This window comes from Triticum aestivum, chromosome 3A (assembly GCF_018294505.1).
Source record: "Triticum aestivum cultivar Chinese Spring chromosome 3A, IWGSC CS RefSeq v2.1, whole genome shotgun sequence".
Lineage (NCBI taxonomy): Eukaryota > Viridiplantae > Streptophyta > Magnoliopsida > Poales > Poaceae > Triticum > Triticum aestivum.
The window spans coordinates 600,692,318-600,761,151 of record NC_057800.1 but is presented as its reverse complement, the minus strand read 5'-3'; the positions used below and the strand labels follow the sequence as shown (position 1 = coordinate 600,761,151).

The window sequence follows — 68,834 nt, the reverse complement described above, 5'->3', positions numbered from 1 at the left end:
CTAAAAATTGTGTTTAGGGCAGATCAGTACCAAACCTTATAATATGCATATGGGGTTTTACCGGAATTGTTGTTTGTTATTTCCGGCCTCATTTAAACATGCCTAAATGTTTAGTTTACTTTTGCTTCACCCTCTTGCCATGTTAACCAACATTTAATGTTGTTGAGTACCTAACCGAGAGATAACTAAATAATTGATGTGGTGTTCCGTCAATATGCAACTCGTTGCATATTGAGCTCCACTTAACTTGTAGTTTTGTTTGTGCCCTTTGCCATGCCATGCATATTTAAACCGGACATGCATCATACTTGTTTGCGCATCATGCCATGTTATGTGATGGTTGTTTACTATGGTGTTTGCTTATTTCCGGGTTTGCTTCTCGCGTTAGCTTCGGTTTCATTCCGGAGTTGTGAGGATCCGTTCAACTACGTCAGTTTGTCTTCTTCTTGGACTCGTTCTTCTTCCTTGCGGGATTTCAGGCAAAATGACCATACCCTCGAAATCACTTCTATCTTTGCTTACTTAGTTGCTCGCTCTTTTGCTAAGCCTATGCTGCGATACCTACCACTTGCTTATCATGCCTCCCATATTGTTGAACCAAGCCTCTAACCCACCTTGTCCTAGCAAACCGTTGTTTGGCTATGTTACCGCTTTGCTCAGCCCCTCTTATAGCGTTGTTAGTTGCAGGTGAAGATTGAAGTTTGTTCCTTGTTGGAACATGGAGATGTTGTTCCTTGTTGGAACATGTTTACTTGTTGGGATATCACAATATATCTTACTTAAGTAATGCATCTATATACTTGGTAAAGGGTGGAAGGCTCAGCCTTATGCCTGGTGTTTTGTTCCACTCTTGCCGCCCTAGTTTCTGTCATATCGGTGTTATGTTCCCAGATTTTGCGTTCCTTACGCGGTTGAGTTATAATGGGAACCCCTTGACAATTCGCCTTGAATAAAACTCCTCCAGCAATGCCCAACCTTGGTTTTACCATTTGCCTCACCACCACCTACTTTTCCCTTGGGAGTCGCTCTCTCGAGGGTCATTTTTATTTTAACCCCTCCCGGGCCAGTGCTTCTCTAAGTGTTGGTCCGAACCGGGCAGCCTGCGGGGCCACCTCGGGGAAACTCGAGGGCTGGTTTTACTCGTAGCTTGACCTATCTGAGTGTGCCCTGAGAATGAGATATGTGCAGCTCCTATCGGGATTTGTCGGCACATTTGGGCGGTGTTGCTGGACTTGTTTTACCATTGTCGAGGATGTCTTGTAACCGGGATTCCGAGCCTGATCAGGTCTTCCCGCTAGAAGGAATATCCTTCGTTGACCGTGAGAGCTTGTGATGAGCTAAGTTGGGACACCCCTGCAGGGATTGAACTTTCAAAAGCCGTGCCCGCGGTTATGGGCAGATGGGAATTTGTTAATGTCCAGTTGTAGAAAACCTGAAGTTGATCTTAATTAAATACATCAACCGCGTGTGTAACCGTGATGGTCTCTTCTCGGCGGAGTCCGGGAAGTGAACACGGTGTTGGAGTTATGTTTGACGTAGGTTGTTCTAGGATCACTTCTTGATCATAGTTATATCGACCGTGCCTTGCCTTCTCTTCCTGCTCTCATTTGCGTATGTTTAGCCATCAAATATGCTAGTCGCTTGCTGCAGCTCCACCTCATACCTTTTACCTTGCCTATAAGCTTAAATAGTCTTGATCGCGAGGGTGTGAGATTGCTGAGTCCCCGTGACTCACAGATACTTCCAAAACCAGTTTGCAGGTGCCGATAAAACCGTGCAGTTGACGCAACCAAGCTCAAGGAGGAGCTCGATGAAGATCTTGTCCTTTGTGTTGTTTCGTTCTAGTTGATCAGTAGTGGAGCCCAGTCGGGACGATCGGGGATGTGTGTAGCATTTGGAGTAGTCTTCTTTTATTTTGGTTCCGTAGCCAGATCTTGTTTGTATCTGGATGATGTAATGTTTTATTCATGTATTGTGTGAAGTGGCGATTGTAAGCCAACTATGTATCTTTGTCCCTTATGTATTACATGGGTTGTGTGAAGATTACCTCACTTGCGACATTGCTTTCAATGCGGTTATGCCTCTAAGTCGTGCTTCGACACGTGGGAGATATAGCCGCATCGAGGGCGTTACAGTGGTCAATGTGGTCAACGACCGAATTCCATCGGAAGAATACTGTACGTGGAGAGGATGACAGCTGGGTCCACGGCAGCCGCAAGGACGTGCGTCCTTATTACACGGAAAATAATTATTCCTCCACCTGACAGCAGGGACCCATCGTACGCCCACCAGTATTTCACGAAAAAAAACATTTGCCCTTGATTGCTGGGACCCACCCGATGGGCCACCATATTTCGTGAAAAAAACATTCCCCCTGCTGTCAGCTCGGACCCACCGAAAGTGCCTCCTTATTACGCACAAAAAAATGAATACCCCCTGCTAGCTGGGACCCACCTTGGTGGGAGGCTGACTTGTGGGCCTACTAAGTAGGCGGGGACGGAGGGCTTTGTCAACTTAGTCAATATAAACGATTCTAGCTCCAGTGACCGTACGATGTCCATCCAACGGCCGTAGTGCTTCTTCAACCTCTGGTGTTCTTGCTCCAGCCGCCCAAAGCAGCGCCGGTTGTGCCGCATGCTCCTGCCTCCCGTGGCCGGATGTGCTGCCGCGGAGGCCTCACCGCCCCCTACTATTCCCACTGCTGGCCAGGCCCTGCGGCGACGACAGCCTCACACCGTAGTCGAACCAGTGAACCCTCGTACTCCTCTTCGTGCGGGCTTCCACTGTCGCGTCTTCCCCGGCTCCGCGTCGTCCCCTTCCTAGGCCTCGCCGTCGTCCACCGCCCTGGTGCTCTCGGCGCGACGTGCTCAACGTGGTCAAGGAACGACTTCCATCGGATGTGGATTGTACGTGGAGAGGTTGACAGCTGGGTCCACGGCCGCAGCAAGGAAGTGCCTCCTTATTATGCGGAAAATAATGATTCCTCCACCTGACAGCTGGGACCCACCGGACGAGCCACTGTATCTTGCGAAAAAAACGTTTCCCCCTGACTGTTGGGACCCATCAGCTACATCTTCGCATGCAAGGAAGTGCGTCCAGGCAAAAAAAATGATTCGCCCCCCTGACTGCTGGGACCCACCAACTACATCTTCGCACGCAGGGAAGTGCGTTCGGGCAAAAAAAACGATTCGCCCCCCTGACTGCTGGGACCCATCAGCTACATCTTCGCATGCAAGAAAGTGCCTCATAGTCGGGACCCACCTGGTCGAAGCATACGTAGCGTTGTTATTCTGGTCGCGAACGTGTACGTACATATATACTGGTGGATGTAGAGGCACGCACGTGTCGTAGTAGAGGCGCGCACGTAGCATGTACACGTACGTACAACGGCCAGGGTGCAAGAAAGAAAATATGGCCACGTATGTGTACATACGGGCGGGGTCTCGAACGCCTACTCACGCATACGTACGGCGAGGGCTCGTGTACATGGCTGGGTCGGAACGGAGAAACAACATCGTCGTCGTGTTCATGGGGAGGGCTTGGATGGAACAGGCGATGGAAACAAGGTCTGGCGTACCGCAGAACGGAGGAAACGGACCTCCTACGGTTGAAATGGGGATCCTGTTGATCGGGAGGGGTGTGGCGTACCGCAAAACGGAGGAAACGGACCTCCTACGGTCGAAACGGGGGTCCTGTTGATCGGGAGGGGTGTGGCGTACCGCAAAACGGACGAAACGGACCTCCTACGGTCGAAACGGGGGTCCTATTCATCGGGAGGGGTGTGGCATACTGCAAAACGGGACTCCGCGTGATACTGTTCATCTCCACCGTCGACCTCCTCCAGCCTCCACGGGTTGCCGTCGACCTCCTCCAGCCTCCATGGGCTCCTGTTCATCCAGCCTCCACCGCGCGCTGCTACGTCTCGAGCTAGCGTTGGTTTTCCCCGAAGAGGAGGGGGTGATGCAGCACAGTAGCATAAGTATTTCCCTCACGTGCAAGGTATCAATCCAGTAGGAGGTCACGTGCAAGTCCCTCGTACCTGCACAAAACGGTAGCAACTCGCAACCAATGCTTAGGGGTTGTCAATCCCTTCATGGTCACTTACGAGAGTGAGATCTGATAGAGATAATATTTTTGGTATTTTTGGTATAAAGATGCAAAGTGAAAAGTAAAAGCAAAACAAGTAAAATAAAGTAATGGAGATTGATATGATGAGAATAGACCGGGGGCCATAGGTTTCACTAGTGGCTTCTCTCAAGAGCATAGATATTCTACGGTGGGTGAACAAATTACTGTGGAGCAATTGATAGAATTGAGCACAGTTATGAGGTTATCTAGGTATGATCATGTATATAGGCATCACGTCCGTGACAAGTAGACCGACTCCTGCCTGCATCTACTACTATTACTCCATTCATTGACCGCTATCCAGCATGCATCTAGAGTATTAAGTTAAAAACAGAACGCCTTAAGCAAGATGACATGATGTAGAGGAATAAATTCATGCAATATGATAAATACCCCATCTTGTTATCCTCGATGGCAACAATACAATATGTGCCTTGCAACTCTTTCTATCACTGAGTAAGGACACCGCAAGATTGAACCCAAAGCTAAGCACTTCTCCCATTGCAAGAACTACCAATCTAGTTGGCCAAACCAAACGGATAATTTGAAGAGACTTGCAAAGATAACTCAATCATACATAAAAGAATTCAGAGAAGATTCAAATATTATTCATAGATAAGTTAGATCATAAACCCACAATTCATCGGTCTCAACAAACACACCGCAAAAAGAAGATTACGTTGAATAGATCTCCACGAGAGAGGGGGAGAACATTGTATTGAGATCCAAAAAGAGAGAAGAAGCCATCTAGCTACTAGCTATGGACCCGAAGGTCTGAAGTAAACTACTCACACTTCATCGGAAGGGCTGTGGTGTTGATGTAGAAGCCCTCCATGATGGATGACCTCTCCGGCGGAGCTCCGGAACAGGCCCCAAGATGGGATCTCATGGATACAGGAAGTTGCGGCGGTGGAATTAGGTTTTTGGCTCCGTCTTTGGTCTAATGGGGGTGCATACGTATATATAGGAGGAAGGAGCACGTCGGTGGAGTTCCGAGGGGCCCACGAGGCAGGGGGCGCGCCCAGGGGGGCGCGCCCTCCACCCTCGTGACCTCCCCAGAAACTTCTTGGAGTAGGGTCCAAGTCTCCTGGATCACGTTCGGTGAGAAGATCACGTTCCCGAAGGTTTCATTCCGTTTGGACTCCGTTTGATATTCTGTTTCCTCAAAATACTAAAATAGGCAAAAAAAACAATTCTGGGCTGGGCCTCCGGTTAATAGGTTAGTCCCAAAAATAATATAAAAGTGGAAAATAAAGCCCAATATAGTCCAAAACAGTAGATAAAGTAGCATGGAGCAATCAAAAATTATAGATACGTTGGAGACGTATCACGCGCTACTCCACCGGCTACTGTTCAATCACCCCTCCACCGTCTATTGTTCATCCAGCCCTCCACACCACGGGGTCCTGTTCAACCACCCCTCCACGGGCACCCCTCCATCGTCTACTGTTCATCCAGCCCTCCACCACACCACGGGGTCCTGTTCATCCAGAGGCAACGCCACCGCTCACTGTTCATCCAACCTTCCCTCGCAATGCTCACTGTTCATCCAATCGATCGGCTTCAGATAGCAGCAGTAGCGAAGGAATCGCTCGATCGGGTTTAGTTAACAGCCATCGATCGATCGCTCGGATTCAGTAACGCGTAGCCTGCAGTGCAATCGCTCGGGTTCAGTTAGAACCCAACGCCTCGCTCGGGTTCAGTTAGAGCCAACGCCTCGCACACATGCGCGTACGTGTACGAGAGAAACGCGCATCGCTCGGCCCCCGACCTCCCACCGTAACCGGGAACTTCCCGAAATTTTCCTCCCCCTCGCTTCTACCACAGTTTTTTCCGTCATGAACGGCCCAAAGAATGTCATGCAGCTGCGTCTCCGGCCCGCCCAGGACGAAAAGTCCATTTTCTGTCATGATTTTTTGTCATAGAAGTAGGAGCCCATCACATCTATGATGATATCGGGTTTTGTCACAATTATTGTCATATAAGTGTCATATGTATGACAGAAAAAAAATTCATTCGGCCCAAAATGTCACAGATGTGTCTTTTTTTTGTAGTGTTACTAGCACAAGATGGAGATGCAGGTGAATTAGGTTTGGCCGGCCGTTGCTGTCTAATAATACTAAACGCACGGGCATTTTACAGGGGCTTTATGGAATCTTCTTCTGACCAATCTCTGCGCCCCCTTCCCCCCGAATTTCAGTCGGGGTGGGCCCCTCCACTTGATTTGATCCAATCAAAAGATCCCCAAGTAGGCCTCTCGTTGATCCCCGTACTATCCCTACACGTATATGTAGCATTGTTGGCTGTTGTCTGCCTCTTGGCCGCAGCGCTGGCATACCTTGTCTCTTCCGGTATTACTTATACGTCATGAGGGCTTCTCTGGTTGCTTTACTGCCTACGGTTACCTTGGTGCTGGTGCAACTCGAATTTGGCTACTAACCGGAGGATCTGGTGATGATCTTGAGCATATTCAAGTTTTTTTGTCCCTACGCTGACTTCGACGGCGATCATCTTTCTGTCCAGGAGCTGGCTTCGGCAGCGATCCATTTTCTGTCCTGCAGTGATGGCCGATTCTCTTTGAGGTTCGTGCAGCCCTGCTCTCTGTCTACTCTGCTCCATGCGAGTTAGGGTTTGAATGTACGATTGTTTGGCTCATTTTGCTGCTCTGGACCGGGGGCTGATCGGGAATCATGGAACTCATAAGTTGGAATTGTCGTGGCGTGCTCAAGCTCTTGGAGCTCCAAGGGCACGTGGGAGCAAGTGTGATCTTCCTGTCTGAGTCACACTTGAAAAAAAAGGAAAGACAAACGATCTTTGTCACAAGTGTGTTGGGTCATCGGGTGTGGGTCCCTGCACGGTTGAGTGTGTGGGCTCCCTACGCGTCCGAGCTCTAGCGTGGCGGCGGCTGCTCGGCTAAAACAACTCTATGCTGATGCCTGGCGCATTCGTTGCGGGTGAGTGCCATGGCATCACTCTCATCATCCGATGCCCAGTGCCCACCGAGTCTCGAGCAATGTGGCAGCGGCAATCCAATCGATGTACTCACAAAACGATATGTAGGCGTGACTTGTGAAGGCATGGTGGCCTCCACGGCAACTTCCCGGGCCTCAATCTCCACCATCTTGGCGTTCTCATGAGCCCGCGGCCAGCAAACCAAAGCATAGACCCGCGTGGCAGCCTCTCTTCACGCGTGCTCCTCGTCCTCTGCCTTGATGTCCGCCTCTCTCTCGGCGACGTTGTTGCTGCGGGTGGGGAGGCGTGGACTTCGGTGCTGGCCCCGCACTCACATGGGCATATAATGAAATATTTAAATTTGAACGGCAGAATTCGAATATGCAATTTCGGTAGTGGCAGACCGACTATTCCCTATATGATTCCTTGGTTCCCCGCACAAATGAACTTTGTTATCCTTGTGAAATGGTTTCGGTGCTGATGGCTGCGTGATAGTCCTGCACTATATCCCCCCTCGTGAGGTCTATCTCCTCTCTAGTACTACTCATAGCTTAATGAAGCTCACATTACGATGATCCAACCCCCACCGTGGGAATAATCAATGTTAGTCCATGTTACTCCAAGGCTAGCTTTACCCCCACTCCATTCTGATTTTTTTATTTACTTACGATTCAAGGACGCCGTAGCGGCTCCGAGATCTGACCAATCAATCATCAGCGCGGAGGAACCATCATCGCACAAGTGATTAGCAGCAGCAGGCACTATCCGTAGCTCCCCCGAGAATGGAATGGATGAGTCACAGGCTCACGTGTACTAGGCATCAATACGACTCCACCATCCCTAGTAGTAGTTCACTACGGCACCAGCACTCCAGATAATACGCTTGCCGTGGTACAGGGTCGCCATTATACCGCCAAGATTCTACGCCAACGGCTCCCGATCGACGACCGGCCACTTGCGTTGCGAGTTGCGACGGTACAGCATCGTATCTCGAAGTATTCAAGACGACGGATACATGTGTGGCTACTGAATACCGCAAGTACTCTTGTAGCTATTCAAGACGACCCGTGGGTACATGGATACACAGCAGTAGTAGTGGTGAGTAGCCACTGGCGGTAAAGTTTATGTAGGTCACGAGCACGCGCCGACGGAAACGCATGTTTCACCTCGGATGCGGGGCAAATTTCCGTGTTTTGACCCCTTAGTTTGAAATTTTTTCGAGATCGGACTCTTTTGCTACCGCCAGAGTACATGGCGATGGGGTCTAACAGCTTACCATCAGGAACTTTAACGGTAGAAAACATCGCTACCGTCAACCAGGGTGACGGTAGCCTGCACAACCCTACCGCCAAGGTGCCTGGCGGTAGGCATAAGCACACACTGTGTTCAATACTTAGGAGGTTTTTGACGGTAGGGCATGCAACCCTACCGTCAAGGACCTTGGCGGTAGGATGTTATATCCTACCGCCATGGTCTCTGACGGTAGCAAAAGGGTCAGATCTTGAAATTTTTTCAAATTAAAATCAAATCTTGAATAGGTTTCAGAAAAGGGTCAAAACACGAAATTTAGCCTCGGCGTGGCGACGAGGATCGAAAACCGAATATACAGTGCTGGAGTACTACTGTGCTAGGTTATCAGTAGCAGGCTGGTAGAGTAGCACTGTGGCTCTGTCATTCGAGAGCTTTTCTTTCCGAAAGGTGCAATCGGGGCAGGCAGCGCCGTTGGTGGTAGGTGCGGCGTGCAGGTACGGCCCGCGAGAAGGGAAGGAAGAAAAAAAAAAGGGGGGGGGGGGGGGGGTTCCGGGGCCGTGGGGTAAAGCCGGTCGCGCGCCTGCCCGATCCGCTGGCGTGCTGCATGTGCTGGAGGCAGCGTCAACCGAGGCGAAAAAAGGCCATGCCCGCTGGCCGCTCCTCTCCACTCTCCGGCGCGGCGCAGTGCAGTGCAGTGCAGTGCGGCCCCCGCCAAGATCCAGGACACCGCACGAAAGGCTGGCGCACAGCACAGGGATAAACAAACAAGGAGCAAACAATTGTAGCAGGTGGCGGACGGATCTCATCTCATCTCATCGCCTCATCATCCCGCTGACACCAACGCTTTTATAACCGTCCCGATCCGCTTGCTCTTTATGGAGCATCATATTGCGCCATCGCGGCAACGCCACGCCTCCGATCCGCCCCGCGGAGCAAGACGGCGAAAAGAAGAGCCAAAGACGGAGCGAAACGGCCGCGGAAAGAGCAGCGCTTTACAGTCTGCACACGAGTTACTATTACGTACTCATCAAAAGCTGGTGAGGAAACAGCCGGGCATAGAAGGCCTTTGCTGGAGGGGGCGTTTGCGTGACCAGGTGTAATAAACACCCCATTAACACGCGGGGTTAAAACCGAACGAAACGGAGGCGATGGATCCACCTCGAGAAAAGTGACCGTTTGCGTGGGTCGAGCTATCTATTACAGGCGGGCCACGCCTGATACAGGTGTCACGGGGCTTCCCTGACGCGCGGGCCCTGGCGGAGGAAAACGTCGTACGCGCGACGGTTTCTTGTATCGGCTCTGGGTTGGGGTTGTTTGGCCACTGGCGCATGGCACGCGCGGGGGAGCACGTCTGCGGCTGGGGGCTGGGCCCACCCGTCACGCGCCGCCTCCTCTCAGTCCTCCACCATAAGAGGCGACAGACAGACACTGGGGGCGCGCGACGCCACGCCGTGACCGTGACCGCGACGGCGACCCGCCAGAGGAGGCAGAAGAGATCAGGACGAGGAGGAGGGGAAGCGAAACGGCTCGCCGCCGTACGCTCCGCCACCAACGGCCTGCTCGCCCGCGCGCCGTGGTCCCGCGGCTGTGTGCGTAGGCCCCGCCGGCGGGAATCAATTCTCGGCGGAACGGTGAGCCGCGATAAAAGCGGCGGCGCCTTTCCTTTCCCTCCGAAAGACGGGTGAGGTGAGGTGAGGTGAGCATAGTAAAAGAGGAATAGTATAGCTCGGGGAGGTGGGCTACTTCACCACCCCTTCCTCCCCCTTCCCCCCCTCCCCTTTCCATTTCTTCCACTCCTTTCCGACCGCCCGCCCGCCCGCAATGCCTCCCCCGGTCTCCGGTTGATCTGACCCGTCGCGCCACCACCCACGACGGGTGGCTTCAGAGGGAGAGGTGGGCAGCCAGGGCGGGGCTTTCGGCGGTTGCTTGCCTTTGAGGTGAAAGCTCGCGCGCCTCTTTCTCTCCCTCGCCCGATGTGAAAGTCGGATCTCTTGCTTTCTTTTCGGGCGCCGCGCTGCTTGATTGCTTCTTCTTCCTTGTCGCGCTCTTCTGCTCTGGTTAAGTTTGAGGTGCGGCAGAGTAGATTTTTCCGGAGGAGTTGGGCGAGGGTTTATGTGGGGGATTAAATTCAGTCTGTTTCGGTTGGTGTCTGATTCTTGCTGCTATTATTTTCGCTGACCGATTGATGGGGTGTTGAAGGGTAACGCGCGGAAGTAAGTAGGGTATCTCTGCGTCCAAGAGATGCCTTTCTTGCCATATTTTCTACTTTATGACGCACGATTATGTCCTCGCTAGCTAATCGTATCAAATCTCTGCCTGCTATCTGGAGTAGTTCTATGTTTTTCCTAATTGATTCGGTTAAAATAGAATTGTAGGTCCGCTTACATGCCTCGTAGCTCCGCTGTTCGTAGCTGATTTCGTTGCCGATTTTCTGTCAGTAAGCTTTCTTTTCGGTGTCAGAACCTGCTTCCTTTCTTTCAGATTTTTACACAGCCTGCTTCATTAGAGAACGACAGTATCATAACCTTTTGATCTCTGAATATTTTGGTGGAACAACTGTTCTTGTGCCCGATCCACATATGCTATGATTTATAGACTGTATAAACCTTGGATTTTTCTGGCCTTTTTTCCTTCTATCATTTTTAGATGATTTTTTTCCCTTCTAGCACTAGTGTTCTGAAACTTTTGATCTTTAGGTGAAGAAGGTGCAGAAAGGGGACACCAAATATGGCAAAGAAAGGGAAGTGGTTCAGTGCTGTCAGGAGAGTGTTCAGCTCCTCTGATCCGGAGGGGAAAGAAGCTAAGGTATAAAAAATACTGTACTTTACATGTACAATTGACTTCAATTTTGCATCTGCCCTCATCTTCAGTAGCTTGTCATTTCAACCATTTTGACATTTGGCACCTGTAGACTGAGAAGGCAGACAAGCCTAAATCCCGGAGGAAATGGCCATTTGGCAAGTCAAAGCGCTTTGATCCACCCACCTCGACAGTGTCAGACATCACTCCGGTAGCTCCATCGCCGCTGCCGCTGCCTCTTCCTCCTACCCAGCCTCCTCAGCCACAGCCCGAGGAGATAAAAGATGTCAAGCCAGTCGAAACGGAGAGTGAACAAAACAAGCATGCCTACTCTGTTGCGCTTGCCTCTGCTGTCGCTGCGGAAGCCGCTGCCGTCGCTGCCCAGGCCGCTGCTGAGGTTGTCCGCCTCACAGCAGTCCCCGCGGGCACATCAAGGACACCTGTTTGCTCACAGGAAGAACTCGCCGCTGTCAAGATTCAGACCGCCTTCAGGGGTTACTTGGTAATGAATCTACACTTGCGCGATGTTTATTGCTTGCTGTTGTTATCTATCTATATTAATGTCTGTCCTTGGTAGCAATACAATAGCAACCATATGCTGCGATTGGTTTTGGGTCACTGTCTTCAGTTTTTACTGGCATGCGTAAGATGTCAGCCTGGTATGAATTAATACCCTTTTTAAGATACCTGATTTGGTTGGTAGAGAGAGTTGTTGTCTAATCCATCATTATCATGTCGTTGGTCCAATTTGGAATACAGCCAAGATTGTGCTTTGCTGGTCATTTTCAATCATACTTCTATTTGATGATTTTGATGTTCTTACACATAAAATGTGAATGATGATATGACAGCTGAATAAAAAATAATTCAGAATAGCGCGAACCATTATTAGGGTAGAACTCTTAAACTGTACTTCTTGGGATGAAGAGTCATATATATGTTCTGTTTTTGTGTTGCATCGAGTGCTAACTCTTCTTTTTTGCATAGTATAAATTGATTAGGTACTCAATTTGGAAAATATTTGTGTAGGCAAGGAGAGCACTGCGTGCACTCAGAGGACTTGTTAGGCTGAAGTCGCTAGTTGACGGAAATGCCGTCAAACGCCAAACTGCCCACACCTTGCATTGCACACAAACAATGGCAAGAGTTCAAACCCAAATCTACTCTAGAAGGGTGAAGATGGAGGAGGAAAAACAGGCTCTTCAAAGGCAGCTCCAGTTGAAGCACCAAAGGGAACTTGAGAAAATGAAGGTGAGCACCCTTTTTGAAATAGTCCTTGCAAAGCTCTTCATCTTTTCTTTTCCCAAACATATGGTTTTAAAAATAAAGAGACACAACCATGAGACACCCCCTGCAGAGCACAGCACTCGAACGTGGGTGGCGGGATAGGCGCACACCCACATGCGCACCTCTAGCCAACTGGTTGACGGACAGTTCTCCGCTCTATTTACATAAAAAGAAGTTATTAATGATACAGTAAAAACATACCACTCACATTGAAGAAAGAGTAAAAAAACATACATGTTCTCAACTAATACCACTAAACTTTTGTTATATGTATTGAGTTATAGTTCTGATGTTACAATCCAACTTTCTTGGCAGATTGATGAAGACTGGGATCATAGCCATCAATCCAAAGAACAGATCGAGGCCAGCTTAATGATGAAACAGGAAGCTGCACTAAGACGAGAAAGAGCACTTGCATATGCATTTTCTCATCAGGCAAGCTGACTTCTTTGGTTTCCCCTGTGTCTTCTACTTCTGTTGTGTGCTCCTTGCTTTTACCTACTGTAATTGTATTGTTCCGCTCAGCATATGTAGTAGTATTTCTCATTATATTGCCAATTCCATGTTTTTTATCTCATGCAGTGGAAGAATTCTGGTCGAACTGTAACACCAACATTCACAGACCAAGGGAATCCTAATTGGGGCTGGAGCTGGATGGAACGCTGGATGTCAGCAAGGCCTTGGGAGAACCGAGTGGTGTCAAACAAGGATAAAGACGGTGCTCTGACAAAGAATCCCAGCACTAACGCTGCTCGAACTTTTGTGCCCCGTGCTCTCTCAATCCAGAGGCCTGCAACACCAAGCAAGTCGAGCCGTCCACCAAGCCGGCAATCACCATCAACCCCGCCATCAAAGAACCCCTCTGTTGCAGGAAAATTCAGACCTTCAAGCCCAAGAGATAGCTGGCTATACAGGGAGGATGACTTGAGGAGCATCACAAGCATACGCTCTGAGCGCCCAAGGAGGCTGAGCACAGGTGGAGGCTCGATCCAGGACGATTCGAGCCTAACAAGCACCCCAGCTCTCCCCAGCTACATGCAGTCCACAAAGTCTGCAAGAGCGAAATCTCGGTACCACATGGTATTCGCCGACAAGTTTGAGGTCCCTGATAGAGCATCTCTGGTCCACTCATCGATAAAGAAGCGCCTATCCTTCCCAGCTGCAGAGAAACCAAATGTCACACCCGCAGATAAGCTGAAGGAAAGAGCGAGGCGCCATTCGGATCCTCCAAAGGTGGATCCTGCCTCCCTGAAGGATGTCAATGTTGCCTGATATGACCCGATGAACGTCAGGCGCTGTCACCCATGATTGCTAGATCGCCATCTTTTCCGTTTTTGTATTCTCTAGTTTAGATTGCTTTCTCTCAAGGTTGAACCCTCCGTGAAACTGTATGATCTGTCCGGGTTGATTTGAGACAATTCTAACTGTTTGCAGACAGAGGTTTTTCTCTGTGGATTGTGGTGTGTGGTGCTGCAGAGAAGGAAATGTGAAGCGGTAAAAAAAAGTGAGAGATGATTGGTGTGCGCGTGGCATTCAGTGTACATTATGAGTTTTCTTCGAGAGTATATGTACATTATTGGTTTGGATTCTACTATTATTAGTCACCATGCTTGAAATGTAAGACGTGAAAAATTCCTGACTATTGAGATATGCACGTGTTTTTGATGTACTATATGTTATGCCAACTGAATCACTGTTTCAGGATGATCCTGAGTTGGTGTACTTGGTACATAGAGCAGTTTCAGTTTTTCCCAGTTGGCTTGCACTTGTTATAAAACCTGTATTTTTCTTCTATCAAAGGCTACCACGATTGGCATTCAGGCTGCTGATTCTTTTAACAACATTGTGGTTGGCAGAACAGAAGGGACCTGGGTTCAGTTACCAATCAGGTTGCAACAGGATTATGAAGCGTGATTGCTAACCATATACTGGCTGTAGCTTGTGGTGGGCTGAAAAGGAACGTTTATCTTCTTTCTATCACCAAATTCGCTTTGCATTTGCCTCTGCAACCACTGCTTCTAGGCAATGCCTATTGGCTATCGCATGATGCTTGACTTGTACTCCAACACTTTATCTGGTGGTACTCCCTAAGCACCTGACGTAACGTTTCTTCAAAGGTACCACAACCAACTTCAATAAGAAGAGATATACTAGTGGTATGACTTGGTTGCGGTATGATTCCAAAAAAGCTCTGGTCCTACCGCCGCCCCCCGCATGCACAAAAATTATGAAATCAAGAACAATTTTGCTAAGTCTCAGTTGACTGAGAATTCATTATGTCTTTGTCAATGCTATATTCTTTTGATCTTACATGAAGATTTGTACAAAGTTTTTTTTCTCTTTTCTTCTTATACACTATGTCACTTGATTGAGACTCCTAATCAAGAACACTAAACAAGTCAACAAAATGAACACTTATATAGTAAGAAAAGAAAGTAAAAAACAAAAACATAAAACAAAAAAACAAAAAAAAAACGAGCTAGTGGCCTCCCCCGTGCTGGCCCGGCCCATTTAGGCAGGCGCCTGGTTGTGCCCAGTTGGACCGGCCCATTCGCAAACTCCTCCAGGCGAGAACTGACTCTATCTCGCGTTGATTTATTGATTAACATTCTAAGGTACAAGCTGGTCCAGGGGAGAGCCCAGCCACACATGACGCCCTATATCCTATATCTAAGTTACAAGCAAATTTTGTGAGATTGTGCGCTTCCTAATTGAAGCTCCTAAGCTCATGAATAAAAGTACAAGACTGAAAATTGTTTCCCCTATCAACTATTTCCACGTCGATGGCACCGTTTCTTCCTCCAGCGCGATAATGTATGTCATTGATAACATCGAGACAATCTGATGCAATGGTCAAGATTCAGGTCCTTGGCTAAAGCAAGAGCCGGGAGCCATTAGTTAACGAGCGTTCCTTCGGGAGCCTTGCAACGATCAACTTCACTTGGCGCGCTCTCAGCCATTCGCCACATGTCGTGCTCTGGGCGCTTCCTTCGGATTTTATTTTATTTTTTCGCATGCGTTTTCGGCTATTCAAACGATTTTTTTTCTGATTTTTTCGATGTTTTGGTTTTCCACCGGTCTTCCTTAGCTTTTCAACCAAAAAAATTTCAAAAAAAAAAATTTTGCGCGAAAAATGCGTTTTTTTCTCCTTTCGCGAGAGTCACGGCCGTGCCTCTTGGAAAAGAAAAAAACATGTTTTCTGTTTTTCTCTTTCGCGAGAGTCACGGTTTTGCTTCCGCGAGAGGCACGGTTGTGCTTTCGGCAGAGTCACGGCCGTGCCTCTTGGAAACGAAAAAAAAACGCATTTTCTATTTTTTTCCTTTCGCGAGAGTCACAGTTTTGCTTGCGTAAGAGGCACGGGTGTGCTTTCGCGGGAGTCACGGTCGTGCCTCCTCGGAAACGAAAGAAAAAAACACGTTCTCTTTTTTTTTCCTTCCGCGAGAGTCACGATTTTGCTTCCGCGAGAGGCACGGTTGTGATTTCGTGAGAGGCACGAGCGTGCATCTTTCGAAAAGGGAAAAAACCCGTGCTCCTAGTTCAGTTTTTGATTTTTTCGTGAAAAAAAATTCGTCAAAATCTGTCAACATAGGATCTAGTTTTGAAGATCTCGACGCGAAGAATCCAATGGCGAAAGCGGTTTAAGATTTGGACACACGGTTTGAGAGATAAAATGTTTTGAATAAATGGATCTACGAAAAAAGGAAAAACTCCCAGGTTGCGACAAGTGGCGCGTTGCATGTGCGCCACATGTCACAATCCGGAAAGTTAAAGTGATCTTTGCAACAAGTACTTCTCAACTAGTGATTTCAGCAAGAGCTTCCCTCTAAAGCGGTCATTACCTATGTTTTCAAGGCGTCCAGGCGCTTTAAGGCGCTGGGGGGCGCCTCAACGCCTAGGCGCTCAAAGCGCGAGGCGAGGCGATGCCTTAGACACTTATTATTAGGTGCTAGGGTTACTAATATGGCAGCCATGAGTGGACATGTAACCGACTCATTCCTTGAATTTCCTGGTTGTTGAGCCCACATAGCATCCATTCCTCCCATCTTGTTTCCCATTTCTGCCTTCCACAATAGAAATCTGCATAAAGATGAACATATATCATATATGGTTAAAACTAGACTTAATTAATAGATCACCATTGGTAAAAAACAGAGAGTAAATGACAGAAAAAGTGCAAAACAAGATGACAAACATGAGTGCATTACATATTACATAAACTAGGTCCACAACACAATAAATTAGGTTCACAAGTTCACAACATAAATTAGATTCCAAACAGGCAAACACATGATCATAAGCAAGGCTGGCCACACTCAATTCTCAATAGCCATCATCGAACTCATCCATGATAGCATTTGTGTTGTCTTCGCCATCTTGGTCAGCACTAGTTGGATCTTCATCATCATCGGTCACATCAACATCATCTTGAAGAAAGTCTGAATCATCATCCTCTCCATTGGGGATACTTGATTGTTGTTCTTGGTCATCCTCTTCGTCATCTTCATGAACAAATGTTGGTGACGGAGCAGCCCTTTTGCGCTGCCTTTGGTACTGGACATTAACATTTGAGGCCCCCCTTGCCATGGTGCTAGCTCTAGGAAAGTTGCGACCTTGCAGCGACGAACTTGCACCAACAGCCTCATCAACAAGCTCCCATGAAATGTCATCGGGACACCCTTGAGCACCTTGGGGTGGAGGTATTGTTGGGTCAACCCACTCATTGCCCCAATCAAAATCCTCAATGACTAGAGGGTCATAGTTATTGCCACCCATCTTCTCATGCCTCTTTTGAAACCTATCCAAGTTCTTCTGGTTGTATGAAACAAAGACATCGTCATTCAAGAGTCGGTGTTGTAACTGGTTCCTTTTCTTGGTATGGATCTACAAATAGCAAATAGAGTGAATAAATAAGTTGCTGAGATTACTTGCTGAAAGCCTGAAACTAACTTTCTCTTGATGAAATAAAGACAAAGAAGTTACTCACATGTTCAAATGTGCTCCAATTCTTCTCACAACCGGATGATGAAGCACAAAGACTAACAGTACGCGTTGCAAACCTTTGTAGCTCAACTGCCCGACCAGCATATGAACGCCACCAATCAACTAAAATGGTAAAATAAGCACACACATGCATTAGGAGTTTGTACTTTGTACAGAAAATAACATGCTGAAATTAACTTGCTTGTTGTTGAAATTAACTTTAGTTCACTTACGAGGGTTTTTTCCGACCATGTTATCGATTGCCATCTGATTAGCAAAGGGTCCTCTCTTGTCCTCATAGTCAACGGCTTGTGCATCAATCTTGTTGCGAGTATTGACATCAAGTCCTGTTCGTGCAAGGACATCATTAAAACAACTTCTTAGCTCACCAATTAGGGCATTATCACCACTGTCAACAATAGAGAAGTATTTTCCAGGGTTCAAAAACAAAGAAGCCCCATATAATGGATGATCCATTTGATTCTCCCAACGTTTGTCAACAATGTCAACGATCTTCTTGAGCAAAGCTTGCTTGTTTTGGTGGGGAAAACCTTGATTGATCTTCTCCTTTGCAAACCTCATTAATGCTGTCATTTCTGGCATGGCAGGAATCTCATCACCATCCGCTACCCTAAGCACTCGAAGTAGTGGACCTGAAGCTCTAAGGCAGTCCTCAATTGCATGCCACCAATCTTCTGAAAGCACAATGTCTTGCACATTCAAAACGGCTGCAGTTTTCGCCAATTTGTTTCCGACCCATGCTTGACATGTAAATAGACTCCTCAATGCTTGCTTGTGCTTGACCAAACTCTTAAGAGCAAGAATGGATGTGGCAAAGCGAGTGGCTGCGGGTCTCACAAGATCCAGCCCACCCGTTGCCTTCCTCATTAGACTAAGAATTCTGCCATGCCTATAGATGAAAGTGGTGACTCATCTACCCCGTGCAATAGGCTTCTTAAATGCCTTTAGCTTCCCTATATCTTCCAAGATTAGGTCCAAGCAATGGCATGCACATGGACTCCAATATAGTGTAGGAATCCTTTCCATTAGTATCTTGTCCGCTGCCTTGTAGTTAGCACCATTGTCGGTGACAACTTGGACAACATACTCTTTACCGACATCCTCGATTCTCTTCTCTAGCAAATCTGCTATCATCCGAGCATCTTGGCATTCACTTGATGCATCAACCAACTCCAAGAAGTAAGTGCCCGCCGGGCTGTTTACAAGGAAGTTGATCAAGTAGCGTCCCCTTTTATCGGACCAGCCATCTGACATTAGTGTGCAGCCATATTGCTTCCATGCTACCTCGTGTGTCACCCTCAACTTTTTTGTTTCCTTGACACAATCCCTAAGCAATGACTCCCGCAGCTCATGAGGAGAAGGAGGCTTGTAACCCGAGCCATATTGACAAGAGGCTTCTATTGCAATCTGGAATTGCCTAGAGCTTGCAACATTGAAAGGAATGCCACACTCGTAGAAAAACAATGCCCACTGCATACTCACATAGTGCCTCTCTTCCGGTGTTTTTGTGCTGGACTCCATGGTTCTTTGAGAGCAACCGGAGCGTCTTTCATCGACAACATCCTTAGGTTTTTTCCTAAGCATGGAAACAATTGACTTGGTTGCAATAGATTGAAACTTTTTGCCTGACATTTTTACCGCAAAGGCTTTCTTGTTCTTCTTGGCTGCTGTCCCTGAACTTGGTCTTGTAGCGAAGCCTTGAACTGCTGCTGCATTAGTGGAGCTTTGAACTGTCCCTGCTGCATCTACCTCCACTACATCATCATCATCATCATCGTCATCTGGCTGTCCTATGTTTCTCCTATTATTTTCCAAATATTCTAACATCTCCCTCCTAAGCTATGTGGTAGCCTTTGGACAACCTGTTGCATCCCCACCAGTGCCAGCAAGATGCTCTTTGTGTCTCTTGATCCCTCCTTTAGTTATCTTGCCACAAAGATTGCACACAACATTATTGATGTTGCCAGGTTTCAACCAATACCCATAATTCCAGCCTGGATCATTTGACCTCCGTGGCATGCGTTCTGGATCTTCCATTGGATCATAAGCATCACCATCCCCATTAGCTCATGCATCTGCCATTGTGGGACTGCAAAGTGCAAAGTGCAAACAATTAACAATATAATAGAGGGCACAACCGCAGAGGACAAACAGCTACTATTCTAATAATAAGCTAGTATAAAGAAGATCCACTAACCTGCTATTCTAATCAACTAACAAGGACAATCAACAACTATTTTAATCACAACTTGCAGCTAACACTACTATAATAGAGGGCAGTGGGCAGAGGGCAGAGGCACAAGCAGCACATCTACACATGCATATACTAAACAGAGGGTTTAGAGGCAAGGTAGTGAGGCACAAGCAGCAGCAGCACCATCAGAAAACATGGGCAGGTGAGGGGAAAAGAGAGGCAGAGAGGAGCCATACCTTGGGAGAGGGCCACCGTCGGCGGAGGAGCTTGGCCGGAGAGGGGGAGGGCCGGCGGAGATGGATCTTGGCCGGAGAGGGGAAGGGCCTGCGGAGGAGGAGCTTGGCCGGAGAGGGGGAGGCCGGCGGAGGAGCGGATCTGGGCCAACGGCGTGAGAGGAGAGAGCTCCTCTCTCTTTTCCCCTTGATTTGGAGTCACGGGTGTGTTCCCCTCTCTCTCCTGCCTCTGTTTACCCCCTCTCTCCCGCCCAATTTCTCTTCCCTCCCACCAATTCCTCTTTCTGGCGCGCGCCAACTGCTGGTTCCCGCTCAACCTGCCCACGCATGTCCAGGGCGTCCAAAATCAACTAAAGCGGCGCCTTATCCGCCTAGGCGATGCCTTGGACACCTCAACAACACAAGGCAGATGCCTTAGATAGAAAACTAAGGCGACGACGACGCCTTGACGTCCCCGAGCGCTCTGACGCCTAAGCGTCGCCTAGGCGACGCCTTGAAAACATAGGTCATTACCAAACCTTGGGCTTTACACGTCAAAAAAAGAACTTGGGCTTTCTCCAATACTGGTCTCGGGCCCAGCTCAGTAGGTGTCCGCCCCATGCGTGCTGTCGTTAGCTAGGAGGAAAGCAGGGCCTTATTCGAAGAATTGGCAACGGGCTCTATACAAGTACTAGTAAGTAGCACATGCTTTGCATGCTTACAATTAGTTCCATACCAATGTTAATTTCAGGACATTTCAAAATTTCATTATTGATTATCAGAATGTTGCAAAATTATCTAGTTTTTGCCCTCTACGACACAATAAAGTAATTCTATAAAGTCATCCATTGATATATCTGAGTTATTGCAATGTGAGAAGAACAATGCTCAGACTATAAATTTTATTTTAAAATGAAAAAATTGAAACATAAACGGGTCTGTATAAATAAGTCTTGACTCTTGACAGACCAATTTTCATATTTTTTTTATTCTAGTATATTTTCTCATATACAACAAAAATATTTATGCGAGGTACAACAAAAGTTTCTTTTTCTTATTTCCAAACCCCTTCAATATTTTCCAGAAAGAAAATGTTCATCGCTGTGTTCCATGGTTGAGACCATCTCGCTTCTTTTTCTTCATCCAAAACTCTAATCATCCCATCAGATATGCATATGCGCTAACCACCATTGAATACTTCTCACGCCATCCCCAAGACTTGCAGCACAACCAACTCTAAGAACTCTCCCAAAAGGCCAAAACATCACCTCGTTCCTTGCCAACATGATTAGTGCGCACGCTGCCGCGGACTGCCTGTCCATTCGTATGCTCGGCTCGGCCTGCTACACACACAAATGCACGGCAGTAGCAAAAAGGTGAACTTTCCTAGTCTGTAGATGGTTCTGGAAAACAACAGAATCTTCATGCCTCTTCACTATACTGCAGATGTACTGTAGTTGGCACTGTAGATGCGAATCCAAGCATTTTGGACCATTCGATGGACTATATCAACGGTTCACATTTATTCCTAGGATTGAGATTCAAAACTTCAAAACTGGTACACTATACAGTAGTATAGAAGTATAGATATAGATATAGAGTAGTATAGATATAGATATTTGGAATGATAATTGGATCCCAAGGGATCACTTGCTACGTGCACTGCATCCACGAAGTAATAACTCGCCGGAGCTCGTCTCAGATCTTATCGATCCAACAAACAGAAGATGGGACATGAATCGCTTGCGTGAACATCTTCAAGAGATTAATGTTCAGAGGGTTGTCAACATCCCACTGAGCTCTTATAACAGAATAGATGAGTGGGCTTGGCATTATGAGAGATCTGGATTGTTTTTTGTCAAATCAACGTACAGACTTCTAATGAAAACAAAGAGAGTTCGAGAAAATTGGCTATATGAAGTTCCGAGGAATTCTGACATTGGAGGTAATATGCAGTAATGGAAGAAGCTATGGAATGTGAAGGTGCCAGCAAAGCTTCGTAATTTTGCTTGGCGTTTAGCCAAGAATTCGGTTCCGACAGAAGCTATTCGTCATAACCGAAATATGTCAGAATTGGATGTCTATCCAATTTGCAATGCAGCTGAAGACACTTGGAAGCATGCTCTGGTTCAATGCCCCATGACAAATAGCGTTTGGTCTTTAGTCGATGATGAACTAGTAGAACACATGATAGCTTGCAATCACAGTGATGCTAAACTTTGGCTTATTGAGCTTCATGAATCGATGGGGCATGAGTCCTTTGTGAAACCCATTGTTACCCTTTGGTCGATTTGGTGGGTTCGGAGAAAGGCTGTCCATGAAGAGCAATTTCAGTCTCCACTAACCACTTTTCTATTCATCCAAAGATACATGCTAGATCTGCAGATTTTAAAAGGATGAAACTCCTTTGCACAGACCCATGGTGAACGGTCAGAATCCTAAATGGATTGCTCTGCCTACTGGGAGTGTTAAAATTCATGTCGATGCTGTTGTGGGCAGAAACAGTGACAGGGGGGCTTTGGCAGTAACCTGTCGAGACGAGGCTGGTGCTTACTTGGGCGCTTCTGCTATAACTTTTCAGGATTTGGTCGATCCAGAAATCCTAGAAGCAATGGCGAGCTTGGAGACCTTATTTTTAGCTGCTGATTTGGGATGTCAGCGAATTGTTGTTGCTACAAACTGTATGGCAACGATCACACATCTAAAGGGTGAATACAAGGGACCCTCAGCAGTAACGATCCAAGATATTAAGCAAATGATGCAAGACTTCACGTCAGTTGATTACATCCATGAGAAGCGAGAGATGAATCTTGAAGCTCACAAGCTTTCAAAAGCAGCGACTACTTTAGCTTTTGGCCGTCATATTTGGCTTTCTATCTTACCTGACATTATCTGTATCCCAGACCTTGTTGTTATTTAAGTTAAGTGGCTTTCACCCCTAAAAAAAGAGGAGGAAATCTACCCTCCCTCATATAGGTGGCCAAATGGGTCGGGATAGCTGGACCGACCCGGTAGCATGGCCGGCACGGCACGACACGTGCTAAACGGGCCAGTCCCGTCATGCAACACACCAAGGGCCGTGCCTGGACCTGAAGGCCGAGCACACGGGCCAGCACGGCACGACCTGATTATCTTTTATTTTTTATTTTTTTATGTATCCTAATGTGGCCCAACAGGTAAACATAGGCTAAAAAACGCCCAATGCGTAAAATAGGAGGCAGATTAGCGGACCTAGCGTGCCGATGGGCCGACCCAATTAGCATACGAGCCGTGCTTGGGCTGCATGCTGCAGCACGCGGGCCGGCACGGCACGGCCCGTATAATAATCGTGCCTTCGCGGGTCGGGCCGTGCCAGGCATGATTAGGATGGGCCGTGCCGTGCCGGGCCGGGCCGGTCCGTTTGGCCAGCTATACTCCTCATGAGGAAACCGGCGTACGAAGGAATTATCATTCTCTCTCTCTCTCAGAGAAAAAAACCCCGAAAGAACTCTCCTACATAAAAACTGACCTTCCTCGTCGTGCTCCGTCGGTCCGTTCTGTCCTCCTCCGTCCCTCGATAGCTCGCGCCTCGCGGATCTCAGGTACGCCGCAACTCCTCTCTCTCCCGCTCCCCGCCGCACGCCATCGCACCATCACCCCCTCTGCACCCCCCCCCCCCCTCTCTGCGCCCACTAGGTTTGCTCTGCTCTGCCTCTCGGCGGACACCTCGGGGCGCGCCAGGATCCGACTGATCACGAGTGGTGCCCCCTACGCGCTTACCAACCTTCTCGCCCGCGTTCCCAGATCCGTGAATCTGTAAAATCCGTTTTCGCGAGGCATTGTTCGTGTCTAATTGTTCGTGAATCTGTGATCAGTTTGGGTTCAGACGGTCGGTGCGTGGAGCGGCTGCAGCTTGCGGTTAACAGTTCGGATCTGTAGTAAACTCCAATAGCGGCTCACAGTTAGTGGTGTTAGTAATAGTTGGGTTCTCAGATGGCTCGTGCTTAGAGTGCAACTGTGCGAGGATTGTGCGGGCTGACGAGTTTGAAGATGTCAATTCGGTTCTGGGATGGCAATCCAGATGTCAAATTAGCCGTTGCCATATAAGTAGTCTGCCGGGCCTATGTACAATATGCTCAACTTGTTCGGATAGTTTAGCTCGTGGGTCTTAGATTTTTTATTTCACGTGATCTGATGTTGTTTGAGTAGGGATATCTGATCATAGTGTTCAATCTGACAATCTGCATCTGCATCACAGTGAATGCTTTAGGATAGTGTTATTTTAACTGACGTCTACCGGTCACCTACTTATGTGGACATTGTACTTTTGAAATTCATAAAATATGGTATTGGTCTGGGAAAATATGTCTGAATTCACTATTCATAATGATTACCTTCATGTAGATGTCCCCTTGTCTTTCTGTTTTTGCACTTTACTTATGGCTGTCTTGTGATTTGTTGTCAAATGCACCTTTATCTCATTAATATATATTGACATACTGTATTTGTTCTGTCACGAGCAAAACTTAAGTGGCAGAATATTCTGTGAAATCCTATTTGATATGTGCATAAAACATTTATTTCTTGGCCATACTCTTTGTATACGAGTGGCTGTAGATTTGCAGTTCTCACTGCTTTCAAGTTTCAACTATCTTGCATGCCTTGTTTCTGTGAGAAATAATTAGCCTCTCTCTTGCAGTTCTATAACCTGTCAACTTGGCTTTGATAATTCCTCGGATTGACGGAACCACTGAAAATGGTAACGACTGATTGTTTCTAATTGTTGTCCTGCAATGTTTTACTGTTTTATTCCCAATATATATTATAAACTTAGTTACCTCTCGACATTCAGACACGCATCACAATGAAATACTGTGCTTTATTTTAGTTCATTAATTCTAAGTAGTAATATTTTTTCCCTAGTACTACTCAGAAGAAATGACTGTTTCTTTCTATATGCACTCAGGTGGTTCTGGCAGCTTCTATAATATCAAAGTCTGGAAAGGGTGAGTGTGTTTGAAATTCCGCAGTTACTAAATTCCTTCTATTGAACCATGAGTTGGTTACGAGATCTTATGGGATTCAGCTCTAGCCTACCCCAACTTGTTTGGGATTTAAGGCTTTGTTGTTGTTCTTGTTGTACTAAAGTCCTTCTATTGATTCTCGTATGAGATATATCCTCTTTTTATAATGTTTTCAAGAAAAAACGAAAATGCAGCCTAACCTTAGTAGCTGTAGGCATATATTAAAATCTGTCATCCATTGGTATATGGATGAGTAGAGTTGTTTAAAACAGCAGCTCTGAAAAGGCCTTTCTGCTTCAGTGTTGTTCAGTAAATCTACGATTTATGTTTTTCTTAGTGTATGTTTGTATCTACAGCTCTATACTATATATGATATGATATTGTTTATTTACTTGAACTGCAGCACTTGCTTCAAGGCAATATGTTGACATGTCTCGGATAAGGATCGAGGGACTGCTTGCAGCATTCCCAAAGTTGGTTGGAACTGGAAAGCAACATACTTATGTTGAGACAGAAAATGTTCGTTATGTTTATCAACCAATTGAAGAGCTGTATCTGCTACTCATCACAAATAAGCAGAGCAACATCCTTGAAGATCTGGACACACTGAGGCTGCTCTCCAAAATCGTATCCTACTTTCAATCATGTTATATTTCTGTTGTCAAAAGTTAGGTTGTTGCAATTTTAAAAAGTAAAGATTGTGCCAAAAAAAGAAAAGAAGAAGATGTAGCTAACTCGAAAACACACACACTAAATGCTAGCAACTCGACATCAAACTTATTGGAACAAAAATCAACTCAATGATCATGTCAGTAGACTATTACCATCTGTTTTTTTCTTCTTAAAACCTAGTTATATAATTGGTTTTTATTGAATCAATGTTGCAATGGTTTCCTTGAACATCTATAAAGGTACCTGAATACTCCCCTTCTTTGGACGAAGAGGGTGTCTGCAAGGCCGCGTTCCAACTTATATTTGCTTTTGACGAAGCCATTTCTCTTGGAAACAAGGAAAATGTAACTGTTCCACAAATTAAACAATATTGTGAAATGGAGAGCCATGAAGAGAAGCTGCACAAGCTGATCATGCAAAGCAAGATAAATGACACTAACGATCTCATGAGGAGAAAAGTTACTGAGATTGAGAAAAACAAGGTTTGTCCTACATATTACTCGAACAAGAAACATGTTCTTAGTTTAGGCATCACAAGGGATATCCACCCCTATTACTAGCCCCCCATGTAGACCTAACAATCTTTTTTGCTGGACTGTGCAGATTGACAGAGGCAAGACTGGGGAAGGATTTGCTCCGACAAGAACTCCGAATAACTTTAATGACATGAACATTAGAGGTGGTCCAGGGTCAGAGATTAATCCTATATTTACTGACAAGACAAGAGGTTTGTACTTAGAAAAATGCATGTTGCGTGGAAACAGAAACCTATGTATTAGTAACATATTTGTTCTCTTTTACCACTGATGTTAATATTTGTAGTATCGTATACTTGCAGTAAATTTGTGCATAAATAATTGATGGTGTATTGGATGGAATTCTGGACGAACACAGTATCATATGCTTACATTCCCCTAGGACACTTCCAATATGGATCATCCGTGGATTCATGATAATTATTAGCCGGTTCTCATTATGCTTTACCCTATTCATTTTATCAGGCATTTGCAATCGGTTCTATTCAAGTAGACTAAGTCCCTAGCATTGAGTATATTTACTTTTGCAGTAGGTGACTTGTTCATGAATTAAAAGATGTAACTATCTGTCGTGTCAGCAAGTAAATTATCATCTTAGTTTGAAAGCTATGACTTGTTCTGATTCACAACCAATTAACAAGGAAAAAGTAGAGCAGTTGCAAGAAAGAAATATCTTCTTTCACATATTTCACACAATTTGCTGAGACTTGCATGACTTCAAACAGTAAAGCTTTCTTTTATGGTGATGTGTGGTTAGAGGAGAGAGATGAGGCAATCAACGTGTGAGTATGGATTTGGCTTTGTGGCTATTATTTGTGTTAACTGCTAGGTGCATTTATACAGGGCGATCATCTGCTCCTTCTCCTGCTCCTATTAAAATGCCTGGTGCAATGAAATTAAGTAAAGCACACAAGCCAAATCAGTTCCTGGAGTCTTTGAAAGCTGAAGGAGAAGTTATTCTGGAGGATACTCAACTAAGCACAATTCAGTCAAGGTCATCATCATCTATTCTACCAAGTGATCCTATCACAGTGACCATTGAAGAGAAATTGAATGTCACAGTTAAAAGGGATGGCGGAGTTAATAATTTTGATGTTCAAGGAACCCTTGCTCTCCAAGTTCTTAATGACACTGATGGTTATATCCAGTTGCAGGTCATTTTCTATGTCCGAGTTCTGGATCTTTACATTCTCATACGACTCATTCACTTGGAACATTCAGACTATTAAGCAATGCAATCTGTTAATTCAGTTTTAATATGAATTTGCATAAAGCTTCTGTTCATGTGTATTTATATTAGTGAGTCACACTGTTTTGTACAGTCCTCAATATCCATTGATGCGACTAATGAAATGGTCTTTTAGATCACTCATAGCACACAATAACCAAACTTCCATATATAACTCACTACTGTCCTATCTTACACTATGAATTTTTGAGACGGAAAAGTGATCACAATTTTGTTTAGTACATGCTACTGTAGCAACATGAGTAGGAGTTGCTTGCCTGCAAGCACTGCTTTTTTGGTTAACAGCACGTTTGAAATTACTTCAATTTTAATTTGGAGATACAATTTTTCCTGCATTTGGTACAGATTGAGAACCAAGATGCACCTGGACTTAGCTTCAGGACGCACCCTAATATTGACAAACAGCTGTTCAACGGCCAGAAAATTGTTGGGGCAAGAGATCCAACAAGGCCTTTCCCCAGTGGTCAAAATGAAACACCCCTGGTGAAATGGAGAATCGAGGGGTTGAATGAGTCTTCTCTGCCATTGACAGGTATACTGCAACTGTTTGCTTTTAGTAGCTTGCTGGTTTGTACTTGCATAACCTGTTTTTGCCAATTCCAGTGGTTTGTACTTGCGTAACCTGTTTTTGCCAATTCCAGTCAGTTGCTGGCCTTCAACATCTGGAAATACAACTGTTGTGAACATTGAATATGAAGCTTCAGACATGTTTGATTTGCACAATGTTATCGTCTCTATCCCTCTACCCGCACTTAGGGATGCTCCAAGTGTAAAGCAGATAGATGGAGAATGGAGGTAATGTTCTAACTTCCTCATCTTCTCTTAAATACCCTGCTAAAATGTGCCCAGCATGTGCACAGACCAAGAAACACTAAATGTGGGACAAATTTCCATGTACACACACTTGTTAAATGACATGCTACAACCACTCCCAGAACATATTAAGGGCATAGAGTGGAAATATGGCAATAACTATGCTCTTGGTCCACACAAGACTCACTGTGAAGACACCTGAGTCTGAGGACACTTTATAGTCAAACGGAGTAGTAATTTGATGTATATTTAGGCTGTATTTAACATGGCTCAGTATTTCATTTTTATGTACCACGGAGTGTAATAAATTAAGCAGCTTTAAAAACAAGTGATTAAATTTATTCCACATTAAAAAAATGATTTACTCGGATGATAATTTCTCCAGGTCACCTATCCATTTCATTCCTCTTTAAAATAGTTTCTTTATGCAAGTTTCTCCGGATTGTCCATCTAGTTAGTTATTACCTGCACTCATGGTCTTGTGTCTTTATTTATCCAGGTATGACTCAAGAAACTCTGTGTTGGAATGGTCTGTTATGCTTATTGATCAATCCAACCGAAGGTACATGAAGTATATTTTCTCAGTAGTGTTACTTCTATCATGCAGTTTGTTCCCATGGTGTTGATAACACTTGTCTTCTATTTATTTTTTCATTTGCAGTGGTTCCATGGAGTTCTCTGTTCCCGCTGCTGATCCATCGACATTTTTTCCCATCTCTGTTGGATTTTCTGCATCAAATACATTTAGTAACGTGAAGGTTTGTTATATTACTTGTTTACATGCATGCTTTGCATCTTCCCCTGCTTTGCTCTAGTGACTCCAGAACTATGGACACAGATAAGCATAATGCTATATTGAGAATAACATGTATTTGAGTGGAATTTGCATGGTTGTCTTGCTGTATCACATCATTTGACTTGCATTAAGGCTTGGTTGAATATTCATTGTCTCTACAGTAAGTACAACGGCACAGAATTTTCCAGTACAATGTTAGACAGTGAACAGTCTACCTGTGTAGAGTTTGTATGTTTTGCTTTCTTGCCTCTTCCTTTCCATGTGTCAAGCAGTAGGATGTCCTCTTACTGGCTTTTATGTTATTTTGATCTACTCTGTTTTGCAATTAATTTTTTCAGCCACATTTCAAATTTCTTTATGTCCACCCTTGCCTCGTCATTTCTTTAGGAGCAGCAGTTCGGAAAAAGAATAAACCAAATAAAGTTTATAGTAGGTCTCTAGTCGTAAACTGATGCTGGAAGCATTTTATTTATGGGCTTTGTGATATTTCTTACTGTTTACTCGATGACACTGCACCACATCGTTCCAGAAATGCTATTCTGCTTGCGCCGAGTTAATCCATTTGTCTAGGTTCGATGTTTCTCCTTGAATCTGTAATTCTTATTGTCTCCTGCAAATTTCTGGTTTCAGGTTACTGCCATCCTTCCATTGCAGGGAGGTAGTTCAAAATATTCACAGCAGGTTCGGCTGGTCACTGTTAACTATCAAGTGGTCTGATGTCGTTTGTTCTGGTCAAGTGATTGCGCATATCTGGAGTATATAGGAATTTTTTGGTTTTTGTTCATGAACTCGTTGAGCCGTTTGAGACTTTCGGCTCAAGAATTTCATGGGATATAGAGGATAAAAAGCTGGTATACGGAAATCCATTTTTGTACTTTATATTGTAAAAAAATGGTGCATCGAACGCTGTGTTCTTCGTGCCCACAGACAGTATATGGAAATATATATGACACTCTAGTCGCCCAGTTTTCTGCTGTTACTACGTTGTTGGATATCATCCACTAATATGTTTTCTAAATGCGTGTTTTTTTTGTGGTCGCTTGTACTCCTAGTTGGTATTCTTTCATCTTTTCTTTGAGTCTTACTTTCACCTTCAGTCGAATCTATCCGATTGCTTAGGGTCTCTTTGATTCAAAGAATTTTCATAGGATGTTTGAAGGATTAGAATCCGTAGGAATTTTTCCTACGTTGATCGTTTGATTCGTAGGATTGAATCCTGTAGGATTATTTCTTTTGCAAGAATTCTAACATCCACTCCAACCTCTTGAAAGAAATCCTTTATTTTTTTCGTGACACAATCAAACAAACTTAAATCCTATAGGGATCACAATCAAACAAACTTAAATCCTATAGGATCCAATGGACATGTCATTCCATTTCTGCGTTTTCCCTATTTCTGTGTTTTTGCGATCTTATGAATCAAAGAGGCCCTTAAGACGCACACGTGCAATTTTCTTGTGGTCGGTTCTGGATCCTTACCGGCGTCTGGGTTTGTATTGTTTCTGGAACGTTCCAGCAAGACCCGTTTGCTGGCGATGGCCAGAAGACAAGATGTGGTCGTTGCCGGCCAACTTAGATGTGTGGCGAGATCTGGGCCGTCAGAACTCTGGATTGTTCCAGATGCGCGTTGTAATGCGCACAGTTGTAGCGGTACCTCTTCGTTTCGATTAAGACAGCGCTGTGTTTACCGCTGGATTATTTGTGCTCTGTATGGTTGAGGAGAGAGGAAGAATTCATCACGAATTGCAAAGGTGAACATTTGTTGCCACTTTTCTTTGCCGAACCCTGAATAAATCGCTCCATCGACCGTCACTCAGGTCAGGTCACGCACGCTCTCTCCAAGTCTCCATTCCTGTCCTGTGTTGCCCGTCTCGTCTCCCTTGCACGATCTGACACGAAATTCTCGTCTCTGCCAAACACAACCATACATACGTTTCCATGGCGATCAGCAGCAGAGCAGCAGCCTGTGCCGCGCTCGCCTTCCCGAGCACCGCCGCCGCCGCCGCGCCACCCTCGAGCGTCTCCGTGAACCGGAGAGCTCGGCCGAGGAAGGCGTTGGCAGCCGTGGCGCGCGCGACCAGCGCTGGCGGCGCGGTGCTGGACCCGCCGGCCTTCGACCAGTCCCAGCTCGACACCCTCCCCCCAGCACAAGAAGGTGCGCATTCAGCAACGCCGAACCAAAACCAAAACCAAAACCAAATTGATATTGATATTGAGCTCTCCATTTCTGATGCTCGGTGCGCTGATATTGATAATGGCGTCGTGTCATTGCATGCAGGAGGAGACACGGGGAGGCTCAAGGACCGCAAGGGCACCGGCAGCGGCGACAGCTACAAGGTGCTGCTCCTGGACGACCCGCGCCACACCGAGAAGCACGGTACGTATCCTTTTCTTCTTCTTCTCCTGCAATGTTTTCTGATGTCTCGATGGACTCATGGTTGGCCGCCGTCTTTACCACCGTGCGTGTGCGTGTGCTGTGATGTGCAGTGGAGACGGCGCTGCCGCAGGTGGTGCCGTCCGTGACCCCCGAGGCGGCGCGGCAGCTCTTCCACGAGTCCCGCCAGAAAGGCGCCGCGCTCGTCATCGTCGCCGTCAAGGTACGTACATACACGCATGCCCGCACTGCTTTCATTTAGCTCATTCAGTCAATCAATAGCTAGCGCCCCGTTTTAAATTTCTGTTGAGCCAACACCAACCTACTACAGTCCACTACAGCTCCAAGACTTGGAGGACACTCCCTAACTTTTCCCTTTTCTCCTACTGTACATGTTATGAGTAGGCCATGGCTAGAATAGATATACTACTAGTGACTTTTTGGAGTATTTTAATTTAAGAGATACTGCTCTCATGATGGCTGAACAGGAGCATGCCGAGTTCTACGCGCAGATGATGGTCCGCCACGGGCTCCGATCCGCCATCGAGCCCGAATCCGACATGGCAGCTTAACCTACCGGTGTTTTCCAGGGACGGTGCACCCGGCCATTTTCGGCGCTGGGTTTTGGAGGGCCGACGCATTTCATCCAGCAGTACCGGAGGGAATTCCTTTTTTCTCATGCGACCAGCTAGCAGCAGCAGCAGCAGTGTCAGCGTGCATTGCGCAACCTCTCAGAATGTAATCATGTTTTTTTATTTGCAAATGAGAATGTAATCATCATGTACTAACAGTAAGTGAAACCAACGAGATTCGGATGAGTGGTTCTGCGAACAAACCGATTCCATTGGTTTTGCAGCGCATTTTTCTTTCTACTCCCTTCGTTCCTAAATATTTATCTTTCTAAAGATTTCAACAAGTGACAGAGCAAAATGAATGAATCTACATTATAAAATATGTCTATATACATCTGTATGTGTTAGTTCATTAGGAACGGAGGAAGTAGATAGTAGTAGTAGTACGTCATTTCGGGTCTGCGAGCCAGAGCGTCGAAATGGTTCAGCCAGCGTACCGCGCCACACACCCCGACGTCGTAGCATGCATTTTTTTTCTGGATATCTGGCATGTCGACACGTCGGGAGTCGGGACCAGGACCAGAGGTTCGCATAGGGCCTGCGCGCACGCAGGCGGCATCATTCCGCTCCGTAGCGACACGCATACGCACGGCAAGCCCCACCACACGAGTTCATTCGTTCGTTCGGGCAGAGCTCAACGTGAGATACGTACTACTCAAAAAAAGGGTTCCAATTTCCAAATGGAAGTGCATTCTGTATGCGTGTAAGAACCAAACATGGCGCTTTCGTGTTCCCCGAAGCAATCTCTCTCTGCTTTCTTTTCTTTCCCCGTGCGTGCATGTTATTCTTTCCGGGAAGACTGCCCTCTGCCGCCGGCAGTCTAGTAGTGCCACCGCCAGCCATCATCACAGCTCTGCAAAGCCCTTTTGCCGCTAATCACAGCGGCAGGTTCTTAATCCCATTCTCCTTTCTAGCAGCAGCTCAGCTCCTTCGGGTCGTCAACTGGCCAGTTTACCCACCAGCGGGCCTCAGGCTCGCCATGTCCCGTGTATGCTGAGCGCATCGGGAACCATGGCTAGCCAGCACAGGTCACCCGCGGTGGTTCGGCCGCCCCTTTCGTCCACAGCGCGCGCGAGCAGGACGTACGGGACGCCGCTAGCTGCCGCGGCGCACAGCGGGCAGATGCGCGCCGCGAATTATTATTTTGGCGCTGCCCCGCTAGCTCCCGCCACTGCCAGTCTAGTCTCGCCACCACCCCACGTTTCCCTCCCAGGCTCCAGCCCCATGTGCCCCATCGCAGCCTCATCTTCTTCCTCCCACCCCCGTCTCATTCACACACCCACGCTCGCCGCCACGCACTATACTATTGCGCTGCTGCCGACACGGCACCCCGAGCAGATACCGCGGTGCCAGCCAGCCGCAGCCGATCTGCAGCACCGCACCTAATTTAGTCTCGCAAGTCACCCAGCCCAGCCCAGCCCAGCCCAGCCCAGCCAAGTACACGATCCGATCCTCCTCCCTTTTCCCTCCTCCGCCACCCTGAGCTGCGCTGCCCCCCGCCGCAGCTCAATCATCGCGCCTCCAAGCGGAAAATCTCGGCACATTTTGCGCCTCCTGTACTTGCTTCCCTGTACCCACCGTGGGGGCGGGCGCGCTGGTCAGAGGAGTCGAATGAGAAGGGAATGTGACGAGAAGAGATCGGCTGTCCTCTCCATCTCCATTTCTTTAGTGCTTCCGTCCAGGGGACCCAGCGGAGCCATGGCCCCTCTGAGCTGAGCTAGCTGTCATGGCGTAAGGATCAGAAATCAAATCCCCTGCTGCTGCTGCTGAAATCCATGCAAGCAACCCGGTCTCCTTCCCTCGTGGTGGCCCTCAGTATCTTATACAGTAGCTCCTCCCCTCCTCCTATCGGCAGCAGCAGTGCTGGTGGTGGTGCCAGTCGCAGCACGAGCTACTGTTGCGTACTGCGCAAGTGCAAGCAAGCTCAAGCTCCACTCTACCCGCCTCTTCCACTCCACCGCCACCACCCGGTGTGCCACACTCCAGCTCCACCCACTGGAGCTTGCTCCGCCTAGCCACCGATGGCTCGCGGGCTCGCGGCTCTGCTGCTGCTGGTGATAGCGGCGTCGGTGTCATTGGCGGCCGCCGCCCCGGCCGATCAGGAGGGCGACCGGATCCGGGAGCTCCCGGGGCAGCCGCCCGACGTGGGCTTCTCGCAGTACTCGGGCTACGTCACCGTCAACCAGGCCCGCGGCCGCGCGCTCTTCTACTGGCTCGTCGAGGCGGCGCCGGCGGCCGGGCCCATCGCGCCGCTCGTCCTCTGGCTCAACGGCGGGCCCGGCTGCTCCTCCGTCGGCTACGGCGCCTCCGAGGAGGTCGGCCCCTTCCGCATCCGCCCCGACGGCAAGACGCTCTACCTCAACAAGAATTCATGGAACAAGGGTGCGTAGCCGTCTTCTTCTTCAGCTGCTTGAGCTTCAGTCAGCAGCGTCACATTTACACATGGTGTTTGATTGCAGCGGCCAATTTGCTCTTCTTGGAGTCGCCGGCCGGCGTGGGCTTCTCCTACTCCAACACGTCCATGGATCTGTACACGGCGGGAGACGCCAAGACAGGTAACTGATGGAAGATTCATCGCCATTTTCGTTCGAGCTTTCCGGTGACACTGATTCTTTGGAATTTTGATGCCAACTTCCTGTCCTTTGCCTCTATTTTTGTCTTGTCTTGTAGCACTGGATGCCTACGCTTTTCTGGTGAACTGGCTGGAGAGATTCCCTCAGTACAAGTACAGGGAGTTCTACATTGCTGGAGAGAGCTATGCAGGTATTATACTTTTGTAATCCAGGAATGTTGCAAAATTTTCACAGGAAATAGTTCAATTCTAGCAGGAATTGGTGAAAACTCATCTTCCAAATGGGGCCTAATTTGAATTTTCTGTTCTGATTCTTTGCTTGATGGAAGGCTGATTTTTATTTTTATTTTTGAAAATTTCAGGGCATTATGTTCCCCAGCTGGCCAAGCTCATATTCGAAAAGAACAATGGCACTGCCAATCCAATAATTAACCTCAAAGGATTTGTGGTAAACATTTGAAATCCATGTTTTGCTTGTAAAAGTTCCAATATACTCCCGAAAACTTACTATTCCTGAAAATTAAGGTGGGGAATGCGGTTACGGATGACTACAATGACTATCTTGGCACATTTGAGTACTGGTGGAGTCATGGCCTGATCTCTGACAGCACTTACCACAATTTGAAGAAGACATGCTTGTTTGATTCCTCAGAGCACCCTTCCCCTGAATGTGTCAAGAACCTGAACCTGGCTAGTTCCGAAGAAGGCAACATTGACCCTTATAGCCTGTATACAAAGCCCTGCAATAGCTCAGCCTCTCTCAAACTTGGCCTGGGAGGACGCTATGTAAGTACTTTGTTTCTAAAAAATTTATAACTGTCTAGAACTTTTAAATTTCCCGTTCTTACATTGAAAATACACTGGACTATGGATTCTATGGGCAGGCAGGAGTGCAATGTCAATAACAAAATGCTGGTTAAACATCAGCCCAACAGGGTAGATGCTAAACTGGGTAGACGAACTGAATTGATTTAATATCAGCCCAATAGGTTGACCGCCATTTTAGACTGAATAAGGAGCAATGTAGTTCAGCTCAGTGTAGTTCTCTGCTGAGGAGGGTCCAATTGGTCCAATATATAGAAACCAAATGTCTGATAAATTGAAGTAATGGGTGCAATCAATAAATTGTCTGTTGAGGAAATTTATATTTTGGCGATTACGTTCGATCAGGTGGTTTTGCGTTTTTTAGAAGGTTCTGTTTTGTGTGTTGTACAGAGTGCATGCACTTCCATGCAACTGTGGCATTTAACACTGCTTGAATTTCGATAGTGGTACCAAGTATTTTAGATCAGATATACATGAATGCTGACATGAAACGTGATGCTTATTCAATTTGCTACAGTAATTTGCATTGCCTTAGAACTATTTGTTTGATTTCTGATTCTTATTTATCTACCTAGGATTGTTATTTTCACTTGATTGAATAGATGTATGTCGTAGAACTAGATATTCTTTGATTGTATTGTTCGTCTATATATTTAAGCTGATGATACTTTTTACAGCCTTGGTTGTCCAGAGCTTATGATCCTTGCACCGAAAGATATTCAAATATATACTACAATCTGCCAGAAGTGCAGGCGGCGTTACACGCTAACACAACTGGAATTAAATACCCTTGGAAAACTTGCAGGTTTAAATCGTTTTAGCTGAAAAATACACCTTAAAGTTCTGTTCCTTTCTTAAGCATATATATACTCATTTGCCTATTTATTGCAGTGATATTGTCGGATCGTATTGGGCGGATTCCCCCAGATCTATGCTTCCTATCTACCATGAGTTAATTGCAGCAGGTATCAAGATATGGGTATTCAGGTAAGTGCCAGAAGGCCCAGCACTTGCTTGTTTCAGATTTCTTATATTCCTCATGACCGAGTATATGTTTTTGTCAGTTTAACACGGAGTCCAACTTGTTTCTGGGTTAGGGAATTATTTTTGTGTGTTCTGCATGGCTGACTGCAGTATCTAACTACCACTTTATATTGATATCGGCTTGTCTGTATAGATCTTCTCCATACATTTTTAGTATTGCCCCTTAAGGGAAGGAACAAAAATATCACATTCTGAAATGATTTCTAGCTGCTGCAAAACAATCTGTTTGTATAATGTTGACCTCATGGATAATGACTGACCATGCATTTTACCTTTCTGCAGTGGGGATACAGATGCTGTTGTTCCTGTAACCGCAACAAGATATTCCATAAGCGCTTTGAAGCTGCCAACGCTGATGAATTGGTACCCTTGGTATGACCATGGAAAGGTGGGTTCACTGAAATGGCTATTCACTAAATCGAGAAAATTCTGTCCCAGAAAGACCAGTTTCGATCTATATCAATAATCCTCTTTGTTTTGCAGGTTGGAGGTTGGAGTCAAGTTTACAAAGGACTAACCCTCGTTACCGTAGCAGGCGCAGGGCATGAGGTACCTCTGCACCGGCCTCGACAAGCACTAATACTATTCAGACACTTCTTGAAGGACACACCGATGCCTACTCAATAGCCACTTGAAGCAGAAAATGATAGTGTAAACTACAAAAATCATATTCACCGTTTTTCACATTCTTTTTTTGTTTGATTTGATCATCACAACATTTTATTCAGTTATCTCTATTGAAAATGTATGTATCTTAGATAATAGGGGAAACTGACATTTGTACTACTGCAGCTAAAAGAGCTCCTTGTATATGATATAGTGATTATTTGAGAAGTATAATTTCCAGATTTACTCACTGCATAGAAAGAAAATACTCCATCCGTCCCATAATGTAAGACGTTTTTCAAGCTTGTTTAACTTGCAAAAACGTCTTACATTGTGGGACGGAGGGAGTAACTGGCATTTTGCATATACAAATTCTTGGATCAGAAAAATGGTGTTTCTCACCATGTAATCCAACTTACTAACTGAGGTGCTACTTGCATGGACTTACCTGGAGCCTTGACTGCAAACCTTAATGTTGTGCTCCAATTCGGAATTCGCAGCGAGTTGGCTGCATACAAGAACTGATGGTGATAATAAACATAACAATGCTCCATCACATGAATTCATCTTGTCAGCCAGCTTATGGAATCAGTGATGACAAACTGAAATATATTTATCTGTGGATAATCAAAACAGAACCCATAATTTAGATATCAAGAGAGCAAAAACCCACACAGAAAGCTAGAATTAAGCCATTGACAAATACTAGGTGGCTCAAAATTGCAACCATGGCTCACTCCATTACCAGGACACAAAAACTATAGCAGGATCAACTTACACACATCAAGCTCTCGGGTCGTCTTCCACTATGAACAAAGGAACAAAATTCAGCAGCGGTGTGTCATATCAATATCATATCATATCATAGAGAGAAGGGATCGGCAGGAGGAGGATCGTCCGTCGAGGGCTGCAGCGCGCCGATCCTGATCAGGTAGTTCCTCCTTCTGGACGCGCCGACATCATCGCCCGGGCTCGTCCGCAGGTCGTCGTCGTCGTCGTCCGAGCCGCCGCACGCGGAGAGGCCGGCGGGGTCCTCGTCCTCCTCGTCGACCTCGTAGGCGGCGCCGATGCGGCCGCCGCACTTGCCGCAGAGCAGGCGCGACCTCCGCCGGAAGAGGCGCCAGGTCCAGGGGCGGAGGCGGGGCGCGCAGGTGACCTCGTCGGCCTGCGTGAAGCGCGTCTCGTCGACGGCGACGAAGGCCACGATGCCCTTCTTCCTGATCTGCTTGCCGTACTTGGAGCCGATGTTGGCCGTGTTCCGCGCCGCCGAGCTCAGGTTCAGCGCGTAGCCGCAGTACCCGCAGCTGCCGCCGGCGAACCAGGAGGAACCGGAGGGGTCAATGAACCCGTCGCCGGCGGAGAAATGGAAGCGTCGACGGAAGTGGAAGTGGAAGCGGAAGGTACCTGTAGGTGACGTCCTGGATGGAGGAGTAGCAGCTGTCGATGGAGTTGGACCTCACCATATGGACGAACGACGGTCGGCGGCGGCGGCGCTGGAGCTCTTGGCCGGAGTCGGGGAGCGTTTCGCTTTGCGCGTGGCCGGCCGGAGTGGGGGAGGGATCGTGGAGCGAGTGGGGACTAAAAAGAGCGGTTGCTTGCTGGTGGCGAGCTGATCGGGCCGAGCCGACGGACGGGGAGTACTAGTAGTACTAGCAGCACTTTGTCGTCCGGCGCCCCCCGTCGCGCCACCTCGCGCCGTGCGCCTAATATAAAGTCCTCGCTAATTAATCGGGGGCGCCGGGTAATCGGCATGGGTGCTTTGCTCTGCTCTGCTGACCATTGCGGGCGCGCCAACTATCGCCGGACGGACGGGCGGACGTGGATGCCGACGGGGCCTGCACCCACCGTCGGAGTGGACGCGCCGGAGCGCGCCATGTGTCGCGCGCCGGGAGGGCCCGGGCCCGGCGGCGGCCCCGCATTCACGCCGGCCTCCGTGCCCATGTGCACGGCGCGGCCGGCTGCCGCTCGCTCGCTGGGGCATGGCCGGCGCGGCACGGTATTATGATGCTTGTCAGCAGCAACAGCGACTCAAATAAGGGTACGCCCAGGGAGCGGCTGACGCGTACTACGTAATAAGTACGTATACAAATGGCTTGCAGTACGTAGCAGTACATTATTGCGAGTACATACATACATACATACATACATACATACACACTGGAAGTTCATCACGCAGAGGGACAGACGTGGCACGAACAGCGTCCGCGAGGCACACGCTGCGCTGGGCTTTATGCGCCCAGGTCGCGACGTGCGGCGCCTCACTCACTCCTCGATCACAAAGGTCACGCCGTCCTGCTTCTTGAAGTAGTACGTGGTGCGATCCACGTCCTGCAGATTCCACAAGTATGGTCAGATCAGATGATAAAAGTTACACTTTTTCTTTTGTGAGGATGCGTATAATTGGTACACCCTCTGTTCCTGAATACCCTTAACACAAGGAAAATCTTGATGGAGTACATCAGACTTTCAGCTCTACTTACAGACTATTTAATCTAGGACAGAACAGGGCAGGACGGAACGGGTTGGTTTCCAACTTCAGTAGATGAGTGATGCACTTCTACAATACTTCTATCAGGCTTTCGACTCACTACCAAGGTAAGGTAGGCTGGTAGTTTTCCAACTGCAGCTTACAAAAGTTTACTTAAGATAAGAAAGGATGAATGCACCACTGTGCATAGCAGTAGCACATGGACAGCGTACAAAATTGCAAACTCGTCATGAACCGTCTGACAAACTCTATGAAACTGAAATTTAGGTAACGCGGTAGTGCAAAGTGTGAAAATACACAAATGTCCGTATATCATAACTAAACTGCCTCATGAAACTTGTGAAAATGGAGGCGGCAACCTCAGTATTGTCAGCAGAAACATAGAAGGTCCTTCAAACGAAACCGTTATGTTAGTATTGTGGTTTCCCTCACATTTCCGAATTAAGGTCGCTGCTATTAAGTCCAGTTTTATAACTAGTAAACAAGGACACTGCAACTGCAAAGCTGGACAAAACTACCTCGGATTTGTTAGAAGCCAGATAGAACAACTGTTTTCCAGACAAACTAAATGCAGTAATGAACTTATAATAGTGCAATGGCATGGCAGTATGGCACTCACATTGCTGTTGCTCAGCTCCAGGTTAAAGTAACACATTTTTATAATTTCATAATTTCACATCCTAAAGAGACGAGATACGAAACTTGACTTGATGTGTATAACAAACTTCTGGTAAGGGAGATGTAATCAACTACGTGGCCGAATTCTTTTTGATACAACATACTGGGCTTCTTGATCTAAACTCTAAAGGATACCCGAGCCCGTGACCTCATGGTCACAAGGCAACAGCTCTACCGCTGCGCCAAGGCTCCCCTTCGTGCACAACATTTCTTCCATTAAAAAATTCTGGATGGAGTACATCGGGCTTTCAACTTTACTTTAGACTATTCAATCTAGGATAGGTTGGTTTCCAACTCCAGCGGATGAATGATGCACTTCTATATAAGATAATAATGCAGCAGCAATAGTTTTTATAGGCTTCCGACTCTACAACCAATAGCAGTACAAGGAAGGCTTGCGGTTTTCCAACTCCAGATCACAAAAGTTTACTTAAGACAGGATGAATGCCACTGTAGATAGCACATGGACTTGTAAGTGCAATAGCCTAATAGGTACTACCATAAAATTGCAAACTCATCATGAACTGTCTGACAAACTTTCTGAAATTCAGAATTAGGTAACATGTCAAAAAGTGTAAAAAATGCACAAATGTTCATATATCATAAGTTCATAACTAAGGCCCTGTTCGGATCCTCTCCGCTCCACAACTGCAGCTCCCTGAGCGGAGGGAGCGCCAGCACAATTGCTGTGAGCGACCGAAACTGAGCTCCTCGCGAGGAGCGGAGTTACGAGACTGGAGAGGTTCCGAACAGGCAGTAAATTGCCTCATGAAACTTCTGAAAATGGAGGCAGCAACTTCAGTATTGTCTACAGTAGCATAAAAGCTACTTCAAAAGAAAATCTTATCTTAGTATTGTGGTTTCGCTCAAGTCTCCTAATTAAGGTCGGTGCTATTAAGTTCAGTTTTATAACTAACAACGACACTGCAACTGCAAAGCTAGACAAAACTACCTCAGATTTTATTAGAAGCCAGATGGAACGGTTGTTGTCCAGACGAACTAAATGCAGTAAAGAACTTATAATAGTGCAATGATATGGCAGTACGGCACTCACATTAGTGTCGCTCAGCTCCAGGTTAATGTAACATAGTTTTATAACTTCACACCCTAAAGAGACGATGAGATGATAAACTTAGAGTTGATGTGTATGATTAAATTCTTGTAAGGGAGATCTGGAGATGCAATCAACTACATGGCCGAATTCTTTGCAATATACTGGGTTTGATCTAAAGACTCAAGGATATCTGAGCTCTTTTTTTTTAGATTGGGTGCACGACATTTCTTCCATTAGAAAAATCAGGATGGAGTACATCAGGCTTTCAACTCTACTTAGATTAGGTTGGTTTCCAACTCCAGCGGATGAATGATGCACTTCTATAAGATAATAATGCAGCAGCAATAGTTTTAATAGGCTTCCGACTCTACAACCAATAGCAGTATAAGAAAGGTTGGCGGTTTTCCAAGTCCAGCTCAAAATAGTTCACTTAAGACAGGGTGAATGTACCACTGTGGGTAGCAGTAGCACATGGACTAAGTGAATGCTTTATAATAGAAATGCGTACATAATTGTGAACTCGTCAAGAACTGTCTGACAAACTCTCTGAAATTAGTAGTAAAACTTTAGGTGACGTGCTTGTGTGCAAAGTGTGAAAAAATGCACAAAAAATCGTGTAGTATTATAAACTGTCTCATGAAATTTCTGAAAATTGAGGCAGCAACTTCAGTATTGTCTACAGTAGTACTCCCTCCGTAAACTAATATAAGAGCGTTTAGATTACTATTTTACTGATCTAAACACTCTTATATTGGGAGTACCGTAGAAGCTACTCTGTACTTCCAAAGGAGCTCTTATCTTGGTGTTGTGATTTCTCTTGCATTTCAAAATTAAGACCGGTGATATGTCAGGCTCTACTGCTCTAAGACACACGAAACAAATAAGTTCAGTTTTATTCCAACCAACAATGACACTGCAACTGCAAAGCTAGGCAAAACTTCCTAGAATTAAATTAGAAGCCAGATGGAATGATTGTTCCCCAGATGCACTAAATGCAGTAATAATAACGAACTAGTAGTACAGTAATAGCGCAATGACATAGGAGCACTCACATTGGTGTCGCTGAGCTCCAGGTTATAGAAATCCAGGGCGTCTGCCTTGAAGAGCGGCCCGGCGTGCCAGGTCCCGGCGTGCAGCTTGAGGAACTTGGCACCGGGGACCCGGAAGACGCGGACCTCGGACGGATCCGGAGGCAGATAGTAGTGCCCGGCGGGCGACTGCACGGGAGCCCTGCCACCATCCTGGCCACCGTGCTCGTCCACGACGGAAGGCTTGGCCACGCCGAGGTACCAGTCCTGGCCGCCGATGGAGCCCAGGCACTGCGTGACGCTGGCGTGGTGGGTGATGGTCGAGAACCTGAGCGGCCTGCTCTCCAATCTCATGATGTAGAACCTGCAGGGGGACAAACATTCAGAATCTTTGATCTTGTCCGGTACAGAGTAGAAGAGGATGATTGGTTGGTAATAGGATGTGGAGAATCGAACCTAGGGATGCCGCGGTTGAGGTCGAGCTGGGCGTCGTGGGGGCCGAACTGGTCGCCGTCGGGGGAGGCGGCGATGACCTGCCCGAAGGGCGCGAAGGACTCCGGCGTGGCCTCCACCGGCCGCAGCGTCACCACCCTCGGCTCCTCCGGTTTGGTTTCCATCGTCCGCGCCGACGACGAGGCGGCTTTGACTTAGGCGCGCACGGCTGTGCCGCGCTTGCTGTTGGTGAGAGGAGGTTGAGGGGAAGGGGAAGGAGCAGTGGCCGTGCTGCGGCGGCAGAAGGGCAAAAGGCACAAATTTGAGGCGAAACTACTCCTTTCATCCGGAAAAATTTATCCTTCTCTCAAATAAATGTATCTAACACTAATTGATGCTAGATACAACCATTTGAGGGACAATTTTTTTTAGACAAAGAGACTATTTCACAAACTAAACTGTTTTTAAAAATATTTCATCCAACTGACCCATAATATGGGGCGTCTGACAGTAAGTCGATGTATTCTATTGGGCAGTGTCTAACACTAAGACACCACACCTGTGCAACGTCTAGTTGTAAGAAGTTACACATTAAAATTCAGCGCCTTACTGTTGAACGCTGCACAAAAAAATTAACAGTGTGAAATATTTAAAAAATAGTTTAGTTTACGAAATATTTTCGCCTCAAATTAGTCAATTTCGCCGACAGAAATAGTCGTGGCGGCACGCACGGCGTAGGAGGCCCAGCGCCTCCATCCCCAGAACGTTTTCCCGTGACCGGAACCGAAGCGTGCACGGTGTGGTGCATCGGCGTCCATCCCCAAAACGTTTTCCCGTGACCGGAACCGAAGCGTGCACGGTGCGGTGCATCGCAGTGTTTTTTTTATAGTTTTGCTAAAGTACATCTAGATGTGTTATAAGTATTGCACATCTAAATCATATGTCATTGATCTTACATTAAGATTCGTGTGAATATTTGTTTTCTTTTTTCTTTTTCTCTTTATGCTTGATTCACTCATTTAGATGTGTAATAACTAGAGTATATTTAGATGTGCCCTAGACACACCTTTTTTTTAACACAGTACAGACGCAAGCGCTCATATATATACACGCATACACTCACCTTATAAATACACACACTCTATCCCTATGAGCATCTTCGAAAGACTGAGCTGACATATCATCTAGGGTGTGTTTGGTTGCCTGCATAGGCCTCGACCAGGCCCGCGCGGGAAAAGATCAGCCTATTTGGTAGCCCACATACACTATTGGGCCTGCATCGCACGCTTCTTAAAGCATCTCTGGGCCTGGTTCACTGGGAACGCACGAATCGGCAGTTTCTCCAGGGCCAGGCCCGAGCGGTGCACGTGGGCGGCGGCGGCTGCACGCGCGCGGCCACGCTCGAGAAGCCGCATTGCTTCCCGAAGTGCCGGTGATTATTAGCCTCACCGCTCCCTCTCCCCACTCTTCCCCACTCTCGCAACTCTCACTGGCGGCGACGGATCAGGGCAGAGGAAGAAGACCACCGGACTCCATCACCGGCGGCGACGGTGTTGGGGAACGTAGAAATAATTCAATTTTTTTCCTACGTGTCACCAAGATCAATCTAGGAGATACTGGCAACAAGAGAAAGGGAGGTGTATCTTCATACCCTTGAAGATCGCATTGCGGAAGCATTACAAGAACGCGGTTGGTGGAGTCGTACACGCAGCAATTCAGATCGCGGTCGATTCCGATCTAAGCACCGAACAACGGCGCCTCCGCGTTCAACACACGTACAGCCCGAGGACGTCTCCTCCTTCTTGATCCATCAAGGGGAGAGGAGAAGTTGAGGGAGAACTCCGACAGCATGACGGTGTGGTGGTGATGAAGCTCGTGGTTCTCCGGCAGGGCTTCGCCAAGCGCTACGGAGGAGGAGGAAGTGCAGGAGAGGGGGAGGGGCTGCGCCAGGGGAAGGGTGCGGTTGCCCTCTCTCTCCCTCACTATATATAGGGGGAAGGGGGTGGAGGAGGTGCCCTAGGGTTCCCTAGGGGAGGGGCGACGGCCACAGGGGAAACCCTAGATGGGTTTGGGCGCCCCCACCCCTAGGAAACTTGCCCCCCAAGCCGGGAGGGGTGGCTGCCCTAGGGGAGGCGCCCCCACCTCTCCAAGTTACGTGAGATGGAGTGGGAGGGGCGCTCAGCCCCTTAGTGGGCTGATGTGCCCCCTCCCCTTGGCCCATAAGGCCCCCAACGCTTGCCGGGGCCTCCGAAACCCCTTTCGGACACGCTGGTCGTCACCCGGTACCTCCGAAACAATTCTGGATTTCAATATCCTTCATCCAATATATCGATCTTCACCTCCGGACCATTCCGAAACTCCTCGTCACGTCCGGGATCTCATCCGGGACTCCGAACAACCTTCGGTAACCACATACTATTTCCCATAACAACTCTAGCGTCACCGAACCTTAAGTGTGTAGACCCTACGGGTTCGGGAACCATGCAGACATGACCGAGACATCTCTCCGGCCAATAACCAATAGCGGGATATGGATACCCATATTGGCTCCCACATGTTCCACGATGATCTCATCGGATGAACCACGATGTCGGGGATTCAATCAATCCCGTATACAATTCCCTTTGTCCATCGGTATGTTACTTGCCCAAGATTCGATCGTCGGTATCCCAATACCTAGTTCAATCTCGTTACCGGCAAGTCTCTTTACTCGTTCTGTAACGCATGATCATGTGGCTAACTCCTTAGTCACATTGAGCTCATTATGATGATGCATTGCCGAGTGGGCCCAGAGATACCTCTCGGTCATACGGAGTGACAAATCCCAGACTTGATTCGTGCCAACCCAACAGACACTTTCGGAGATACCTGTAGTGCACCTTTATAGCCACCCAGTTATGTTGTGACGTTTGGTACACCCAAAGCATTCCTACGGTATCCGGGAGTTGCACAATCTCATGGTCTAAGGAAATGATACTTGACATTAGAAAAGCTTTAGCAAACGAACTACACGATCTTGTGCTACGCTTAAGATTGGGTCTTGTACATCACATCATTCTCCTAATGATGTGATCCCGTTATCAATGACATCCAATGTCCATGGTTAGGAAACCATGACCATCTATTGATCAACGAGCTAGTCAACTAGAGGCTTACTAGGGACATATTACGATCTATGTATTCACACATGTATTACGGTTTCCGGTTAATACAATTATAGCATGAACAATAGACAATTATCATGAACAAGGAAATATAATAATAACCATTTTATTATTGCCTCTAGGGCATATTTCCAAAAGTCTCCCACTTGCACTAGAGTCAATAATCTAGTTCACATCGCCATGTGATTAACACTCATAGTTCACCTCACCATGTGACTAATACCCAAAGAGTTTACTAGAGTCAATAATCTAGTTCACATCACCATGTGATTAACACTCAATGAGTTCTAGGGTTTGACCATGTTATGCTTACGAGAGAGGTTTTAGTCAAGGGGTCCGCAACATTCAGATCCGTGTGTTCTTCGCAAATCTCGATTTCATATTGTAGATGTTGCTACTATGCTCCACTTGGAGCTATTCCAAATGGTTGCTCCACTATATGTATCTGGTTTGCTACTTAGAGTCATCCGGATAGGTGTTAAAGCTTGCATCGACGTAACCCTTTACGCCGAACTCTTTATCACCTCCATAAATGAGAAACATTTCCTTATTCCTAAGGACAATTTTGACCGCTGTCCAATGATCCACTCCTGGATCACTCTTGTACCCCCTTGCCAGACACGTGGCAAGGCACATCGCGGTACACAACATGGCATATTGTATAGAGCCTATGGCTAAGGCATAGGGGACGACTTTCGTCCTTTCTCTTTCTTCTGCCGTGGTCGAGCATCAAGTCTTAACTTCACACCTTGCAACTCAGGCAAGAACTCCTTCTTTGATTGATCCATCTTGAACTCCTTCAAGATCATGTCAAGGTATGTGCTCTGTGAAAGTCTTATTAGGCGTCTTGATCTATATCTATAGATCTTGATACCCAATATGTAAGCAGTTTTACACAGGTCTTCCTTTGAAAAACTCAATTCAAACAACCCTTTATGCTTTTTAGAAATTATACATCATTTCCGATCAACAATATGTCATCCATATATACCTATCAGAAATGTTGTAGTGCTCCCACTCACTTTCTTGCAAATACAAGTTTCTTGCAAACTTTGTATAAAACACAAATGCTTTGATCACCTCATCAAAGCGTATGTTCCAACTCCCAGATGCTTGCTCCAGTCCATAGAAGGATTGCTAGAGTTTGCATACCTTTTAGCATCCTTAGGATCGACAAAAACATTTTGGTTGCATCACATACAACCTTTACTCACGGAAACCGTCAAGGAAACTTTGTTTCGACATCTGTCGGTGTCAAAACCGGCGGATCTCGGGTAGGGGTCCCAAACTGTGCGTCTAAGGCGGATGGTAACAGAAGGCAGGGGACACAATGTTTACCCAGGTTCGAACCCTCTTGATGGAGGTAATACCCTACGTCCTGCTTGATTGTTCTTGATGATATGAGTATTACAAGAGTTGATCTACCACGAGATCGTAGAGGCTAAACACTAGAAGCTAACCTATGGTATGATTGTATGTTGTCCTATGGACTAAACCCTCCGGTTTATATAGACACCGGAGGGGGCTAGGGTTACATAGAGTCAGTTACAAGGGAGGAGATCTACATATCTGTATTGCCTAGCTTGCCTTCCACGCCAAGGAGGGTCCCATCCGGACACGGGACGAAGTCTTCAATCTTGTATCTTCATAGTCCAATAGTCCGGCCAAAGGATATAGTCCGGCTGTCCGGAGACCCCCTAATCTAGGACTCCCTCAATAGCCCCTGAACCAGGCCTCAATGACGATGAGTCCGGCGCGCAGTATTGTCTTCGGCATTGCAAGGCAGGTTCCTCCTCCGAATACTCCATGGAAGATTTGTTGGGATCTACGATAGGGTGCGTTGACTGCAAATTAAAATTTCCTATGCGCAGAACAACCAAGGACATGCTACGGGAGATGGATCACAGTTCGTTACCACTAGACGCGCAGTGCCGTGCAGCGGAAGAAGAGTTGGGGCAGCACGTCCGCATGGATCGTCTCCTCCTCGTCCGATCTCCCTCGTACAACCGATGGTCGGTTCCCACGTACCGGTTCGCCGGAGCGGCGCAAGTGCATCGCCTCTAACGGTATCCACGCATGCAGGAGGAACGTCGTGCGGCAAACTGCTAGGTCCGATCACACAACCGGCGGCGAGTGGAGGTGTCTATTCGCAACACATGCAAACCCTAGTGACAGCACCGAAGCGATCAACCCCCGTGAGTGTGCCGCACCTCCACTATATATATAGGCGCCCGTCACGGGCTCAACACTTGGGCCTCGCACGGACCCTAAAGCCCATAAGTCCACTCGGCCACAATCTGAATACAGTTCGGATCACATCCGACCAGTGTCCTCGAATCCGACCTTGTAGGTTCCTTCCCTTAAGCACGCGACCCCTTAGGTTCAAGTCGGCTTGGTCGTAGTTCGGATCACCTCCGAACTGCACGGTTGGTAGCGGCCTCTAGCAAGGCATGCCAAACACGAAGCAGACTATGAAGCTAGTTAGCAAACCTGTACATCATACTTCCATTCCTTTTGCCACATGATATATGTTGTCGAGCTCAAGGCGAGTCTGTCATCCTTGTGCTAGCCCGACCTCTTTCTCGTTCCAGTGATGCCGACCACAAACCGGATTATCTCATAATCCTTGTCGCATGGCCATGCTTATCCTGGTCGGATCACACGAGGGGCCCAGAGTATATCTCTCCTGATCGGAGGGGCAAATCCCATCTTGCTCGACCACGTCTCGCAACATGGTTCTGGACAAAACCGAAACCTACCTTTATAACTACCCAGTTACGGAGTAGAGTTTGGTCGGCCCAAAGCAAGTCTGTCACCATCCCGAGTACATGCGCCAGCTCAGGTCTTAGGACATAGAACATATGTTGTACTAGAGACTCACATATGACATATCGATGCATCTCATAGTTGGGTCTGTCCGACTCGAACCTTATCTCGACTCGGATCCGACTACGTCGAATTCGACCAGATCCTTCCAAGTCCATATTATCCGGTAGCATCCAATGCTCCATGGCTAGTGAGACCAAGCCATCGACCGTGTCATATGCTAGTCTAGTTGGCTGCGCGTCCACACAGCCCTTTCGACTAGGGACCTTTTAGGCTAGTCATCATACAATGCATAGTCCCACAAACAAGTCACGTACTTGCTGATACACATCATTGATAATGTCCAAGGACTATCTTTATTCATAAACACATAGGAAATATTATCATACATGATTGCCTCTAGGGCATATCTCCAACAGTCTCCCACTTGCACTAGAGTCAATCAAATAGACATCGAATGCCCATAGCTCTAACGTGCCCCTCATGCTTGGGTTGTGGAAGCGGCTTAGTCAACGGATCCGCAACATTTTGCATCCGTGTGAATTTAGCATAACTCTACATCACCATTCTTTACGATCGTTCGTATCAGGTGATATTTCCGATCTATGTGTCTGACCTTGTGGTGATTCCTCAGCTCCTTGGCTTGTGTGATGGCACCAGAATTATCACAATAAAGGTCCAACGGTTTTACCGAGGCTGGAAAAATACCAAGATCATCCAGAAAGTTCCGGATCCAAACACCTTACTTTGCAGCTTCACAAGACGCAATGTATTAGGCTTCTGTAGTAGAATCGGCCACCGTATCTTGCTTGGAACTCATCCAACTCACTGCTCCTCTGTTCATGACATACACGAATCTGGAATGTGATCGACAATCATCTCTGTCGGTTTGGAAACTAGCATCGGCGTAACCCCTTACGACGAGCTCTTCCTCACCTCCATAAACTAGGAACATCTCTTTAGTCCTTTTCAGGTACTTCAAAATACTCTTTACCACTGCCCAGTGACTCTCACCTGGTTTGGCCTGGTATCTACTTGTTAGGCTTATTGCAAAAGCAACATCGGGCCGCATACATATCATGGCATACATGATGGATCCGATTGCCGAGGCATATGGAATCCTACTCATCCTGCTTCGCTCATCAGATGTTGAAGGACTCTGAGTCTCACTTAGCCTTATACCATGTGAGAGTGGCAAGAACCCTTTCTTTGCCTCACTCATGTTGAACCGCTTCAACACTTTATCTATGTACGTGCTCTGGCTTAAGCCGAGCAGCCTCCTTGATCTATCCCTATAGATCTTAATGCCTAAAATGTACATTGCCTCACCAAGGTCCTTCACTGAAAACTTGCCATTTAATGACTCCTTGACCGAGTTCAGCATCAAAATATCATTTCCGATCAGTAGTATGTCATCCACATACAAGATCAAAAACACTATTGAGCTCCCACTTAACTTCTTGTATAAACAAGAGCCCTCTTTGCTTTTGATGAAGCCGAAACCAGTGACGACCTCGTCAAAACGAATGTTCCAGCTCCAAGATGCTTGCCTCAACCCATAAATGGATCTCTTGAGCTTGCATACCTTACTAGTGCTAGTCGGTTCGACAAAACCCTCGGGCTGTATCATATACACGTCCTCGGTTAAATTTCTGTGAAGGAAAGACGTCTTGACATCCATCTACCATATCTCGTAATCGAAATATGCAGCTATAGCTAGTACGATCCTCACCGACTTCAGCATCGCTACCGGCGAGTAAGTCTCGTCGTAGGTAATTCCTTGAACTGGTCCATAACCCTTAGCGACAAGCCGAGCTTTGTGGATCTGAACATTTCCATCCACATCGATTTTCTTCTTAAAGACCCATTTGCATCCAATGGCCGTTACGCCAGGCGACGGATCAACCAAGTCCCAAACTTGATTCTCATCCATGGACTTTAACTCGGATCTCATGGCCTCCAGCCATGCCTCGGAATCTGGGCTCACCATCGCTTCCGCATATGTGGCCGGCTCGTCGCTTTCTAGCAACAGTACATTGCGCACTCTACGCAATCTTTCCGACCTCCGTGGTTCCGGTGCCGCTTCCACTACGGGTTCCCTGACTGACTCCGGTGTGATCTCATCACCAGCCGAGTCATCCCCGAGTGGTCCTCGAATTTCTTCGGGTCGGACCGTCCTCCCACTGGCCTCCCGACTGAGAAACTCTTTCTCAAGGAAAACCCCGTTCCGAGCAACAAACACTTTGTTCTCTTCCCGGTTGTAGAAGTTATATCCCAAGGTTTCCCTCGGATATCCCACAAATATGCATTTATCCGACTTGGGTGTAAGCTTGTTTGACATAAGTTTCTTGACAAATGCTTCACAACCCCAAATCTTTAGAAAAGACAAACTAGGACTCTTCCCGGTCCACATCTCATGTGGTGTCTTGTCTACAGATTTTGATGGTACCCTGTTAAGTGTGAAAGCTGCAGTTTCTAGAGCGTATCCCCAAAATGACAAGGGTAAATCCGACTTGCTCATCATAGATCGAACCATGTCCAACAAGGTGCGATTCCTCCGTTCTGATACACCATTTCTCTGTGGCGTACCCGGAGGTGTGAGCTGAGGTACTATACCTCTGCTTTTCAGATGATCATCAAACTCCTGGCTCATGTACTCACCTCCACGATCAGATCGTGGAAGTTTTATAGTCTTGCCGAGCTGATTCTCCACCTCATTTTGAAACTCTTTGAACTTTTCAAAAGTTTCTGACTTGTGCCTCATCAAATAGATATATCCGTATCTACTCAAGTCGTCGGTAAAAGTCACGAAGTACTGATAGCCACCTTTGGCAGTTGTGCTCATTGGTCCACACACATCACTCTGTATTAGTTCCAACATCTCGGATGCCCTCTCACAACTCTTTGCGAAAGAAGACTTAGTCATCTTGCCGAGCAAGCATGATTTGCATGTCTCGAATGACCCAAAGTCGGTCGAAGTTAGGAGTCCATCATCATGGAGCTTCTTCATGCGTTTCAGACTAATGTGTCCAAGCCGTCAATGCCAGAAGTATGTCAGATTTATCTCATTGGGCTTATGCCTCTTGACATTCACGTTATAGACCGGTTACTGTTCTAGATTCAATATAAATAACCCATCAACTATGGGTGCATAGCCGTGGAACATACCATTCAAATAAATCGAACAACCATTGTCCTTTAGATTGAATTCATAACCCCGACTCATCAAGCATGAGGCAGAAGTAATGTTTCGACTAAGTGCAGGAATGTAATAACAATTATTCAATTCCAAAATAAATCCAGAAGGAAGCTGGAGCTGCATCGTGCCGACCTCCAACGCAACAACTCTTGCATTGTTGCCAACCCTGATGTCAATCTCCCCTTGTGCCACATGCCTAGTTCTTACCAGGTCCTTCATCAAGTTGCAAATATGAACAACCGATCCGGTATCAAATATCCAAGAGCTACTAGGTATGTCGGCAAGGTAAACGTCTATAACATATGCAACAAGTGTACCTTTGCCTGAAGCAGCATTCCCGGCCTTCTTGCCATGCTCTGCAAGCCACTTGCTACAATTCCTCTTCCAGTGACCAGTTTCCTTGCAATGATAGCAAATGGTCTTTGAGTCCGGTCCAGACTTCGGCGCAGGGATGGAGGTTACCATCTCCGTGCCCTTTGCCTTAGCCTTCTTCTTAGACCAACTCTTCTTGAACTTAGCCGATTTCTGCATCATCAACACTTGATGCGTGCCTTTCTTAATATCCCGCTCTTCCACTTTGAGCATCCCATGCAATTCAGTGAGCTTCTTATCCATGCCATGCATATGATAGTTCGAGATGAATGTCCCATAGCTGGGCGGAAGAGAACCCAGAACTGCATCAGTAGCCAGCTCATCCAACAGCGGGAACCCAACCGATCCAAAGCTTGCACATATCCGATCATCTTGATCACATGCGGACTCAGTGGATCACCTTCTTTCAGCTTACAATCCATCAAGGATCGCCAGACGTTGAACCTTTCGGTCCTAGCCTGCACCTGAAACATGCTCTTGAGACTCTCAATCATATCGAAAGCCCTAACGTCTTCGAAATGTTGCTGAAAATCGAGTTCCATACAAGCGAGCATGAGGCAGCTGATCTTGTTTGATTCATCAACGAGTTTTTGGTAGGCATTCTTGGTTGTGGTACTAGCATTATCGGCAGGTTCCTCTGGAAGCGGATCCTCTAGAACATGTTCCTTTTTATCATGCTTGAGAACAATTCTCAAATTTCTATACCAGGTAGTAAAGTTTGTTCCATTCAGTTTATCCTTTTCCAGAATTGATTTCAATGCAAAGTTGGGTTGAGCAGGTGGTGCCATTGATCTACAACAGAAAAATATGCAATCACTAAGCAATGTGTTTATGTAGAGTAATTCTAGCCTTAAACAGAAATACTCCCACTGAAGTCAGCATCCCTCCGCAAACTCTCAGTGATTCAGGATCCGACTAGCACATGCGACTAGTGAGCTTTAGCATCACTTCTAGACAACATGCCTATCCGGTAAGCAACTCCTTGCTAATCGTATCTCTATACGACTCCTGTCGGTTGGGTAGGTATCTCATGCCCCGGCTCCCGACCTCTTTTTCCACAAGGCCCAAAACCATTTTGATAGCCTTGTCAAGTCAACCTAATGCAGTATCCTCCCGACCTCTTTTTCCACTCCTCCTTCCTCTTCTCTTCTTCGCTCCGCCGCACGCCCAAGCTCCGGCGAACGCTGCGACGACAGCTTGTGATGAGTTCTTCCTCCGCTGCCGCGCCTCTCCCAGTGCGTTCCGGCACCTGGGACGGTTCCGAGGTTCATGAAGACCACATTGAGTTCCTCTGCCGGACCCGTCGGCTTCCCGGCGAGGATCGCGTGCAGGTGCGTATTGCGCTGGAGGGGGAGATTTCCCCCACCCCGCAGGAGGGCGAGCGGGTCATCTTCCGCTCGCACTGCCTGCGCGGGCTGGGGCTGCCGGCGAGCAGCTTTTTCCGGTCTTTCTTGGAGTTCTACGGCCTCCAGCCGCACCACCTCACCCCCAACACAGTGGTGCCGCTGTCTGCCTTCATGGCCTTGTGTGAGGGCTTCCTCGGAGTCCTCCCCACCCTCGAGCTTTGGGGGGAGTTCTTCTTCTCCAAGCTCGGCACCCAGGCCGCGGGCGTGCTAGCTCAATGCGGCGCCTTCATTGCCGTGAGAAGGTCAGGAGCCGACAACCCCTTCCCCTCCATCTCGCTGATAAAGTCGGTGAAGATGTGGCAGAGATCCTACTTCTACGTCAGGAACGTCGCCACGAGGGCGACTGGGTCAATCTGCCGGCTTTCGAAGCCGGCCCACCGGCTAGGAGACTGCCCAACTGGTCATACCGGGCCAGGTCGCTGACGCCTGCGGGAGCCGGCGCCATCAGGCGACTCCGAGTGCTGACGCAGTCGGAGGGTCTAACTGGTCCGGACCTACTAGCTGCCTTCGTCTCACGCCGAGTTCTCCCACTCCAAGGCCGCCCTCACATGATATGCCAGATGAGCGGGCACCGCGACCCGAGTCGGATGTGCACCAAGGACATGCCTCACGAAGAGGTGGCCTTCATGGTGAACTACCTCTCGGACAGAAGGCTCCTAGAGGACTGGCGATTCGGCAAGGAGCCGTACTCCCGCGCCAACCCCACGCCCGTGGTGAGCCGCCTTTGTTTTCTTTCTTTAGATTGTCTTCTTCTTGCCGAGTTATGTTTTGACCAATCAGCTTTGGTTAGAATCCCCTTCTTCACCCACCAGCCGGCACCTTGGGGCCGGCCCGTGAGTTTGTCGCCGACCGGGTGGAGAGCGACGTCGACGACCCCGATCTGGGGGAAGCGGCTCTGGAAGACGACGCCGAGGGAGGAGGAGGGACAACATGCGACTTCAGGCCTTCGGCTACCTTCGCCGACTGGCCTGAAGACAGCGCCGAGGGAGAAGTCGCCCCTCGCCATCGGCCAGGAGCCAGCCAGCCTGGCGCGGGCTCTTCTGCCATGCCGGGCGCTCCAGGCGGCGGGAAGAAGCGCAGGGCCGTGCCGACCTTGTTCGGCAGTCGGCCAAAGAAGCCCAAGGGCTCGGCTGCGGCGACCCGGCGGGACGAGGCAGCCACGAAGGCCATCCGCTTCTGTAAGGATGTGAAGAAGCCGTCGTTGGTCTCCGCGTAAGTATTCTGTCTTCAAAGATTTATTCTTTCTTCGTGATTTGTCTGAGTCTCTGCTTGCCCCTCTTTCTTCAGGGCTCCCCTCTCTCTTGAGCGGGTCGCCGCCGCCTCCGTCATGGGGTGAGCGGAGACGTCTGCCACCACTCGGCGGATTGACCCCAATGCTGACCTCCGGGAGGCGACGGAGCGGAATGCGCAGGAGAGGCGCAACGAAGAAGAGGCCCTCCGCCTGGAGAAGGCGGAGGCCGACAGGGCGGAGGCCTCGGCTAAGAAAAAACTAGCGGAGGCCGAAACCGCCTCCGCGGCGAAGCAGCAGGCTGAGGAAGCCGCACGCCGCCAGTTGGCCTTGCTCGTCACCCCGCTGAACTCTGCGCCGCCGCCTCCGGAGTTCATGGGGCCAACTGGAGAAGCCGGCGGGGAGAACCTCGTCGAGGAGAGGGAAGGCGGCGACCCCTCTACTCCGGTCGCGAACGTTCTGCCGCCGCCTCCGCCGCCGTATGAAGGCGCGCAAGGCAAGCAGCCAGCGGACCCTCCGGTGCCGCCGACCAAAGACGAGGCCGTGGCGAGGCTACTCCTCCAAGTCGGCTCGCCAACGCGCCGTCGTCTGGAGAAGGCGACTTCAGCACCCCGCCCCCTGGAAGCCAGCACCGCCAGCTCGGCAGCCCCAGACGCCGAAGCGACGAGCGCCGCACCTGTTGGGTGGGTGCGAGGAGGCGGCATAGGGCCGCTGAATCGGGCGCTCCTGGACGTCCAGGTGAAGCTCCATGCTGAGGGCGACGCTCTCCAGAGTTGCACCAAGGCGTTCCTAGCGTCGCGGGCAGCCGTCCGGGTATGTTTTTTTCCTTTGGTCTTTGTTTTCTTGCTCCTCTCTGTGGGGGCGCGCCAGCGCACCCACTGGGTGTAGTCCCCGAGTTTCAGGCCGGCTGCTGAGCAGGCGGCCCGGAACTCCAATTGATGAACTTCTGGGTACTAACTTTGTCTGAAATGCTTGTCGCAGGATTACCACAACCTCCACGTCACTGCCTTCAACCGTAACGTTGAAGAGCTGGGCAAGCGGACCGCCGACTTGGCGGAGAGCCGGAGTAAGTCCTCCTTCTTTTTTTTTTCTCTGCGGGGGCGCCCTAGCGCACCCGCGGGCTGTAGTCCCCGAGATTCTGGTCGACTACCGAGCAGTCAGGCCGGATCTCCCCGGTGACCTACTTTATTGACGACTATTATCTTTCTTCCTTTCCTTCAGGAGCCAACGCTGCTCTTCAACAACAGCTGAAGAAAGCCAACTCCGCCCTGCGTGCCAAAGGGGAGGAGTGCAGCAAGCTCGCCACAGAGCGTGATCTGCTAGCCACTTAGTTGGCAGAGCAGAAGGAGCTGCTTGTGAAGTCATAGAGGGAGGCGGAGGAGACGGAAACCGCCCTCTTGGCCGAGTTCGCGAGCGAGCGCTCCTCCTGGTCTGACAAGGAGGCGCTGCTGTCCTCCAGCTTCCACGAGATTGAAGACATCGTTGATGGTGAGTCTCTTTATTTTCTTTCTTCGAGTTGCCGACTTAGATCGTGCCGACTCCTGGTTTTTGACTAGCCTTTTCGTTTCTTCGTGTCTATGCAGACTTCTTCCCTGGGCAGTCGCAGGCCGCTATCCAAGCCATCGAGGCTGACCGTGAAGGTCGGAGGGCGGAGGGTGCAGAGATCGCCGCCGATGCCCCCCAAAATCTTGACGAGCACATCCTGAGCATCGAGGCTCGCCTCCGGCCAGCTCACCAGATGCTGCGCCGGCTCCAGCGCGTCGGTGCCCAGGCGATTGCCGCCCTTTGGCCGGATGTGCAGGCTCCGCGCACCCCCAGCCTGACGGCCAACTGGCTAGAGGTCGCGGCTGGTCGTCTTGAGGCCTGGAAGGGCTCTTCGGCCCGGGCTGGAGCATGCCGGGCCTTGGAGTTCGTCAAGGCGTGGTACCCGGGGCTGGATCTAGACCGGTTGGCCACGCTTCGGTCGGAGTCCCAGCCGGAGCTGACGGCTGTGGAAGACGCCCTCGTCAAACATGTTGCGGCGATCGCCGAGTACACCGACACCAGCATCTTCGTCCCCGAGCGGTCTGAAGACGGCGAGGAGGTACCGTCGGAGTGGTTTGGGATGAACCCGGACTACGGCGAAGACTCGGCGGAGGCACCAGAAGACAGAGCAGACGGCCAGCCTCAGCCCGACCGCGCCTCCAGCAACGAGCCGCGTGCAACCGAGTCGACTACCACCGGAGGTGATCAAGCCGAGACTAGCCAGCCGGCTGCCCCGACGCCTGACGCTGGCGCCTCCTCTGACCCTCCAAATCTGTCTGCTGCCTCCTAAGCTGCCGCTGTATCTTTTATTTTATCTGCTTCAGTAGTCTTTGAAGAACTTGTTAATTCGCACAATTCCACCCGCGAGGTGTATTTTGAACCTCTACTCGACAATTCGGCCAAGGGCCTATGTTATGTAGATATATGTATCTATCTTTTCTTGCTCATTGTTCTTTTGGCTTTTTCCTTTGCCGATTTCTCATAGTTGCCTGCCTTGCCAATCGGACAGCTGCTCTGCGGACTGTTGCTGGATCAAGTGCTAGGCTACTTTGGGAAAGCAAGTACTTAGCCGATTTCAAGATTGTTTGAGCAAGTTGGATAGAAGGCGACAATCCGACTGTCCGAGAGTCGGTTTGCGAGAAAGGCTGGAAGCCATCTTGAGCTATGTTTTACGCTTTGAGTCCTTAGCCATTTTTCATGCGAACACCCATTCTACCTTACCTCTACCTACCGTACAGTCGCTCTGCGAGCTGCGGCTTCTGACAGAAGATGGTTTAGGTGTTACACACTACTTGTCCGGCTGCAGGAAGCATTTCATAGTGCAAGGCGGCAAGTCCCGGGCCGACTTGTCGAACCCGGTGCCAAGCGGCATGACAAAGAGTAACATACTTGTAGGCATAATTTTTATCATACAGACAAAAGAGGGTAGTCCTCGAGTTCGTCTCGGGGGGCCCGAAATCTTGGTACTTTAATATAAAAGGTAGCGTGGTACATACTGCATCAACTGTTAAATCTTCGAAGGAGATTTGCATTCCATGGCCGCTCTATCTCCTTGCCGGAGTCATCCCTCTTGCGTGCTCGGGGCTTCTGAGCGTCGATCAGGTAGTAGGAATCGTTGCCCAGTACTTTGCTGATGATGAAAGGGCCTTCCCAAGGCACCGACAGCTTGTGTTGGCCGGTTGTTCGCTGGATCAGCCGGAGCACAAGGTCGCCTTCTTGGGAAGATCTTGGCCTGACCTTCCTGTTGTGGTATCGTCGTAGGCTCTGCTGGTAGATGCTAGACCGACTGAGTGCCAACAGCCGGCCCTCTTCCAGCAGATCGACACCGTCTTGTCGTGCTTCTTCTGCTTCCTCCTTGGTGTACATGGTGACTCGTGGGGAGTCAAACTCTATGTCCGTTGGGATGACGGCTTCGGCACCGTAGACGAGGAAGAAGGGCGTGAAGCTGGTTGACTTGTTTGGAGTCGTGCGCAGACTCCAGAGGACGGCTGGCAGCTCGTCGAGCCAGCAGCCAGCCGAGCGCTCCAGAGGCTCGATCAACCGAGGCTTGATGCCGGACAGGATGAGGCCGTTTGCTCGCTCCACTTGGCTGTTTGACTGCAGATGGGCGAGGATGCTAGGTCCAGTCGGATGCCCTGTGTTGCGCAGAAACGGGCGAAGGCGCCTTTGGCAAAATTTGTGCCGTTGTCGGTGATGATGCTGTGTGGTATGCCATACCGAATTATGATATCGGTGATGAAGGTCACGACAGTCGGACCATTCAGTTTCTTAATTGGCTTCGCTTCCACCCACTTGGTGAACTTGTCCACTGCAACAAGTAGGTGAGTTAAGCCACCTCGTGCTGTCTTGAATGGTCCCACCATGTCTAGACCCCAAACTGCGAAAGGCCAGGCAATGGGGATGGTCTTGAGCGCAGAAGCCGGCTGGTGCGGCTTGGAGCTGAACTTCTGGCACCCTTTGCATTTTTGGACCAACTCCTTGGCCTCTTCCAAGGCAGTCGGCCAGAAGAAACCGTGCCGAAAGGCTTTGGCGATGAGTGCTCTTGAAGCCGCATGGTGGCCGCATTCGCCTTGATGGATGTCTTTGAGAATCGCCTGGCCTTGCTCTGGCTCTACGCAGCGCTGGTAGACACCAGTGACGCTGCCCCTGACCAGCTCTCTGTTGATTATGGTATAGGCTGCCACCCGGTGTTGTACTTGCCGAGTTGAGGTCTCATCAGTTGGTAGCTCTTTGTTCACCAGGAATTTGAGGATGGGCTGGGCCCATGAGGGTGCTGCTATTTCTTTGACTACCAGAACTGCGACTTGGACGAGGGCGGCTGGGCTGGGAGGCGGCGGGATAGAGTTAACAGCCGCTTGCTGGGTTGATGAAGTACCCAGGCCGACTGGCGCGGTCCTTGGGCCGAGTTCTGGAATCTTCGAGTCCGCCACCGCAGTCCCTGGGCCGGGCTCGACTGTGGCGGCTTTGGAGTCATCCGCCAAAGTCCCCGTTCCGTCTGCTGGAGCTCTGGAGTCGGATCCGCCGTCTTCGGGAGGAGCCGGCACAAAAATGGAGTCTGATTCTGGTGAAGGCTTGACAGATGGCTTGAGGAGGCGTTGAAGGGCGACGCCAGATGGTATTGCTTGGCGGGTAGAGCCGATTCATGCCAAGGCGTCTGCTTGGTCGTTGTCGTTTCTTGGCACATGGAGGAACTCGCACCCTTCAAAATACCCGCTGAGTTGCTGCACGAGGAAACGGTAGCTCGCCATGTTTGCGTCTTTCGCGTCCCAGTAGCCAGATGACTGCTGGACCACTAAGTCCGAGTCGCCATAACACAAGATCCGGCGGATGCCAAGTTCTTTGGCAAGCCAGAGCCCGTGAATGAGCGCCTCATACTCGGCAACGTTGTTTGAGGTGGCAAAATGGATTTGCAGTGCATACTTGAGCTTGTCGCCTTTGGGAGAGGTGAGGACGACGCCGGCTCCCAAGCCGGTGCGCATCTTGGAGCCGTCGAAGTGCATCCGCCAATGGGTGGAGTTAGGCGCTGGAGGCAGGTACTGGGTCTCGGCCCAGTCGACGAGGAAGTCGGCCAGTGCTTGTGATTTGATAGCGGTGCGGGGCTGGTAGTAGATGGTGTAAGGAGCCATCTCTATGGCCCACTTGGCCACTCGACCAGAAGCATCTCGGCTACTGATGATCTCGGCAAGTGGAGCCATGCAGATCACCGTGATTGGATGCTCTTGAAAATAAGGCTTCAATTTCTTGGCAGCAAAGTGTACGCCATAGCACATCTTCTGGTAGTGGGGGTAGTTCTGCTTGGAGGTCGACAGTACCTCGCTCAGGTAATATACTGGTCTCTGGACAGGCAGCGCCTTGCCTTCCTCCTTGCGCTCCACTATCATGACTGTGCTGACTACCCGGCTGGTGGCAGCGATGTACAGGAGCATAGGTTCCTTAGGAGTCGGAGCTGCCAGGACGGGTGGAGTAGTCAGCATCTTCTTCAACTGGTGGAAAGCTTCGTCCGCCTTATGCTTCCACTAAAAAAAAGTGGTCTTCTTCATGAGTTGGTATAAGGGGAGAGCTTTCTCGCCCAGCCGACTGATGAATCGGCTGATGGACGCTAAGCAGCCGGTGAACCTCTACACATCCAGCAGTCAGCTAGGTACCTCCATTCTCTCGATGGCCTTGATTTTTACTGGGTTGCATTCTATGCCGCATTCAGAGACTAGGAAACCTAGCAGCTGGCTAGCTGGTACTTCGAAGACACACCTCTCGGAGTTGAGCTTGATCTGGAACCGGCGCAGGTTCTCAAAGGTATCCTTGAGGTCTTCCAGCAGTGTTCCATGCTTTTCCGTCTTTACCACCACGTCGTCCACGTAAACGTGGGCGTTCCGGCCGAGCTACTTGAGGAGACACTTCTGCATGCAACGCTGAAAGGTGGCGCCGGCATTCCTCAAGCCGAACGTCATGGTGAGGTAGCAGAATGCTCCAAACGGCGTGATGAAGGCGGTCTTCAATCTGTCAGCCGGGTTCAGCTTGATCTGGTGATATCCTGAGTATGCATCCAAGAAACTCAACAACTCGCATCCGGCTGTGGAGTCTATCACCTGGTCAATTCTTAGTAGAGCAAATGGGTCCTTGGGGCAGGCCTTGTTGAGGCTCATGTAGTCAATACACATTCTCCATTGCTTGTTCTTCTTTAGCACCAGGACCGGATTTGCCAGCCACTCCGGGAAGTAAACTTCCATAATGAAGCCGACTGCTAGGAGTCGGGCTATCTCTTCTCCGACAACTCTTCTCTTTTCTTCTGATAAGCGGCACAGGGGCTGCCTGACCGGCTTCGCATCAGATCGGACATGCAACTTGTGCTCGGCGAAATCCGTCGGTACACCTGGCATGTCTTTGGGAGACCATGCAAAGATGCCCCGATTCTCACAGAGGAAATCGACGAGCTCGCCTTCCTATTTGCTGTTGAGGTTTGCACCTACGACGGCGTACCTCTCTGGGTGCTACGGATTCAAGGGTATCTTCTTTGTCTCTTTGGCCGGCTTGAACGAACCGTCGGCTTCCGACTCCTTTGGGTCGGGCGATATCTCCGGCTGCTTGCCGGCCATCTCCACAACTCGTTCAAGGAGTCGCTTCTCGGCTGCGATCACCAGGGACTCGGCTAGCCGACTACTCTCGGCCGCGCAAGCGGACGACTTCCAGTAGTCGCCAGCCACAGTCAGAATTCCCCTGGAACTAGGTATCTTCATCTTGAGGTAGGTGTAGTGGGGGACCGCCATGAACTTGGCCAAGGCGGGTCGGCCAAGTAGCGCATGGTATGGGCTCTCAAGGTCCACCACCTCAAACCAAACAGACTCTCTTCGGAAGTGATCTTTGCCCCCAAAGAGGACGTCAATCAGGATCTTGCCGATTGGTGAGCAGGAAAGCCCAGGAACAATGCCGTGGAACACAGTCCGGCTGTTCTGAAGCTTTCTTTGCTTGATTCCTAACTTCTCCATGGTGTCCTTGTACAGGATATTAATGCTGCTGCCCCCGTCTATCAGAACTCGCGAGAAACGCGCGACCCGTTTGTCCGTAGCAAATGTGGCGTCCAGGACCAAGGCGTAGGAGCCCGGACTTGGCATCACTTCGAGGTGGTCAGCCCTGCTCCAGCTAATGGGCTTCTCAGACCAGTGCATGAACTCTGGCGTCTCTGAGGCTACTGCGTTCACCTCTTGTCGCTGCAGCCGCTTGTTGCGTCGATCATCAGCCACACTGGTGAACTCCACATAGGCTCCATGCTCTTCAGGGTATTCGTCTTGTATTGCGCCGACTGGCCTGACCGCCAGCTGCTGGGGCGGAGGCGGAGGCGGCTGCCCAACAGGCGGGGGTGGCAGGAGGCCGTCTCCCTTGGTGATCCTAGTGAGCTAGTGGCACTTTCGGGTGGTGTGATTCGATGGCTTCGCGCCGCTGTGGAACTTGCAAGGTCCATCCAAGGTCTGCTCATAGGAGAAGGCCGGCAACCAGTTCGGCTTGCCGCCTTTCTGTCGCTTGGGCGGAGGCTGCTCTTCTGGCTGCTGGGCTTCAATGGTCGCGACCTGCCGGCTGCCGGAAGCCGGCTGCAGGGCCTTGCACTTGTTGTCGCCCTGCTGTTGTCGCCGGCCGGCGTCTGCCGCCGGAGTTCTTGAAGCCTGAGGAGCTACCCTGCCAGTCGTGCTGATTTGAATTTCTGCCTTCATGGAGGAGTCGGCCGTGGCGTACTTATTCGCTATGATTAGCAGCTCGTCAAGGGTTTCTGGCTCGTCGCAGAGGAGCTTGTGCTTGAGGAGGGTGCCTTCTCGGCACCCGACTGTGAAGTACTCGATGGCCTGCACCTCGTGCACGCCCTCGCAGGAGTTCCGGAGCTCAGCCCAACGTGTGAGGTAGTCGCGAGTCGACTCGTCAGGACCTTGCACGCACAAGGAGAGCTGACGAGGCTTGGGGGGACGCTTGTACGTGCTGGTGAAGTTGCGGATGAACGCTTCAGTGAAGTCGACCCAGCTGTTGATGCTGTGGGGCTTTAGGCTGTTCAGCCATGTCCGGGCCGTGCCCTGGAGCATGAGCGGAACGTATTTTACGGCGACACGCTTGTTGCCGTTTGCTATGCTGACAGCCGTGGAATAGTCGACTAGCCAGTCTTCCGGCTTCACGGAGCCGGTATACTTGGGCGTGTCTCTTGGGAGCATGAACCCTCTAGGAAAGGGCTCATCCCGAATGCGGGGCCCGAAACAAGGCGGACCCAGCTCGTCTTCTTTTTCCAGCGCCAGGGACCGGTGAAGTCGGTCGATCCGGTGGCGGGCGTCATTCTCTCCAACTCCCTCTCGGCGGCCAAGGCGGTCACCGAGAGTCGGATGGTCAATAGGCGGTGGGGAGACTCGCCTCTCCTTGCGGGGAGGGGGAGGCGGACAGTCGTCCCGTCATTCCACTGCTCTTGGGCGGCCATCTTGGTCGCGCTCTATGGTAATGCTAGTCCGACTGTGGCTGACAGCCGGCTCCTTGTCCTTTCTTCCTCGGGCGCTGCCAGTCGGCGTCCGAGACGTCGCGCCTTGATCTCGGTGCGGGTCGTCGTTTGGCCGCTGTGGCGCCTCCGTGCGGCAGCCGGCCTCGTTCTGCACGGCGGCCGTGTCGAGGAGCCGCTGGACTCGCTCCATCATGAGGCGGTGTTCTTCGCCCTCGAAATTGTCCAGCTCATCCGCCGCTACCTGGGTGGCTCGGATGTTCTCCACCAGTGTAGCGTACATGGGGCGGCTAGCCCCAAATAGGCTGGCGATGGCTACGCCGCGCTACTGGACCGCGCCAAGGCGGCTGGGCCCTACCGGGGCCGGCGAGCCGCCAACGGCACGATCCATCTCCCACTGGTAAGCTTCTAACAGGCGTCTCATGCTAGCCAGCTTCTTCGCGCCTTCAACGAGCTGAAGGCGGCGCGCTTCTAGCATCCCCGCGTCAGTACCTTCCGGAATGGGCACAGCTAGGTCTTGCAGCGCCGCGCTGGGTGAGTCGGGCGCTCCTCCGCCAGGGAACTCGTCATGACTGATGACTAGCACCTCAGTGACGGTGCTTCCATCGCTCTCTGCGTGGGGGAGAGGTTTGTCGTAGACCACCACATTGGTGGGGAACGCGTCGACCGACGCGGTGTCGGAGTCGACCATCATCGGGTCGGTGGAGCCTACGGACTCCAAGTCTACGGCAGGCTCGCCGGAAATGTGGAGTTGATCGAGGAGGCCCGCGAGGAGGTTTTCAGGGCCGCCCGCGCCTGCGTCGGACGTAGGTTCGTCGGAGAGGCGGACCTTACCAACAAGTTCGGCCAAGGAGCTGGCTGCACAGGCGATCTCAACGCCGCGCAGCACGTCGATGCAGACTTCGCCTGGCGTGCCTGGCTGGCTGCGCTCGCCAGGGAGGAAAAGGGTTCCCATCCAGAATAGATCTCCGGGCGGCGGTGCACCATGCCCCACGGTGGGCGCCAAATGTCAGGGGTTTGGTGCGACATATGCCAACGGATGGCTTATCATGGTGGGGGCGAGTAGAACATCGCCGGTGCCTAAAAACGGGATGAGGCGAAGACATGCACGCCGGCGAATCTTACCTAGCTTCGGGCTCTCCGGGGAGATAACACCCCTACTACTGCTCTGCGGGGTCTCCGCATGATCACTATGGCCAAGTGTTTACACGGTGGCTCCTTGAGCTGTTTCTGGTGGTAGAAGAGGGCAAGGCTAGCTCTCTCCTTCTATCTGGTATGGTCTACAACTACTGGGATCCAACCCCTTGCATGGGTACCCTGGGGGGTTTATATAGGCCTACCCCCCGGGGTACAATGGTAATTCGACTGGGCGCGGGCCCAGCTGTCAATGCCTCCGACCTCCGACTTCTCCGCCGACTGGTGGGCCCCGCCGACTGGTCTGATACGGAGCCGACAGGCCGCGTCCGCCGCGGGCGGGTCTTCCCGGCCGCTGATTACTGTAGCTGTGCCTCTGATGACGCAGGCTTGGTCATGGGGTCGTGGCAACAGCCCCGCCGCCTGGCGGGCGATCACTGTGGCCACTCCCCATCTCATCTCGATTAATGGCGCGTGGGCCCCGGGGGAGGGCTCGGCCGACTCCCCCGGGCCGACTCCCGACGGGTCCGACTGGCGGTTCTCCAGCCGTCTCCCGAGGTCTCGCTGACTGGTGGGCCCTACTGCCTCCAGGCCGTACAGACAAGCCGTCGTGGGAGCAGGACTTGGTACTGTGGTGCTGATGTCAGGGCCGGCCGGGCAACAGTGCCACGCCGCACGGAGATCTTCCCGGGTATGGCGTGTTGTGGCCATGCCTGCCCTTGGCAAGGGGCGGGGAGTGGGCTTCACTGTAGCCACGCCCCTGCCCCATCCCCTTCGATGAGGTCATGGGTTTGCTGGAGTCGCCGGCCGACTCCCCAAAGCCGGCTTCTCTGGAAGTCATCCCTGGAACTCGGCCATGAGCGGGCAGTCGGCCACCCTGCCGTTGACTCCTCAGGAGACGGCTCTTCGCCCTGGGGTCTTGAGGGGCGTAGCCTGCCCCGATGTCTTGAAAGGTTATGGGACTCGGCTTGGCCTACCCGTGGCCCATTACTCCGACATAGGGGTAGATCGTGTTATGACCTCATCGATCCCAATCAACAGAAAACATAGCCACATCGATCCCCATGTGCAGTTGATCTCATCAACCATGCACACAGCCAATCTTATCAATGACAACAGATCTCATCTATTTCCTCCACATATCTAATATGCATATGATCTGAATCCAAATCCTATAGCAGAGGCTCTGATACCACTGTTGGGATCTACGGTAGGGTGCATCGACTGCAAATTAAAATTTCCTACGCGCAGAACAACCAAGAACATGCTACGGGAGATGGATCACAGTTCATTACCACTAGGTGCGCAGTATATTGCAATGGAAGAAGAGTTGGGGCAGCGCGTCCGCGTGGATCGTCTCCTCCTCGTTCGATCCCCCTCGTACAATCGGTGGTCGGTTCCCACGTACAGGTTCACCGGAGTGGCGCAAGTGCACCGCCTCTAACGGTATCCGCACGTGCAGGAGGAACGTCATGCGGTGGACTGCTAGGTCCGATCACACAACCGGCGGCGAGTGGAGGTGTCTATTTGCAACACATGCAAACCCTAGTGATAGCACCGAAGCGATCAACCCCCGTGAGTGTGCCGTACCTCCACTATATATATAGGCGTCCATCACGGGCTCAACACTTGGGCCTCGCAGGGACCCTAAAGCCCATAAGTCTACTCGGCCACAATCCGAATACAGTTCGGATCACATCCGACCAGTGTCCTCGGATCCGACCTCATAGGTTCCTTCCCTTAAGCGCGTGACCCCTTAGGTTCAAGTCGGCTTGGTCGTAGTTCGGATCACCTCCGAACTGCACGGTTGGTAGCGGCCTCTAGCAAGGCATGCCAAACACCAAGCAGACTATGAAGCTGGTTAGCGAACCTGTACATCATACTTCCATTCCTTTTGCCACATGATATATGTTCTCGAGCTCAAGGCGAGTCTGTCATCCTTGTGCTAGCCCGACCTCTTTCTCGTTCCAGTGATGCCGACCACAAACCGGATTATCTTATAATCCTTGTCGCATGGCCATGCTTATCCTGGTCGGATCACACGAGCGGCCAGAGTATATCTCTCCTGATCGGAGGGGCAAATCCCATCTTGCTCAACCACGTCTCGCAACATGGTTCTGGACAAACCCGAAACCTACCATTATAACTACCCAGTTACAGAGTAGCGTTTAGTCGGCCCAAAGCAAGTCTGTCACCATCCCGAGTACATGCATCAGCTCAGGTCTTAGGACATAGAACATATGTTGTACTAGATACTCACAAATGACATATTGCCACGTCTGATAGTTGGGTCTGTCCGACTCGGACCTTATCTCGACTCGGATCTGACTACGTCGAATCCGACCAGATCCTTCCAAGTCCATATTATCTGGTTAGCATCCAATCCTCCATGGCTAGTGAGACCAAGCCATCGACCATGTCATATGCTAGTCTAGTTGGCTGCGCGTCCACACAACCATTTCGACTAGGGACCTTTTAGGACAGTCATCATACAATGCATAGTCCCACAAACAAGTCACATACTTGCTGATACACATCATTGATAATGTCCAAGGACTATCTTTATTCATAAACACATAGGAAATATTATCATACATGATTGCCTCTAGGGCATATCTCCAACAGTCTCCCACTTGCACTAGAGTCAATCAAATAGACATCGAATGCCCATAGCTCTAACGTGCCCCTCATGCTTGGGTTGTGGAAGCGGCTTAGTCAACGGATCTGCAACATTTGCATGTGTGTGAATTTTGCATAACTCTACATCACCACTCTTTACGATCGTTCGTATCAGGTGATATTTCTGATCTATGTCTCTGACCTTGTGGTGATTCCTCGGCTCCTTGGCTTGTGCGATGGCACCAGAATTATCAAAATAAAGGTCCAACGGTTTTACCGAGGCTGGTAAAATACCAAGATCATCCAGAAAGTTCCGGATCCAAACACCTTCCTTTGCAACTTCACAAGACGCAATGTATTCGGCTTCTGTAGTAGAATCGGCCACCGTATCTTGCTTGGAACTCATCCAGCTCAGTGCTCCTCCATTCATGACATACACGAATCCGGAATGTGATCGACAATCATCTCTATTGGTTTGGAAACTAGCATCGGCGTAACCCCTTACGACGAGCTCTTCCTCACCTCCATAAACTAGGAACATCTCTTTAGTCCTTTTCAGGTACTTCAAAATACTCTTTACCACTGCCCAGTGACTCTCACCTGGGTTGGCCTGGTATCTACTTGTTAGGCTTATTGCAAAAGCAACATCGGGCCACGTACATATCATGGCATACATGATGGATCCGATTGCCGAGGCATATGGAATCCTACTCATCCTGCTTCGCTCATCAGATGTCGAAGGACTCTGAGTCTCGCTTAGCCTTATACCATGTGAGAGTAGCAAGAACCCTTTCTTTGCCTCACTCATGTTGAACCGCTTCAACACTTTATCTATGTACGTGCTCTAGCTTAAGCCGAGCAGCCTCCTTGATCTATCCCTATAGATCTTAATGCCTAAAATGTAGATTGCCTCACCAAGGTCCTTCATCGAAAACTTGCCATTTAGTGACTCCTTGACCGAGTTCAGCATCGAAATATCATTTCCGATCAGTAGTATGTCATCCACATACAAGATCAAAAACACTATTGAGCTCCCACTTAACTTCTTGTATAAATGAGAGTCCTCTTCGCTTTTGATGAAGCCGAAACCAGTGATGACCTCGTCAAAACGAATGTTCTAGCTCCGAGATGCTTGCCTCAACCCATAAATGGATCTCTTGAGCTTGCATACCTTACTAGTGCTAGTCGGATCGACAAAACCCTTGGGCTGTATCATATACACGTCCTCGGTTAAATTTCCGTGAAGGAAAGCCATCTTGACATCCATCTGCCATATCTCGTAATCGAAATATGCTGCTATAGCTAGTACGATCCTCACCGACTTCAACATCACTACCGGCGAGTAAGTCTCGTCGTAGTCAATTCCTTGAACTTGTCCATAACCCTTAGCGACAAGCCGAGCTTTGTGGATCTAAACATTTCCATCCACATCGATTTTCTTCTTAAAGACCCATTTGCAACCAATGGCCGTTACGCCAGGCGACGGATCAACCAAGTCCCAAACTTGATTCTCATCCATGGACTTTAACTCGGATCTCATGACCTCCATCCATGCCTCAGAATCTCGGCTCACCATCGCTTCCGCATATGTGGCCGGCTCGTCGCTTTCTAGCAACAATACATCGCGCACTCTGCACAATCTTTCCGACCTCCGTGGTTCCAGTGCCGCTTCCACTATGGGTTCCCTGACTGACTCCGGTGTGATCTCATCACCAGCCGAGTCGTCCCCGAGTGGTCCTCGTATTTCTTCGAGTCGGACCATCCTCCCACTGGCC

General features: G+C 49.1%; 6 protein-coding genes across 9 annotated transcripts; 4 read left to right on the top strand and 2 right to left on the bottom strand.

Annotated features, from left to right (window-relative positions):
• The first annotated feature begins 9,768 nt into the window (after positions 1–9,768).
• On the top strand, positions 9,769–14,038 carry LOC123062502 (protein IQ-DOMAIN 3). 4 transcript variants are annotated; one of them, XM_044486041.1, is made up of 6 exons: positions 9,769–10,027; positions 11,028–11,136; positions 11,243–11,632; positions 12,160–12,381; positions 12,733–12,852; positions 13,000–14,038. In XM_044486041.1, the coding sequence occupies exons 2-6, from the start codon at positions 11,059–11,061 to the stop codon at positions 13,687–13,689; spliced, it is 1,500 nt and encodes a 499-aa protein (XP_044341976.1). In that variant the 5' UTR covers positions 9,769–10,027; positions 11,028–11,058; the 3' UTR covers positions 13,690–14,038. The 4 variants fall into 4 exon arrangements, with proteins under 4 accessions (XP_044341976.1, XP_044341977.1, XP_044341978.1 ...); XM_044486042.1 differs by having other exon boundaries at positions 9,773–10,022; XM_044486043.1 differs by having other exon boundaries at positions 9,775–10,017.
• A 9,237-nt stretch (positions 14,039–23,275) lies between these two features.
• LOC123062500 (coatomer subunit delta-3) lies at positions 23,276–29,872 on the top strand. Its single transcript, XM_044486038.1, has 12 exons — positions 23,276–23,405; positions 24,503–24,562; positions 24,770–24,809; positions 25,231–25,454; positions 25,739–25,981; positions 26,103–26,226; positions 26,879–27,189; positions 27,630–27,816; positions 27,926–28,079; positions 28,597–28,659; positions 28,759–28,855; positions 29,524–29,872. The coding sequence occupies exons 2-12, from the start codon at positions 24,560–24,562 to the stop codon at positions 29,608–29,610; spliced, it is 1,533 nt and encodes a 510-aa protein (XP_044341973.1). The 5' UTR covers positions 23,276–23,405; positions 24,503–24,559; the 3' UTR covers positions 29,611–29,872.
• Positions 29,873–30,612: 740 nt separating this feature from the next.
• Positions 30,613–32,102, top strand: LOC123062501 (ATP-dependent Clp protease adapter protein CLPS2, chloroplastic). The gene is made up of 4 exons (XM_044486039.1): positions 30,613–31,048; positions 31,172–31,270; positions 31,381–31,490; positions 31,756–32,102. The coding sequence occupies exons 1-4, from the start codon at positions 30,832–30,834 to the stop codon at positions 31,837–31,839; spliced, it is 510 nt and encodes a 169-aa protein (XP_044341974.1). The 5' UTR covers positions 30,613–30,831; the 3' UTR covers positions 31,840–32,102.
• Positions 32,103–33,106: 1,004 nt separating this feature from the next.
• Positions 33,107–37,192, top strand: LOC123062498 (serine carboxypeptidase-like 27). The gene is made up of 9 exons (XM_044486036.1): positions 33,107–34,281; positions 34,359–34,454; positions 34,570–34,662; positions 34,834–34,919; positions 34,997–35,257; positions 35,974–36,101; positions 36,188–36,283; positions 36,623–36,728; positions 36,824–37,192. The coding sequence occupies exons 1-9, from the start codon at positions 33,921–33,923 to the stop codon at positions 36,965–36,967; spliced, it is 1,371 nt and encodes a 456-aa protein (XP_044341971.1). The 5' UTR covers positions 33,107–33,920; the 3' UTR covers positions 36,968–37,192.
• Positions 37,193–37,538: 346 nt separating this feature from the next.
• Positions 37,539–38,707, bottom strand: LOC123062499 (uncharacterized protein At4g08330, chloroplastic). Its single transcript, XM_044486037.1, has 2 exons — positions 38,351–38,707; positions 37,539–38,250 (listed from the first exon to the last, which is right to left on the bottom strand). The coding sequence occupies exons 1-2, from the start codon at positions 38,407–38,409 to the stop codon at positions 37,809–37,811; spliced, it is 501 nt and encodes a 166-aa protein (XP_044341972.1). The 5' UTR covers positions 38,410–38,707; the 3' UTR covers positions 37,539–37,808.
• Positions 38,708–39,016: 309 nt separating this feature from the next.
• Positions 39,017–42,951, bottom strand: LOC123062497 (uncharacterized). The gene is made up of 3 exons (XM_044486035.1): positions 42,651–42,951; positions 42,219–42,558; positions 39,017–39,274 (listed from the first exon to the last, which is right to left on the bottom strand). The coding sequence occupies exons 1-3, from the start codon at positions 42,809–42,811 to the stop codon at positions 39,209–39,211; spliced, it is 567 nt and encodes a 188-aa protein (XP_044341970.1). The 5' UTR covers positions 42,812–42,951; the 3' UTR covers positions 39,017–39,208.
• Between the last annotated feature and the right edge of the window lie 25,883 nt (positions 42,952–68,834).

What these genes read in the sequence shown, in the direction of transcription:
- LOC123062499 (XM_044486037.1), bottom strand. Translation starts at nt 38,409, where the DNA reads ATGGTGAGGTCCAACTCCATCGACAGCTGCTACTCCTCCATCCAGGAC. An exon ending in ATCCAGGACGTCACCTACAG is followed by an intron (nt 38,251 to 38,350) that starts GTACCTTCCGCT and finishes CGCCGGCGGCAG; the next exon opens with CTGCGGGTACTGCGGCTACG.
- LOC123062501 (XM_044486039.1), top strand. Translation starts at nt 30,832, where the DNA reads ATGGCGATCAGCAGCAGAGCAGCAGCCTGTGCCGCGCTCGCCTTCCCG. An exon ending in CCTCCCCCCAGCACAAGAAG is followed by an intron (nt 31,049 to 31,171) that starts GTGCGCATTCAG and finishes CATTGCATGCAG; the next exon opens with GAGGAGACACGGGGAGGCTC. An exon ending in TCGTCATCGTCGCCGTCAAG is followed by an intron (nt 31,491 to 31,755) that starts GTACGTACATAC and finishes ATGGCTGAACAG; the next exon opens with GAGCATGCCGAGTTCTACGC.
- LOC123062502 (XM_044486041.1), top strand. Translation starts at nt 11,059, where the DNA reads ATGGCAAAGAAAGGGAAGTGGTTCAGTGCTGTCAGGAGAGTGTTCAGC. An exon ending in CCGCCTTCAGGGGTTACTTG is followed by an intron (nt 11,633 to 12,159) that starts GTAATGAATCTA and finishes ATATTTGTGTAG; the next exon opens with GCAAGGAGAGCACTGCGTGC. An exon ending in CATATGCATTTTCTCATCAG is followed by an intron (nt 12,853 to 12,999) that starts GCAAGCTGACTT and finishes TATCTCATGCAG; the next exon opens with TGGAAGAATTCTGGTCGAAC.
- LOC123062498 (XM_044486036.1), top strand. Translation starts at nt 33,921, where the DNA reads ATGGCTCGCGGGCTCGCGGCTCTGCTGCTGCTGGTGATAGCGGCGTCG. An exon ending in TACCCTTGGAAAACTTGCAG is followed by an intron (nt 36,102 to 36,187) that starts GTTTAAATCGTT and finishes TATTTATTGCAG; the next exon opens with TGATATTGTCGGATCGTATT. An exon ending in CTTGGTATGACCATGGAAAG is followed by an intron (nt 36,729 to 36,823) that starts GTGGGTTCACTG and finishes TTTGTTTTGCAG; the next exon opens with GTTGGAGGTTGGAGTCAAGT.
- LOC123062497 (XM_044486035.1), bottom strand. Translation starts at nt 42,811, where the DNA reads ATGGAAACCAAACCGGAGGAGCCGAGGGTGGTGACGCTGCGGCCGGTG. An exon ending in CTCAACCGCGGCATCCCTAG is followed by an intron (nt 42,559 to 42,650) that starts GTTCGATTCTCC and finishes GTCCCCCTGCAG; the next exon opens with GTTCTACATCATGAGATTGG. An exon ending in TGGAGCTCAGCGACACCAAT is followed by an intron (nt 39,275 to 42,218) that starts GTGAGTGCTCCT and finishes TGGAATCTGCAG; the next exon opens with GACGTGGATCGCACCACGTA.
- LOC123062500 (XM_044486038.1), top strand. An exon ending in CTGAGATTGAGAAAAACAAG is followed by an intron (nt 25,982 to 26,102) that starts GTTTGTCCTACA and finishes TGGACTGTGCAG; the next exon opens with ATTGACAGAGGCAAGACTGG. An exon ending in ATGGTTATATCCAGTTGCAG is followed by an intron (nt 27,190 to 27,629) that starts GTCATTTTCTAT and finishes CATTTGGTACAG; the next exon opens with ATTGAGAACCAAGATGCACC.